Source organism: Rana temporaria, chromosome 7, assembly GCF_905171775.1.
Source record: "Rana temporaria chromosome 7, aRanTem1.1, whole genome shotgun sequence".
NCBI classification, from domain to species: domain Eukaryota; kingdom Metazoa; phylum Chordata; class Amphibia; order Anura; family Ranidae; genus Rana; species Rana temporaria.
Window position 1 is genome coordinate 2718849 of NC_053495.1, and position 72089 is coordinate 2790937.

Below are 72089 nucleotides of genomic sequence, written 5' to 3' on the forward strand. Positions count from 1 at the left end.
CAAAGCTGCTTCCTAAAGGACTAGAGGTCGTTTTCCCACCCAAATGTCACTGCTTCTTTCTTTAAAAAGGGCGTTTGGCACCAGTTCTGGAATTGGATACGTATGCACACACACCGACTCGTACCTGTGCCATGTTTTTGTGAAAATGAGCTTGACTACAACGAATAGCGGAAGAAGTGATTGGCCTGCATATTGGCACTTGTGAGTCTCTATTCTGGGTGTCCTGACAGTTACATTGGTACAAGTTGGATCGATGTAACTGTAAAAATATAGCATGCCAATTCTTCTTTAGAGCATGTTTAGGAAGATTTCTGACTACGGCCTAGACATGTGCACTGCCAAAAAAAATTGTTCGTTTTTGTTTTATTTGTTTTTTCTTTAATTTTTTTAATTTTTTCGTGTTTTTCGTTATGATTGAAATTCATAAATTTGTCAATTTGAAAATCTAAAAATTTGAAAATAAGAAAAAAGTCTGAAAATTCATAAATTCGGAAATTCGGAAACTTGAAAATTCTGAGATTTGTAAATTTGTAAATTTGTCAATTGGAAAATCAAAAAATATGAAAATAAGAAAGAAAATCAGAAAATTCGTAAATTTGGAAATTCGTAAATTCGAAAATTTGTAAACTGGAGAATTCGTAGATTCTTAAATTTGTAAATTCATAAATTCTTAAATTCTTAAATTTGAAAATCCAAAAATTAAAAGATATAGAAATAAGAAAGAAAATCCAAAAATTCGAAAGAAGTAAAATCTGAAAATTAGAAATAATAGCTTACTGTTAAATTATAGGTATTGGAATTTCCTTTAAAATTTGGCCGTTAGTCAACGTAAGGAATACAAATTTATCCGAAGTTACGAATTATCCGAAATAACTAATGCCGCATCTAAACAAATGGAATGGAATAAATTATTAATGATAATAATTATAAAAAGTTTTTATTATTATCGTTTTGTTATTATTATTAATTTGTTATGTTCCATTCGTTTAGATGCGGCATTCATTATTTCGGATAATTCGTAACTTCGGATGAGTTCATATTCACTAACAGCCAAATTTGAAAGGAAATTTCAAAATCTATAGTTCAATAGTTGTCAATAGTTAAGTTATTATTAGTCATTTATTATTTCAGATTTCCAGATTTTCGGGTTTTTGAATTATCGGATTTTAGTTCTTATTTTCGTATTTTCGTTCTTTAGAATTTTCGATCGTATTTTGGGATTTTCAAATTTACGGATTTTCGAATTTTCCCATTTTCTGAATTTTAGAATTTTAGAAAATTAGAATTTAGGAATTTACAAATTTTCTGAAAAATTGGTTAAATGGGTTTTCGTTAATGTGGACATTTCAGAATTAAGAAATTTGTCGAAATTAGTTAAAAAAATAATTTGGAACAAAACGAATTGCACGTCTACTATGACCTCTGTCTACACATTTGGAGCTGCCGATGCAGCCTTCAAACTATGGTGCCACTGGCCAATTTTTTACCCCTCCATACCTAAGGACTACATTATATTTATTTTAATATAGACACCTCCCTGTGACTTGTGTCTCTCCTTTAAGGCCTGTTGTTGCTGCAGTCAAATTATGGGGCCACTGGCCAATTTTTAGCCACCAAAATCTAAGAGCTGAAAATCGGATGTTCTACAAAAAGACAGCTACCTGCGTTTTGTGTTTCTGTAGTTTAGCTACCAAACGGTGGTGACCCGGGACAATTTTCACCCACCTAAACCTAAAGGTTGGAGCTCCTTACCGACTACCAACTGTGCAATCCCAAAAAGTTTTAAATTGAACAACCTTTATAAAAATGGAGCTACAAAATGATGGAAGCTGAAAGGAAAGCAATGTTCCTTTTATTGTGTTCTAGGTCACTCTGTCCACTAACCAATAAGTAAAAGAGGTGACAAAAAATATAAAACAACTTTCAGTGGATTCTAAATTCAGATGTTAAAGATTGTATGCAATTATAGAAAAAGACTCTCTTGAGGTGTTATAAATTATAAATTATATCTTAAGAGACCTTTAATGAGACTTTCAGTTTTGTGTTCTTACAACACAGAAGACTGTCCTACGGGAGTGCCAACATTGTATATAAGAATAAATCATTAAATTATACAAATACTTACATGTAAATCTGAGTATAAGGTGTGAACACAACGTAGAGGTTTTCCTATTAAATCCCCAGATCCATAATTGTATTACCGTTCTATAGTGAGAAATTTAAACGAAGAAAAAAATGCGTAATATGAGGAATGGGACAGAGATTTCCTCTCTCACTCTTGTGGGTCTATCAGACCATCCACTGACCATGAATGGACTTTTTGTGTTCTTCCTTCTCATCTATCTGATGACTCTTATCACAAACCTTCTTATTTTTTTCTTGGTCCTCACTGACTACAATCTGCACAACCCAATGTATTTTTTTCTTGCCAACTTGGCATTTCTGGACATGTCCTATTCATCCGTGACGGCACCAAGGATGCTCTTTGATTTGGTCACAAAAAGCCAATCAATATCCATTCCTGCCTGTATAGCCCAAGTCTTTTTCTACATCTCCTTTGGTTGGTCAGAACTTTTCTTGCTCTCAGTTATGTCCTACGACCGCTACATTGCCATCTGCCACCCCTTACATTACAAACTAATTATGTCTTGGAGAGTCCGCTCTTGTATGGCCTCTCTGATCTGGGTTGGAGGATGTTCTATCTCTTTGGTTCATACTTTATTTTTGCTCAGGTTGTCCTTCTGTAGAACATCTTCCATCCACAACTTCTTTTGCGACCTTCCACACTTATATCAAATTACATGTACTGACCCCTTCATAAATATGGTGGCCGTATTCGTAATAGGTGTTGGTCTTGGATCAGGAGTCATTGTTTTGACCTTTCTTCCCTATGTCTATATTATAATGACCATCCTTAGAATCCGAAGCAATACTGGAAAGAGGAAAGCATTCTCCACCTGCACATCACACCTCACTGTGGTCTTCATCTTTTATGGATCTTTAATCTTTATTTACTTGGTTCCAAATTCCAGCAATATGATCAGTTTAAACAAACTGTTCACAGTCATATCTGCCCTCATTAACCCATTGCTGAATCCTTTGATCTACAGCCTGAGGAACAAAGATCTCATGGAGGCCCTTATGAAGTCTTATTATCACTTAAAGTTTATCCAGAATTCATGCTGAAATCATAATTGTAAAATTTGACACTCTTTGTATTTCTTTTTTTTATTATTATTTTATTTTTATTGTAAATGTAAGAGGGTATTACAATAAGACAGGCAATTGTGGTCCATAAAATCGAGTACAGACATAAATACTACTTGTTCAAAGAAGACCAGACTTATAGTAAATTAACAAGCACCAGAAGTAAGTAATAAGTAGGTCAAAAAGCAAGCGACATAAAAAAGGGGGGGGAGAAGAGGGGTTGATACGATACAGTATGTGGGAGGGAGGGGTTATTTTTTACATAACCATCTGTAATAAGGAGGGATTTATCTACTGAGCATTTTACCCAAATTTACTGAGAGGAGTTTGAAATGAGGAGGTCCACATAAACACCAAATTTTCTGAAAGTCATCCACTCGTTCCAAGTTGTAAGGAATGTATCAAAGTTTCCTTCAGGGGTATGGAGTCATTCTTCCATTTGGCATGTACAACTTGCGGTGCATGGGCTCCCTCATTCTTCAAAGCCTGCAAAAATACCCAAGAATACGTGGAATCAAGTAGAAGGACCCATATTAGTTGGCAACCTTCCTTGACCACCGTTACAAGGGGAAAGTCTCGGAACTCATCCCATTCCCACAGAGGGAGCAGAAGATGAACTCTCTTGAGGATGCCCCTTATAGGAGTTTATGTAATGTCTTTTTTTTACCAGGTAGGTTATAGTATGGTGCAAAACGTTGTTTTGAGGCTTATGTTGGTCAAGAGAGGAGCGGTGGGAAAGGAGTCTTCCTCAGTGATGCCTTCCAAAAAACAATTGTCCTCGGCACCCAGGGCTGTTGGGTTCCACATCCCATTGGCAGGGTCTTCATCATATGGTGGGAGATTATCTAGGAGTGAAGACAGATATAGAGAGCTTTCCAGTTGACGATGCACTGGGTTACTGGGTCATGAGAATAGATCACTGGCCAGAACTTGCCCAGTATACAATAGAGCTGCTGGGCTGCTTTACGAATGGACATTCATTGCTGCCAGAGGTTTTGTGACAGATAAGAGAGCACGTCTTTCCACAGTCTACGTGGACCAGCTGACATTTTGCAAAATAAATCAGCCCTGGATTGGCAGCATCTATTAAGCCTATGATGCAGATTTCGCTGATTAAGTGCTTCCTGGATCTCGAATCTCTGAAAGACTGTCCAGGCAGCCTAGCTTTCTGTCTGGGATCCCTGATTAATCAAAGCATTGTCTGATGGGCATTGAGTTGCCTAGGCTTGTCTGAGTGACTAGTTAGCTTACTGCTTATTTAATTAGATCACTGTTTGCTGCTGGCTGTTCCTTATATGTGCTTATGAGACTACTGTTTACAGCTTGCATTATTGGGGTAATGTGATCAGGCTCTTACATTATCTTGTGTGCTATATATTCTGTGTGAGTTTAGAATAAAGTGAGTTCCAGTTTGCACCTAAGCTAGTGTTGTCTAGTTCTTGGGTGCTCAGTTATAATACCTGTTTCCTGATTCCTGATTCCAGACTGGAGGAAGCTGTATCTTGGCGGAAGCACCCAGGCTGGGGGCCAGGTGTTCTGTCACAAGCCAGTGTCCTCATAGCAGACCTCAAGCCTTCAAAAGTTCCTATTCACATACTGACTTTGAGAATTTCCCCATCTTGGTGGTGGAGCCTGAGGTCTTTCAGGAACCTAACATTTCTCAACAGACCAACAGTCAACCTTTTGAAAAAAATAAGGATGTAAGGAACCATAAATCAGACTGAGACAGAAGTGCAGTAAAAATCTCACTTTTTAATGAAATGGTAAAATGGTACAAACAGAGCAAATGTAGTGATAACATAGCCAAGGTTCAGTAACCAGAGAGGGTAGTCAGAACAAACCAGTGAAACCGGAATCCATAGATCAGCATAGTAGAGGCAGTACACAGGATCAGGAACCAGAAGGGAAGTCAGCCAGGCAAATAACTTTAACAGGAAAACACAGCAGAGATTATTCAGAAATGTTGACCAGGCGAAGGCACAGGAGATCTGATCCAGGCAGTTTAAATAGCCAGCAGGGCTAGCTGACGAGCAGGAAATGAAGAAGAGGTGAGTCACTGTGGAATGAAGAGTGCTGGCAATTAACCGACAGCTGAGCACAGAGCTCTGAGAAGGAAGGGCTGAGCCAAGCCCTCACAGTACCCCCTCTTCAACAACCCCTTCCCCTCAGAGGACCACCAGGTTTGAGGGGGAAACATCTATGGAAAACATGGAGGACAGGAGCATGTATGTCCGAGGATGAGACCCAAGAGCGTTTCTCCGGACCATACGCTTTCCAATGAACCAGGTACTGTATGCGCCCACGGAACCTATGGGAATCAATGACAAATTGTATTTCATACTCCTCATGGTTCTGAACCATAACGGGGTGAGGACATGGTACTGAGGTGGTGAAGCAGTCGCATACCAAAGGTTTTACTAAGGAGACATGAAATACATTAGAAATACATATATTAGAAGGCAGGTCTAAAGTGTAAGCCACTGGGTTGATCCTACAGAGAATACGGAAAGGCCCAATAAACCATGGTGCCAGTTTCAGTGAGGGAACACAGAGTCGGAGGTTGCGAGATGACAGTCAGACCCTGTCCCCAACTTGGTAGGAAGGTGCAGGTAGGCGTTCGTGGTCAGTATGGAGTCTGGCATGTCGCAAGGACTCTTGGACCTTGTGGAATGAAAACCAAGGAGATGCTCCTCCAAAGCAGGAATACTCTGAGGAACAAATGAGTCAGGCAACATGGACGGTTGGAAATCATAATTCGCCATGAATGGAGAAAATCGGGAAGCTGCATTGACGGCACTATTGTGAACAAACTCCTTCCAAGGTAAAAGGTCTGACCAGTTGTTATGGTGATCAGAAATGTAGCAATGTAAAAACTGCTCCAAGGAATGGTTGGCTCGTTCTGCGGCCCCATTGGACTGCGGGTGATATGCAGAGGAGAAGGAAAGCTGAATTCCCAACTGTGCACAAAAGGCTCGCCAAAACCTGGACACAAACTGGCTACCCCTGTCCAAATTGATAACCTTGAGTAGCCCATGTAAGCGAAAGATCTCCCGAGCAAAAATGGAAGCCATATTTTTGGATGTGCGCAACTTCTTGAGTGGAAGACAAGGAGACATTTTCGAGAACCAATCAACCACCATAAGGATAACTGTGTTGTCCTGAGAGTTGGGTAACTCCACAACAAAATCCATAGACAGTTGAGTCCAAGGCCTCTCTCCATTGGGTATGGGTTGTAGGAGGCCCACTGGAAGGTGAAGTGGAGTCTTACTTTGAGGGCGGCTACATCAGCGCGTAGACTGGGCTACAAGAATTGTTGGGAAATAGCCCAAATGATTTGATTCTTCCCTGGGTAGCCAGTAGCCTTGGGAGAATTGTAAGTCTGGAGCATGGCAGTGCGGAGACTCAGCGACAAAGCAGACATCACAAGGTTTCTCAGGAGGAGAATGGACCTGAGCGGCAAGAATTATGTCACCCAAAGGTGAAGTGAGACGGTGCGAACGGGAGGTTTCACAGGGAAAGTAAGAGACTCCGCTTCTACTTGGAAGCGGAGTCTGTTTTCGCTCTAACGATCATGGCGATACCTCATATGTGTGGTTTGAGCACCTTTTTTATATGCTGGCGCGACTTCCAAATGCATTCGCTTCTTAATATTTTTTTTTTATTAGTTATTTAATTATTTAATTATTTATTTTACTTTTTCTTTTAAAAAATAAATACAATTTGGGTCACTTTTATTCCTATTACAAGGAATGTAAACATTTATTGTAGTAAAAGTATGACAGGACCTCTTTAATGTGAGATCTGGGGTCAAAAGGGCCTCTGATCCCACATTTACACTAAAATGCAATTAAAAAAATTGCTTTTTTTCCCTTTAAGACTATTGGACGGAAGTGACGTCTGACGTTGCTTCCGTCATCCAATGGTATGGAGCAGAGTGGAGGCCATCTTTGCCTCACTCAACTACATGTCTCTCAGAGGAAAGCGGTCTGTGAGTAATTAAAGTGGTTCTAAAGGCTGAAAGTTATTTTACCTTCATGTATTCTATGCAAAAGCCCCCCCCCCAGCCACCCAATCCTTACCTGAGCTGCCTTCGATCCAGTGATGTTCACGATAACCTCTCCTGTTCTAGGACTCTCCCTCCTCATTGGCTAAAACAATGGCAATCACAGGCAGTGAGACAATGAGGAAAGAGTAGGTGTTGGGGCCACACGGAGGCAGGGGTGGTGCTGGGGCACTACTCAAGGTGGAGGAGCCAGGAGGTCTGGCTAGGAACCTGAAAAGAAGAGGAGCTGCTTTTTGCAAAACCACAGCACAGAGCAGGTACGAAAAACTTGTTTTAATGCCACTTTAAGGTGCAAGTTGGTGGCTTTCTCAGTATGGCCAGTGTCCTCAAGCAGACATCAAGCCTCCAAAAATTCCTATACAAATATTGACTTTGATGCCCCCTACACACGATCGGTTTTCCCTTCGGAAAAAACTTGGATGGTTTTTCCGACGGGAAAATAGAGAACCTGCTCTCTATCTTTTTCCAGAAGTATTTCAGTTGGAAAATATCCAATGGAGCATACACACGGTCGGCATTCCCGACCAAAAGCTCTCATCTGACTTTTTCCGACGGGAAAACCGAACGTGTGTACGGGGCATCAGAATTTCACGTTCTGTTTAAGCCTGAGGTCTTTCGGAAATTTAGCATACCCCAACAGGCTGCCCAAGTACCAACTTTTTTTTAATTACCATTTTCAAAAAAATATGTATTTTTTTTTTACAAAATGTAATGGTAAAATAAAGGGAAATTAAAGAAAATCAGTTATTGAATTCATTTGAAAATGTTTTGTACCTAATTTGGACAATAGCCAATTAACAGAATTTCAGTACATTTTTATTCGGAGGATATTTTAATAACTGTAAGTCTATTTATATAAAGAAAATCTCAAGTGAGAAAGGTGATTATAAATTAAATCTTAAGAGATATTTAACGAGACTTAAAGCTTTGTTATTCTTACAACACAGCAGACTGTCCTGTGGGAACGCCAACATTTTATATCTATATAAGTCGTTATCTGAATAAAGAGTCTACAGCACTATTAACAATTCCTCAGATTGATAAAATTACACCGAAAAGAAATAAATTAATATAATGAATCTCACAAAGGTTACTGTTCTTATTCTTGTGGGTCTATCAGACCATCCACCGACCATGAATGGACTTTTTGTGTTCTTCCTTCTCATCTATCTGATGACTCTTATCACAAACCTTCTTATTTTTTTCTTGGTCCTCACTGACTACCATCTGCACAACCCAATGTATTTTTTTCTTGCCAACTTGGCATTTCTGGACATGTCCTATTCATCAGTGACGGCACCAAGGATGCTCTTTGACTTGGTCACCAAAAGCCAATCAATTTCCCTTCCTGCCTGTATAGCCCAAGTCTTCTTCTTTCTCTACTTTACCAGCTCAGAACTCTTCTTGCTCTCGGCTATGTCATATGACCGATACATTGCCATCTGCCACCCCCTTCATTACACACAAATTATGTCTTGGAGGGTCTGTGCTGGTATGGCCTCTCTGGTCTGGGTTGCAGGATGGTCTGTCTCTTTGATTCATACTTTATTTTTGCTCAGGTTGTCCTTCTGTGGCCCAACTACCATCCACAACTTCTTTTGTGACCTTCCACACTTGTTTCAAATTACATGTACTGACCCTTTCATAAACATGGTGGTCATATTCATATTCGGTGCCAGTCTGGGGTTAGGAGCCTTTCTCCTGACCTTTATTCCCTACGTTCGTATTTTCAGGACCATTCTCAGAATCCGCACCAAGACTGGAAAGAGGAAAGCCTTCTCCACCTGCACATCACACCTCGCCGTGGTCTTCATCTTTTACGGCTCCTTAATTTTTATTTACTTGGTTCCATCTTCCAGCAATATGTACAATTCAAACAAGCTGTTTTCAGTCATGTATGCCCTCATTAACCCATTGCTGAATCCTCTGATCTACAGCCTGAGAAATAAAGATCTCATGGAGGCACTTATGAGGTCTATATATCACATAAAGTTGATAAAGGGGTTAAGTTGAAAGCAATTTTGGTAAATGTGGCATTTTTTTCAACATTAAGCTGACTAGGGGTCTGAGTAGACATGTGCACAGACAAAAAGTGTGTTAATTTATGTATTGTTTTGTTTTTCAGGTCATTCGTTATGATCACAATTCGTAAATTCTAAACTTTGTAAATCCGTAAATTCTAAACGTTGTAAATTCTTAAATTCTAAACTTTGTAAATTCTTAAATTCTAAACTTTGTAAATTCTTAAATTCTAAACTTTGTAAATTCGTAAATTCTAAACGTTGTAAATTCTTAATTTCTAAACTTTGTAAATTCGTAAATTCTAAACATTGTAAATTCGTAAATTCTAAACTTTGTAAATTCGTAAATTCTAAACTTTGTAAATTCGTAAATTCTAAACGTTGTAAATTCGTAAATTCTAAACTTTGTAAATTCAAAAATGTGTAAATTCTAAAATTTGTAAATTAGAAAATCTGAAAAAAAGAAAGAAAATGCCAAAATTTTAAAGAATAACGAACAAACTAACTAATAACTGAATATTACATTATAGGTATTGGAATTTCCTTTCAATTTTGGCTGTTAGTGAACGTAACGAATATTAATTTATCCAAAGATACAAATTATCTTAAATAATGAATGCTGCATCTAAACAAACAGAACAAATTCATAAAAAATAATAATAATAATAAAACGTTTTTTTTATGATTATTATTGTTATTTATTATTATTAATTCATTACATTCCATTCGTAGCTTCGGATAAATTTGGATTTGTCACATTCACTAACAGCCAAATTTCAAAGAAAATTCCAATACCTATAATTTAATATTTAGAAATAGTTAAATCATTATTAGTTAGTCATTATTTCAGATTTTCACATTTTTGGGTTTTGGGATTTGCGAATTTCGGAATTTGCGAATTTCCAAATAAAATTAGCGAATTTGGGAATTAACAAATTTACTAATTTTCAATTATTCAAATTTACATATATTAGGAACATTTTGTTAAACAGGTTTCCATTAATTCAGATAATTTCATATTAACAAATTTGTCGAAATTCGTTAAAAAACTAATTCGGAACTAAACGAACACCACACATCACCCTGAACACACCATCCCCACCGTGAAACATGGTGGTGGCAGCATCATGTGGTGGGGATGCTTTTCTTTGGCAGGGACAGGGAAGCTGGTCAGAGTTGATGGGAAGATGGATGGAGACAAATACAGGACAATCTTAGAAGAAAGCCTGTTAGGCAGCGTATACACGATCAGTCCATCCGATGAGAACCGATGAAGCTGACTGATGGTCTGATGTGCCTACACACCATCAGTTAAAAAAACGATACAGTCCAATGCGGTGACGTAAAACACAACGACGTGCAGAGAAAAATGAAGTTCAATGCTTCCAAGCATGCGTTGACTTGATTCTGAGCATGCGCGGGTTTTTAACCAATGCTTTTGCATACTAACCGTCGGTTTTGACCTATCGGTTAGGCGTCCTTCGGTTCAATTTTAAAGCAAGTTCTAAAATTTTTGACCAAAGGTTAACTACCCTATGGGGCCCACACACCATTGGTTTGGACCGATGAAACGGTCCTTCAGTCCGTTTCCATCGGTTTTGACCGACCGTGTGTAGGCGGCCTTAGAGTCTACAAAAGACTTGAGACTGGGGCAGAGGTTCACCTTCCAGCAGGACAACGACCCTAAAGTACAGCCAGAGCTACAATGGTTTAGATCAAAGCCTATTCATGTGTTAGAATGGCCCAGTCACAGTCCAGACCTAAATCCCATTGAGAATCTGTGGCAAGACTTGAAAATTGCTGATCACAGACGCTCTCCATCCAATCTGACAGAGCTTGAGATATTTTACAAAGAAGAATGGGCTGAAAAGTCCCTCTCTAGATGTGCAAAGCTGGCAAAGACACCCCCAAAAAGACTGGTAGCTGTAATTGTAGAGAAAGGAGACTCTACGAAGTATTGACTCCTGGGGGCGCCATACAAATGCCCCTCCCCCCCACACTTTTCACATATTTATTTGTATCATTTTCCTTCCACTTCACAATTATGTGACACTACGTGTTGGTCCATCACATAAAATCCCAATAAAATACAATTACGTTTCTGGTTGTAAGTTGCGTCCACATATGTACGGTGTTCAAACCACCCATGTGAGGTATCACCGCGATCGATCATTAGAGCGAGATCAATAATTCTAGCAAAAGACCTCCTCTGTAACTCAAAACTGGTAACCTGTAGAAATGTTTAAGTGTCAAAGTTTGTTGCCATTACAGAAGCGGATGCAATTTTAAAGCATGACATGTGGGGTATCAATTTACTCGGCGTAACATTATCTTTCACAAGATAAAGAAATTGGGCTAACTTTACTGTTCTTATTTTATTTTTTTAAGAAAGTGTATTTTTTCCAGACAAATTCAGTTTGAAAGACCGCTACGCAAATACGGTGTGACAAAAAGTATTGCAACGGCCGCCATTTTATTCTCTAGGGTGTCTTAAAATATATATAATAATGTTTGGGGGGTTCTAAGTAATTTTCTAGCAAAAAAACATTGGGCCATATTCTCAAACAAGTTGCGCCGGTGTATCTACTGATACACCGGCGTAAATCGAATTTCCCGCCGGCGTATCATTGTTTTGTATTCACAAAACAATATACGCCAGATTTAGGCTAGGATCTGACTAGTGTAAGTCACTTACACTGTCGGATCCTAAATGTAATTCGCCGCCGGCCGCTAGATGGCGTTTACGTTCAGGTCTCATTTGTTTATGCAAATGAGCCTGATACGCCAATTCTCGAAACGAAATCGCGTCGCGTAACCGTTGCTTACATCGTTTGCGTAAGCGTAAGGTTACCCCTGCTATATGAGGGGTAACCTTACGCCAGTCCCACGTTTGCCATGTTAAGTATGGCGTCGGGTCCGCGTCGTCTTTTCCCGTCGGGTACGTCGTTTTACTAAGTCGTTCTTGAATACGACTTTACGTCAATGACGCACACGTCGGCGTCATTGACGTTTTCCGTAGAGAACTGGACCATGCGCACTGGGCTATTTTAAGCCCGGCTCATGTGCAGTTCGAACGGCACGGGGGCGCGCTTAATTTAAATACAAGCCGCCCCCTTGGAATTACGTGGGGATACGCCGGGCCAATTACACTACGCTGCCCCAAACTACGGAGCAAGTGTTTGGGGAATACAGCACTTGCTCCTGTAAGTTGGGGCAGCGTAGTGTAAATGGCTTACGCTACGCCCGCCTCAAATCTACGAGAATATGGCCCATTGATTATAACTTTGTAAAAAAAAAGTGTAAAAAATTGGCTTGGTCCTTAAGTGGTAAAGCTGTGTAGGGGGTTTCTCACAGTCAGGGCGGTAAGGATGTGGAACTCTCTTCCACAATTGGTGGTGTCAGCAGGAAGTATTGAAAGTTTTTAAAGACTCTTGGACATGCATTTTAGCAAACACAATATACAGGGATATGGGAAATGATTATCTACACACACCCACACAGGTTGAACTGGATGTACTATTGTCTTTATTCAACCTTACCGTGTATAAAAGAAAAAAAATTGAAACAAGGGAAGCGCCTTCTTCAGCCTCTGACATATTGGCTGGATGATACGATCACGTACCTGGTTGGAAGAAATGACTAGTTGACTTTTCTTGTGGCTATGGTCCAGATCCTGTCATCCCTCAGTGGTGATGACAGGGAGTACAAGGCTCAAATGATCACAGGTGGTGATAGACCAGGTCACTGGAGGTGATCAGCTGGTTAGTAACAAAGGAGGACGGTGTGGACCTCAGCTGGAACACACGGCACACAAGACAAGGTCCGACCCGGCAGCTGGCAGAGTGCTGACACCCGCAATAGGTGAAGGTGGTACAGGACATCACCAACAGGGAAGGAACTGGAGTGGCATTGTCAGGGTCAGGATCCAGACTGAGGTTATACTCTAATGGTCAGCAGAATAAGAGATGACAGCATGGTCAGGAGCAAGAGCCAGGGTCATACATGGTGAAACAGATAGGTGAGGACAGCAGAGTAGTCAGGAACCAAGCCGTGGTCATGGATGGTTCAACAGAAGAAGCAGAATCCTTAAATGAGCTGAGATCACAACCAGAGGTCAGGTAGAGGGGCAATTCACGGGCAAGCTGAGTCGGTAACAGGAAGTGAGGATATTTACAAAGATGCAAGGGTCACCGAAAAGCTGAAGATCATCCGGATATCACTACTTCTACTCGCCACTACTTCTTTCTTTAAAAAGGGTGTTTGGCACCAGTTCTGGAATAGGATACATGTGCACACGCCATCAGGGTACCCACAGTTGATACAGAGGAAGGCAAAAAAAAACAGCAGAGCATGAGATCCAATTTGCTACAGCAGGGGGAAAAAAACTTCCTGATCCCCCGAGAGGCAATCGGATTTAATTTATTTGATCAACTTTACCTATAAATCTTAGTACTCAGTTATATTCTGTACATCTAGGAAAGTATCCAGACCTTTTTTTAAGAAATCTACTGATCTGGCCAGATCCACCTCTGGAGGGAGTCTGTTCCACATTTTCACAGCTCTTACTGTGAAGAAACCTTTCCATATTTGGAGATGAAATCTCTTTTCCTCTAGACGTAAAGAGTGCCCCCTTGTCCTCAGTGTTGACCGTAAAGTGAATAACTCAACACCAAGTTCACTGTATGGACCCCTTATATATTTATACATGGTGATCATATCCCCCCTTATATATTTGTACATGTGGATCATATCCCCCCCTTATTCTCCTCTTCTCAGGAGAGAATAAATTCAGTTCCTCTAATCTTTCCTCATATCTGAGCTCCTCCATGCCTCTTATCAGTTTGGTTTCCCTTCTCTGCACTTTCTCCAGTTCCCCGATATCCTTTTTGAGAACTGGGGCCCAAAACTGAACTGCATATTCCAGATGAGGTCTTACTAATGATTTGTACAGATGATGTCTCTCTCTCTGGAGTCCATCCGTCTCTATACAAGAAAGGTCTTTGCTCGCTTTGGAGGCTGCAGCTTGGCATTGCATGTTATTATTGAGCTTATGATCTACCAAAACCCCCAGATCCTTCTCCACTATGAATCCCCCAGATCCTTCTCCACTACGGATCCCCCAGATCCTTCTCCACTACGGATCCCCCCAGATCCTTCACCACTACGGATCCCCCCCAGATCCTTCTCCACTACGGATCCCCCCAGATCCTTCACCACTACGGATCACCCCCAGATCCTTCTCCACTACGGATCCCCCCAGATCCTTCTCCACTACGGATCCCCCCAGATCCTTCTCCACTACGGATCCCCCCAGATCCTTCTCCACTACGTATCCCCCAGATCCTTCTCCACTACGGATCCCCCCAGATCCTTCTCCACTACGGATCCCCCAGATCCTTCTCCACTACGGATCCCCCCAGATCCTTCTCCACTACGGTTCCCCCCAGATCCTTCTCCACTACTGGTCCCCCAGATCCTTCTCCACTACGGTTCCCCCAGTTGTACTCCCCCTAGTATGTATGATGCATATTCTTAGCCCACATGTGCATAACTTTACATTTATCAACATTAAACCTCATCTGCCACATAGTCGCCCAATTAGACAGAGCATTGAGGTTGGCTTGTAAATTGGAGACATCCTGCAAGGACGTTATTCCACTGCATAGCTTGGTGTCATCTGCAAAGACAGAAATGTTACTTTTGATCCTAGACCCAATATCATTTATAAAGAACCTTGGGGTACACCACTGATAACATTGGACCATTCAGAGTAAGAATCATTAACCTAGACTCTCTGAATTCTGTCTTTCAGACAGTTTTCTATCCATTTGCAAACTGATATTTCCAATCCTGTAGACCTTACCTTACACATGAGCCGTGTGTGCGGAACTGTATCCAACGCTTTTGCAAAATCCAAGTATACCCTGTCCGCCTCCATCCCTCTGTCCAAGTATACCATGTCCACAGCCACGCCTCTGTCCAAGTATACCACATCCACCACCACGCCTCTGTCCAATTATACCACGTCCACAGCCACGCCTCTGTCCAAGTATACCACGTCCACAGCCACGCCTCTGTCCAAGTATACCACGTCCACAGCCACGCCTCTGTCCAAGTATACCACATCCACCACCACGCCTCTGTCCAATTATACCACGTCCACCGCCACCCCTCTGTCCAAGTATACCACATCCACCACCACCCCTCTGTCCAAGTATACCACGTCCACAGCCACGCCTCTGTCCAAGTATACCACGTCCACAGCCATGCCTCTGTCCAAGTATACCACGTCCACAGCCACCCCTCTGTCCAAGTATACCATGTCCACCACCACCCCTCTGTCCAAAAATACCACATACACTGCCACCCCTCTGTCCAAGGTTTTACTTACCTCTTCATAAAAGAAATCAGGTTTGTCTGACAACTTCTGTCTTTCGTGAATCCATGCTGTCTGCTGCTTAAATAGTTTTTTTCCAGCAAGAACTCCTCTATGTGTCTTTTATTAATCTCTCCAGTATCTTCCCAGCTATAGAAGTTAAACTAAGAGGTCTATAGTTACTTGGTAAGGACTTTGTTCCCTTTTTAAATATGGGCATCACATTGGCCCTGCGCCAATCCAGTGGTACTATTCCCGTCATTAATGAGTCCCTAAATATTAGATACAGTGGCTTTGAAATGACAGAGATCAATTCTTTGGCCCCATACTCACGACCAAACATGTCTGCTGAAACTGGTCCGCGGACCAGTTTCAGCAGACATGTTTGGCCGTGTGTAGGCCCGAGCGGACCTTTTTCGGGCGGATCGGACAGGTTTCCAGCGGACAACTGTTTCCTGGACTTGCTTTAAAACAGTCCGCTGGAAACCTGTCCGCCCGGACATGTATGGTCGTCTGTACAGACCTACCGTACATGTCCTGCCGCCCGCCATCCCTCGCATGCGTCGAATGACTTCGACGCATGCGTGGAAGCATTTTAAAGGCAGGCCGCCCGCATCGCCGCCTCATTGTCGCGGCGACACCGCGTCATCAACGCGGCGACACCGCGGACACGCCCCGCGTATTGTTTACGCGCGGACCTCTGTTCGATGGTGTGTACAGCCATCGAACAGAAGTCCCCGGGCAGACATGTCCGATGAAAACGGTCCGCGGACCGGTTTCATCGGACATGTATGGCAGACATGTCCGATGAAAACGGTCCGCGGACCGGTTTCATCGGACATGTATGCTCGTGAGTACTCGGCCTTTTAGGATCCGTGGGTGGATGCCATCAGGCCCAGGTGCTTTATCCGCCTTTATTCTGTCTAAATATCACTTTTGAGCCAGAAGTAGTGTATCAATTGGGGCTTAATGTCACTGCCACCCCCATTATGGACATGAGCTCCCCCATGCTCCATTGTATACACCGAGCTGAAGAAAGTAGTTAATAAATTAGCCTTCTCTTTGTCCCCAGTCACCCACTCTAGATTATTTAGTAAAGGGCCGACATGCTCAGACCTGACCTTTTTACTATTAATATATGGTCAGACTTAAAGTGGAGGTTCACCCAAAAATGTAATTTTTAACATTAGATTGAGGCTCATTTTGTCAAGGGGAATCAGGTGGTTTTTTTTTTTAAATCGAAGCAGTACTTACCGTTTTAGAGATAGATTTTCTCCGCCGCTTCCGGGTATGGTCTTCGGGACTGGGCTTTCCTATTTGATTGACAGGCTTCCGACAGACTTCCGACGGTCGCATACATCGCGTCACGATTTTCCGAAAGTAGCCGAACGTCGGTGCGCAGGCACCGTATAGAGCCGCACCGACTTTCGGTTTCTTTCAGCTACTCGTGACGCGATGTAAGCGACCGTCGGAAGACTGTCAATCAAATAGGAACGCCCAGTCCCGAAGACCATACCCAGAAGCGGCGGAGAAGATCTATCTCTGAAACGGTAAGTACTGCTTTGATTTAAAAAAAAACACCCGATTCCCCTTGACAAAATGAGCCTCAATCTAATGTTCAAAATTGTTTTTCGGGTGAACTCCCGCTTTAAAGATTGCTGTTCACAAACGCAAACCATCCAACTTGAAGGATCTGGAGCAGTCTTGTAAAGAGGAGGAATGGGGCAAAAATCCCAGAGGTGAGATGTGGCAAGATCATAGAGACTTATCCAAAGAGACTTGGAGCTGTGATAGGTGGCTCTACAAAGTATTGACTTTGGGGGGGGGGGGGGGGTGAATAGTTTTGTACATTTTTTTCTGTTATTTTGTCCTATTTGTTGCTTGCTTCACAATAAAAAAAATCTTCAAAGTTGTGGGCGTGTTCTGTAAATTAAATGATGCAAATCCTCAAACAATCCAAGTTAATTCAAGGTTGTGAGGCAACAAAACACGTAACAATGCCAAGGGGGGGTGTGAATACTTTTTCAAGGCACTGTATGCTTTAGACTAAATTTTGAGTCCAATGAACCATGGGGGGGGGACCTTTTACCACAAATAAACATGGCAAGAAAAGTTATTTGCTGCAAACTTTAGAAGCAAATACTTTAGAGATTAATAATTTCTCTAAAGACAATTGTAAGAACGTATCGTAATTGTTTTATTATAATTAATCTCTGAAGATTTTTGATGCGGCAGAAGTACAGATGTAGATCTGAGAATCAGAGAGTCCCCCCCCCCTCCCCCCATAGGGACTGTGAGATTTTATATATCTTTATGGCTGGAGAGAATTTTTTTACCAGATAGATGCAGAAAACGTGGCGCTCTACACAAACCTTTACATTTTATAGATCCTTGCCATGACCCATACACAACTTTTGCCTTGAGTTGGTGGGACTTGGATTGGTAATACAATGGAAAACCTCACCAAGATTACCAGCTTTCTTCTTATTGGCCTATCTGACCGTCCATCGACCATCGGCGTCTTCTTTGTGGCCTTTCTTCTCATCTATCTAATGACTCTCATCATTAACCTTCTAATTATCTATTTGGTCTTCACAGATTCTCAGCTTCACAACCCGATGTTTTTCTTTCTTGGAAACTTGGCTTTTTTAGACACGTCCTACTCCACGGTGACGGCACCAAGGATGCTCTATGACTTGGTCACCAAAAACCGATCGATAACCCTTCCTGCCTGTACTACGCAAATCTTTTTCTTTATCTTCTTTGCTTGTGCAGAGCTCTTCTTGCTCTCGGCGATGTCCTATGACCGGTTTGTAGCCATCTGCCACCCTCTACATTACGCACAAATAATGTCCAAGAGGTTCTGCGCTCACATGGCCTCCGTGGTTTGGGCTCTTAGTTTTTTTTATTCCTTGATCCATACGTTGTTTTCCCTCCGGTTGTCCTTCTGCGGTCCAAACACCATCCACAACTTCTTCTGTGATCTTCCGCACTTGTTTCAGATTTCGTGCTCTGACACTTTCATCAATATATTAGTCATATTGATTGTTGGTGGCGGTCCAGGGTTAGGAGCCTTTGCCGTCACCTTTCTTCCATATGTCCGTATTTTCAATACGGTTCTCAGGATTCGAACCAACACTGGAAAGCTTAAGGCTTTCTCCACCTGCACGTCTCACCTCGCCGTGGTCTTCATCTTTTATGGGTCAATTATTTTCATTTACTTCATCCCCACAACCAGCAATCTGTTTACCGTGAACAGGGTGGTGTCTGTGGTGTATGCCCTCATTAACCCCTTACTTAACCCCTTGATCTACAGTATAAGGAACAAAGACCTTAAGAGGGCACTTCTCAAAGCTTTGCGGTGCCTCAACAAGCTAAACCAATGACTTTTGTCAAAAGTTGACCCTTTAACCCAAGGGGTGTCAAACTCAATTTCATTGACTGACTTTCACGACTGGTAACAGGAAAAAAAAACCTGGGAATCAATTACCCCCTCCCTGAGGTCCCTCCATTGGCTGGCCGTAAAGGCCCTCTGTCTGACGCACAAATGTGTACAAGTACCCCCCCCCCCCCCCAATATCTATGTGAGAAAATAAAACACCACAACCCCAATCGCGTTCTTTGGTCCACTAACCAAAATCTACTACAAATCCCCAAGGCCCGCTACAAGACCAAAGGAGAACAAAGATTTGCAGTCCACGGACCTCGACTGTGGAACGCATTACCAACCAATATCCGAACGGAAGTGAATCACCTCACCTTTAGGAAAAAACTCAAGGCCCATCTTTTCTGAAGGCTAAATAGAAGGAAATGGATACCAAGTGCCTTGAGGCGATTCAGTTCGCATTTGTAGCGTTATATAAGTTACTCACTCACTCATTGCAGGCCACATCGGCATTATGGTGGCCCTCAAAGGTCCAGTTGTATCTGCCATGGCGTTCTGTCTCCAATAAAGTTTTTTTGTGGATGGTACCAGCGGTGTACGGCCCTCCATTCAACTGGCACAGAATTGTATTATTCTCATTATAATGATTATTATAATAATTATATCTTTCTTGGTCTGTCCCGCCATCCAGCGGCTATCTTAGCTCTCCACCATTTCACGAGTGTGCGCAATTTTAAATTGTAACATGTTAGGGCCCAGATTCTCATACATTAGCGCTGCTCCTGGGCAGCGTAATGTATGAGCTCTACGTTTCACCGCCGCAGGTCTACAGGTTTAAATCCTGATGATCAGAACACTTACCTGTAAACTTGCGGCGGTGTATCGTTAGATTGCTCGGCGCAAGCCCGCCCAATTCAAATGGGGCGGGCACCATTTAAATTAGGCGCGCTCCCGCGCCGAGCATACTGCGCATGCTCCGTCGGGTAAATTACCCGACGTGCATTGCGCTAAATGACGTCGCCCCAACGTCATTTGCCTAGATGTATACGTAAATGGCGTCCAGCGCCATTCACGGACGTCTTACGCAAACAACGTAATTTTGATTCAATTCGACGCGGGAACGACGGCCATAGTTAACATTGGTTGCCCCTGCTAATAGCAGGGGCAACCTTACGCGTCGGGTACGCTACGCAAACTACGTTAATTCGCTGGGTCGACCTCGCGTATGTTCGGGAATCGCCGTACTTACCTCATTTGCATAGACGACGGGGAAAAGCGACGATGCGACACCTAGCGGCGGGAAAAAAAATTACTTTTAAGATCTGACAGCGTAACAGCCTTACGCTTGTCAGATCTAATGGGTACCTATGCGCAACTGATTCTAAGAATCAGTCGCATAGATACCCGGGGCCAGATGAGGAGTTACGACGGCGCTAATGGTGTTGCGCCGTCGTAACGCCTTCGAGAATCTGGCCCTAGGTGTCTATTTACTTGGCGTAACATCATCTTACACAATATGCAAAAAAAAAAATTGCTAAATGTACTGTTTAGTTTATTTTAAATTTAGTGAAGTGTATTTTTTCCCCCAAAAATTACGTTTCAAAGACCGCTGCGCAAATACAGTGTGACATAAAATATTGCAACGGCCGCCATTTTATTCTCCAGTCTTTGCTAAAATATATATATATATAGCTAGATTCAGGTAGTTTGCCGCAACTTTAAGGCGGCGTAACGTATTTACGCTACGCCGCCTTAAGTTAGAGCGGCAAGTACTGTATTCTCAAAGTACTTGCCTCCTAACTTACGGCGGCGTAGCGTAAATGCGGAGGGCGCAAGCGCGCCTAATTCAAAATAGGCTGAGGGGGGCGTGTTTTATGATACTATGCTTTGACCTGACGTGATTGAGTTTTTTTGGAACTGCGCATGCGCCGTCCGCCTACATTTCCCAGTGTGCATTGCGGCTAAGTAAGCCGCACGGTCCTATTGATTTCGACGTGGACGTAAACGACGTAAATCCCTATTCACGGACGACTTACGCAAACTACGTAAAATTTTCGAATTTCGAAGCAGGAACGGCGGCTATACTTTAACATTGGCTACGCCACCTAGGGGGCATCTTTAACTTTAGGCGGCCTATCTCTTACGGAAACGGCGTATCTGCACTGCGTCGGCCGGGCGTACGTTCGTGAATCGGCGTATCTAGTGATTTACATATTCTACGCCGACCGCAATGGAAGCGCCACCTAGCGGCCAGCCTAAATATTGCACCCTAAGATAGGACGGCGCAAGCCGTCGTATCTTAGATAGGTTTAAGTGTATCTCTGTTTGAGAATACACTTAAACTTATGTCGGCGCAGATTCCGAGTTAGTTCGGCGTATCTACTGATATCTACTGATACTCTACTGATACGCCGACCTAACTCTACCTGAATCTACCTAATAATGTTTGGGGGTTATAAGTAATCAAAAGCAGAAAATGTAAAAAAAAAAAAATCCCTTGAAAAATTTTCAATATGGCAACTGTGGATATGTTATACGTCATTTTAATCACTTAAGCTTTGGGCCATTATGCAGCTAAAGTACCTTGCCCCTTTTTGCGATTCGGCATTGCGCCGCTTTAACTGACAATTGCGCTGTCGTGCGACGTGGCTCCCAAACAAAATTGGCCCTGCCCACCCTTTGTCCAGGCCCTGCCCACCCTTTGTCCAGGCCCTGCCCACACCCCCGCCTCGTGATGTCGCCTCAATCTTCTTTTGTAAAAAAAAAAAAGATTATTTAAATAAAAAATAAAATATTTCAGAAAATGTGTAAATCAGGAAAGGAAGCGGATAGCACCGCGGGGGCGTAACCCAGAGCAACAATCAATAGTAAATAACTTTATTGCACCACAAAAAACATCAATATTTTACAGAGACAGAGAAATTCACAGGAGGAGTTGGGGGAGGGGTCACATGGGGCAGCTGAGTTGGGGGGGGGGAGGAGTTCTTCATGGGTTTTACTTCAAATACATATCGGGATCTGTAGGATGATTCGGGGCGACTTCTTCTATTCCACGCCCTTCATGAACTCCAAGAATTCTGCAAAAATAAAAGGAAAAAGTAAAGATATCCGGATAGTCCTTCCGCTTCATCCCCCATCAAAGAGCCTCAGTGATGCTCAGTAGTGACCCCCAGCTCTGCTGATCCCCCACTCAGTAGTAACCCCCCAGCTCTGCTGATCCCCCACTTAGTAGTAACCCCCCCAGCTCTGCTGATCCCCCACTCAGTAGTTACCCCCCAGCTTAGCTGATGCCCTGCTTAGTAGTAACACACAGCTCTTCTGATCCCCCACTCAGGCTGATCCCCCACTCAGTAGTAACCCCCAGCTCTGCTCATCCCCCACTCAGTAGTAACCCACAGCTCTGCTTAACCCTCACTCAGTAGTAACCCCCAGCTCTGCTCATCCCCCACTCAGTAGTAACCCACAGCTCTGCTTAACCCTCACTTAATAGTAACCCACTGGTCTGCTGATCCCCTGCTCAGTAGAAACCCCCACCTTCTTCCCCACCCCCCACCAACTGAGGCTCCATCCTCCAGTGCCAGCCTTCTTCCCCACCCCCCACCAACTGAGGCTCCATCCTCCAGTGCCAGCCTTCTTCCCCACCCCCCACCAACTGAGGCTCCATCCTCCAGTGCCAGCCTTCTTCCCCACCAACTGAGGCTCCATCCTCCAGTGCCAGCCTTCTTCCCCACCCCCCACCAACTGAGGCTCCATCCTCCAGTGCCAGCCTTCTTCCCCACCCCCCACCAACTGAGGCTCCATCCTATAGTGCCAGCCTTCTTCCCCACCCCCCACCAACTGAGGCTCCGTCCTCCAGTGCCAGCCTTCTCCCCCACCCCCCACCAACTGAGGCTCTGACCTCCAGTGCCAGCCTTCTCCCCCCTGCCAACTGAGGCTCCATCCCCCAGTGCCAGCCTTCTCTGCCACCTGCCAACTGTGGCTCTGTCCTCCAGTGCCAGCCTCCCCCCCCCACCAGCTGAGGCTCCATCCTCCAGTGCCAGCCTTCTTCCCCACCCCCCACCAACTGAGGCTCCATCCTCCAGTGCCAGCCTTCTTCCCCACCCCCCACCAACTGAGGCTCCATCCTCCAGTGCCAGCCTTCTTCCCCACCCCCCACCAACTGAGGCTCCGTCCTCCAGTGCCAGCCTTCTCCCCCCCCCCCCACCAACTGAGGCTCTGACCTCCAGTGCCAGCCTTCTCCCCCCTGCCAACTGAGGCTCCATCCCCCAGTGCCAGCCTTCTCTGCCCCCTGCCAACTGTGGCTCTGTCCTCCAGTGCCAGCCTCCCCCCCCCCACCAGCTGAGGCTCCATCCTCCAGTGCCAGCCTTCTTCCCCACCCCCCACCAACTGAGGCTCCATCCTCCAGTGCCAGCCTTCTTCCCCACCCCCCACCAACTGAGGCTCCATCCTCCAGTGCCAGCCTTCTTCCCCCCCCCCCACCAACTGAGGCTCCGTCCTCCAGTGCCAGCCTTCTCCCCCACCCCCCACCAACTGAGGCTCTGACCTCCAGCGCCAGCCTTCTCCCCCCTGCCAACTGAGGCTCCATCCCCCAGTGCCAGCCTTCTCTGCCCCCCACCAACTGAGGCTCCGTCCTCCAGTGCCAGCCTTCTCCCCCCGCCAACTGAGGTTCTGTCCTCCAGTGCCAGCCTTCTCTGCCCCCCACCAACTGAGGCTCCGTCCTCCAGTACCAGCCTTCTTCCCCCCCCCCACCAACTCAGGCTCCATCCCCCAGTGCCAGCCTTCTCTGCCCCCCGCCAACTGTGGCTCTGTCCTCCAGTGCCAGCCTTCCCCCCCCCCCCCCCCACCAGCTGAGGCTCCATCCTCCAGTGCCAGCCTTCTTCCCCACCCCCCACCAACTGAGGCTCCATCCCCCAGTGCCAGCCTTCTCTGCCCCCCACCAACTGAGGCTCCGTCCTCCAGTGCCAGCCTTCTGCCCCCTGCCAACTGAGGCTCTGACCTCCAGTGCCAGCCTTCTGCCCATCCAGCGGAGGTGTTTTATTGGCTACATCTTTTCTCTGATGTTTCCAGTGACACATTGACAACAAAAGATCGGAACTTACCATCGTAATCGATTCTGCCGTCATTGTTTTTGTCGCCGTCTCTCATCAGTTCTTCAATGTCGTCCTCGGTGATGGTTTCCCCCGTGGCCTCCAACATCATCTTCAGCTCCTCCAGATCGATGTACCCGTCCGCGTTCCTGCAATACGGAGACCATCCATTGTACAAGAATACCCTCGTTTCTGCATTCCGATCAGACTGTACATTGTAACTTTGTAGGAGGAGGAGGAGTCATTTCCTCAGGCTCCCCTCCCCCCAGTGATCAGACTGTACATTGTAACTTTGTAGAAGGATGGATATATAGATGGATTGATTTATGGTGTGGGGGGAGGGGGGATTATGGTGTGGGGGTTGTTTTTCAGGGATTGGCCCCTTAGTTCCAGTGAAGGGAACTCTTAAGGCGTCGGCATACCAAGACATTTTGGACAATTTCATGCTCCCAACATTGTGGGAGGAGTTTGGGGACGGCCCCTCCCTGTCCCAACATGACGGCCCACCGGTGCACAAAGCAAGGTCCATAAAGACATGGATGAGCGAGTTTGGGGTGAAAGAACTTGACTGGCCTGCACAGAGTCCTGACCGCAACCCCATAGAACACCTTTGGGATGAATTAGAGCGGAGACGGTGAGCCAGGCCTTCTCATCCAACATCAGTGCCTGACCTCACAAATGCACTTCTGGAAGAACGGTCAAACCTTCCCATAGACACACCCCTAAACCTTGTGGACGGCCTTCCCATAGACACTCCCCTAAACCTTGTGGACGGCCTTCCCATAGACACACCCCTAAACCTTGTGGACGGCCTTCCCATAGACACACCCCTAAACCTTGTGGACGGCCTTCCCATAGACACACCCCTAAACCTTGTGGACGGCCTTCCCATAGACACACCCCTAAACCTTGTGGACGGCCTTCCCATAGACACACCCCTAAACCTTGTGGACGGCCTTCCCATAGACACCCTCCTAAACCTTGTGACCCGCCTTCCCATAGACACACCCCTAAACCTTGTGACCCGCCTTCCCATAGACACACCCCTTAACCTTGTGGACGGCCTTCCCATAGACACACCCCTAAACCTTGTGGACGGCCTTCCCATAGACACACCCCTAAACCTTGTGGACGGCCTTCCCATAGACACCCTCCTAAACCTTGTGTACGGCCTTCCCATAGACACACCCCTAAACCTTGTGGACGGCCTTCCCATAGACACACCCCTAAACCTTGTGGACAGCCTTCCCATAGACACACCCCTAAACCTTGTGGACGGCCTTCCCATAGACACACCCCTAAACCTTGTGGACGGCCTTCCCATAGACACACCCCTAAACCTTGTGGACGGCCTTCCCATAGACACACCCCTAAACCTTGTGGACGGCCTTCCCATAGACACACCCCTAAACCTTGTGGCCCGCCTTCCCATAGACGCCCTTCGTTACATTTTGTGTTTACAAGGAATCGCACCGACACATAGTACTTAGGAGTAGGGCTGTTATATAGATTTTGGTCTTTTATATTTTCCGGTTTTTATTGATAAATGACCTAAAAGTCCAATTCTGATCCTTTTTGGGATAAAAAAGAACAAAACTTGAGGGGAAGAGAGAAAAATCACATTAGAGAAGAAGCTGCAGTGTCCCAAAACCTCCACTAGATGTCAGTGCAATACAGAGAATCAAAAACCTGATACATTTCAATACAAGAGATTCCAAATATGACATGAAAGAGGAGAGGAGAGGAGGATAGGGGGAGAAGAGGAGAGGAGGAGGAGAGGAGGAGAGGAGGAGAGGAGGAGAAGAGAAGAGGAGAAGAGAGGAGGAGAAGTAGAGAAGAGGAGAAGAGGAGAAGAGGAGAGGAGGAGAAGAGGAGAGGAGAAGAGAGGAAGAGGAGAGAAGGAGAAGAGGAGGAGAAGAGGAGAAGAAGAGGAGGAGAAGAGAAGAGGAGAGGAGGAGAAGAGAAGAGGAGGAGAAGAGAAGAGGAGAGTAGAGGAGGAGAAGAGGAGAAGAGGAGAAGAGGAGGAGAAGAGGAGAAGAGGAGGAGAAGAGGAGAAGAGAAGAGGAGGAGAAGAGAAGAGGAGAGTAGAGGAGGAGAAGAGGAGGAGAGGAGGAGAAGAGGAGAAGAGAAGAGAAGAGGAGGAGAATAGAAGAGGAGAGTAGAGGAGGAGAAGAGGAGGAGAGGAGGAGAAGAGGAGAAGAGAAGAGAAGAGGAGGAGAATAGAAGAGGAGAGGAGGAGGAGAAGAGGAGGAGAGGAGGAGAAGAGGAGAAGAGGAGAGGAGGAGAAGAGAAGAGAAGATTAGAGTAGAAGAGAAGAGAAGAGGAGAGGAGAGGAGAGGAGGAGAAGAGAGGAGGAGAAGAGAGGAGGAGAAGAGGAGAAGAGAGGAGGAGAAGTAGAGAAGAGGAGAAGAGGAGAAGAGGAGAGGAGGAGAATAGGAGAGGAGGAGAAGAGGAGAGGAGAAGAGAGGAAGAGGAGAGAAGGAGAAGAGGAGGAGAAGAGGAGAATAAGAGGAGGAGAAGAGGAGAAGAGAAGAGGAGAGGAGGAGAAGAGGAGAGGAGAGGAGAAGAGGAGAGGAGAGGATGAGAAGAGGAGAGGAGGAGAAGAGGAGAGGAGAGGATGAGAAGAGGAGAGGAGGAGAAGAGGAGAGGAGGAGAAGAGGAGAGGAGGAGCGGAGGAGAAGAGAAGGAGAAGAGGAGAAGAGGAGTTGAGAGGAGGAGCGGAAGAGAAGAGAAGATGAGAATTAGTGTCACAGGACACAGGAGGACGGCGACATTCTGAAATCTCTTCCTGCGGTGGATTACAAAGCAATGACGGGTCGTCACTCTGACAGCCGGGATTTGCCCATGAAGGAGGTGGGGGAGGAGATTTGTTACTTTGTTGGATTTTATAGAATCCTCAGTGGGAGTTGAACCCCCAAATCCAGGAAAGCCTCAGATTTTGGCGATGTCTCCGCTGCGCACCACACACGTGCAATTTGTTTCCTTCCAAATTCGTTAATTCTGAAATTAAAAATTTCCGATTTTTCTGAAATCATCGGATTTTCGATTTTCACGATTTTTCTAATTCCCGACATTTACGAAATTCTGAAATTCCAAATTTTCCGAATGTTCAAATTTTACGAATGAAAGGAAAATGAATTTTTTTTTTCGGCCCATGGGTGACATTTCCCTTCCCCCGCCACTCACTTGTCAAACATCCGGAAGAGGTCGGATAATTCTTCCTCGGATTTCCCTTTACTGTCGTCCTTCATACATCGCACCATCATCACCAGGAACTCATCGAAGTCCACCGTGCCGCTCCCTGAGCAGAGAGGAAGGAGGAGAACGGGGGATGGGAGAGGAAAGATCACCAAAATATCACCAGCAATCTGGACTGAAACCATCCCAGAATATCACCAATATTTCCCCCCCCCCCCCCCCCCCTCATCAATGTGCTAATAACAATTGTAACTAAAAGTTTTTATTTCCATTGCATATCTTATTCTATACCCGGTGATGTCATCACTGGGTCTCTGTGCTTCTCTATGCAATTCAGGCAGATCATGGCTGGTGGGAGGGGCCGTCACACTAGGAACGCCCACTCCTCCAGTACAAACAAATGACAATCACCCCCCCAAACTATAACTGGCCTTTGCAATAAGCCATGATCTGCCCCCTGCCGGCTCCTCCCACCAGCCATGATCTGCCCCCTGCCGGCTCCTCCCACCAGCCATGATCTGCCGGCTCCTCCCACCAGTCATGATCTGACCCCTGCCGACTCCTCCCACCAGCCATGATCTGCCCCTTGACGGCTCCTCCCACCAGCCATGATCTGCCCTCTGCCGGCTCCTCCCACCAGCCATGATCTGCCCCCTGCCGGCTCCTCCCACCAGCCATGATCTGCCCCCTGCCAGCTCCTCCCACCAGCCATGATCTGCCCCCTGCCGGCTCCTCCCACCAGCCATGATCTGCCCCCTCCCGGCTCCTCCCACCAGCCATGATCTGCCCCCTGCCGTCTCCTCCCACCAGCCATGATCTGACCCCTGCCGGCTCCTCCCACCAGCCATGATCTGCCCCCTGCCGGCTCCTCCCACCAGCCATGATCTGCCCCCTGCCGTCTCCTCCCACCAGCCATGATCTGCCTCCTGCCGTCTCCTCCCACTAGCCATGATCTGCCCCCTCCCGGCTCCTCCCACCAGCCATGATCTGCCCCCTCCCGGCTCCTCCCACTAGCCATGATCTGCCTCCTGCCGTCTCCTCCCACCAGCCATGATCTGCCCCCTGCCGGCTCCTCCCACCAGCCATGATCTGCCCCCTGTCAGCTCCTCCCACCAGCCATGATCTGCCCCCTGCCGGCTCCTCCCACCAGCCATGATCTGCCCCCTGCCGGCTCCTCCCACCAGCCATGATCTGCCCCCTGCCGGCTCCTTTCACCAGCCGTGTTCTGCCCCCTGCCGTCTCCTCCCACCAGCTATGATCTGCCCCCTGCCGGCCCCTCCTACCAGCCATGATCTGCCCCCTGCCGGCCCCTCCTACCAGCCATGATCTGCCCCCTGCCGGCCCCTCCTACCAGCCATGATCTGCCCCCTGCCGGCTCCTTTCACCAGCCGTGTTCTGCCCCCTGCCGTCTCCTCCCACCAGCCATGATCTGCCCCCTGCCGGCCCCTCCTACCAGCCATGATCTGCCCCCTGCCGGCTCCTTTCACCAGCCGTGTTCTGCCCCCTGCCGTCTCCTCCCACCAGCCATGATCTGCCCCCTGCCGGCCCCTCCTACCAGCCATGATCTGCCCCCTGCCGGCCCCTCCTACCAGCCATGATCTGCCCCCTGCCGGCTCCTCCCACCAGCCATGATCTGACCCCTGCCGTCTCCTCCCACCAGCCATGATCTGCCCCCTGCCGGCTCCTCCCACCAGCCATGATCTGCCCCCTGCCGTCTCCTCCCACCAGCCATGATCTGCCCCCTGCTGGCTCCTCCCACCAGCCATGATCTGCCCCCTGCCGGCTCCTCCCACCTCCCACCACAATGCATTGCATAGAGAAGCACAGAGACCCAGTGATTTTGTCACCTGGGTATAAAAAATAGTATTGAAAGGTTATATTTTATAATGAGGGGGGAGGGGAGGGGAGGAACCGGCTATAAGCAGATTAAACCTCAGCTTCACTTAAAGCTGAAGGACGAGAAGTTGGATGGAGAAGAAGAAGAAGGAGAGAGAATTAGAGATGAAGAAATAACGATCTGATCAGAGAAGGAAGAATGAGGTAAAGGGAACTGACCGTCCTCATCCACCTCATCGATCATCTCCTGCAGCTCCTCGGGGGTGGGGTTCTGGCCCAGCATCCTCATGACTTTCCCCAGCTCCTTTGTACTGATGCAGCCGTCCTCCGCATCTTGTACGAAAATGTCAAACGCCGCCCTGAATTCTGGGAGGGAAGAGAAAATTATTATTTATTCTTCACAATGGAATTTATAACAACTTATATATAACTGGAGCCCCAGAAGACGTCTGTCGATGACAAAACGCGTTGGGTGGAGCCTTGTGATGACTCCTAGGAAGCGAATGCCCGTGCCAGCTTGGTGATTTTTAATATGTGCGTTTGTTTTATGTCACTATGAGACCTTGCTTAACCCCTTCCTGCCCGAGCTATGCCCAAATATTGGCTTACTTTGCCTGGAGTGCGTACGTGGACGCCCACTCATGACGGCACTGCACACGCGCCCCCCTGCAGCATGCGGGCGACACGCTCTGTGATGAGGGTAAAGGGCCAATCACAGCAGCCCATTGCCACGTTATCAGCTTATAACAGATGTACAGTGGAACCTCGGATTACGAGCATAATCCGTTCCAGGAGAATGCTTGTAATCCAAAGTACTCGCATATCAAAGCGAGTTTCCCCATAGAAGTCAATGCAAATGAAGATAATTTGTTCCGCATGCAATACCGCATGTTGCCAGACGTGGGGGGGCGCCAGAGAGCCTTGGAAATACTCTGGGACAGCTCGGCTGATCTCGGAAAGGCACGGAAACACCGGGAACTGAGTATTTCCGAGTTTTTCTGAGTATCTCTGAGTGGTTTCAAGTATTTCCGAAAGGGCTCCGAGTGTGACCGGCGCCCCCGCACCTCTGGCCAAATGCGGTACTGCACGCCCCATTAGCTTGAATTCTGCTCATTTTGCGAGACAACACTGGGGTAGATTCAGTAAGATATGCGCATTTTTTACGTAGGCGCAGGGCACCGTTTTTGCCCTGCGCCCCCGCAAATTTTCGGCGCTACCCTCGATTCACGGAGCAGAAGCTCCGTAAATTGCCCGGCGTAAGTGCGCGTAATTTAAATGATCCCTTAGGGGGCGGGAATCATTTAAATTAGGCGCGTTCCCGCGCGATCATAGAGCGCATGCTCCGTCTGGAAACTTTCCCGACGTGCATTGCGGCAAATGACGTCGCAAGGACGTCATTTGCTTCAAAGTGAACGTGAATGGGGTCCAGCGCCATTCACGAATCACTTACGCAAACTACGTAAAGTTAAAATTTCGCGATGCGGGAACGACGGGTATACGTAACATTGGCTGCCCCTGCTAATAGCAGGGGCAGCCTTACGCGAAAACCGCCGTACGCAAACGACGTAAACTGCGTACGCAGGGCTCGCGTAACGTTGTGAATCGGCGTTAGTATGCAATTTGCATACTATACGCTGAGCACAACAGGAACGCCACCTAGCGTCCACCGTAAGAATGCAGCCTAAGATATGACGGCATAAGGAGCCTTATGCCACGCAGATTTTAGGCTGCAGTCGGCGTAACGAGGTTCCTGAATCAGGAGCAGTCGTAACGCCGGAGCAAGTAAGCAATTGCGCTGTGTAACCTACGGTTACGCAGGCGCAATTGCTCTCTGAATCCGGGCCACTATTTTAGGTTGTTTTTGGTGGTTAAATTGTGGTAATACCAAGAAATATACAGCTACATTTAAAAAAAATATATACTTTTTTTTGTTACTATTTTGGCTCCGTTTTTCTTTGCAAATAAATAATAAAAAAAATATATATATATATTTTTGGGTGAACCCCTCCCCCGCTTTAACCTATAAAAAAAAAAAATATATCAGCTGCAAACACAAAAAAAGAAGAAGAGATCCCTTCTAATACAAGTGAAATATTAACCCCTTCCCACCTTTAACTTGTTGATTGCACGAGTGAGAAGTTATTATTTATTTTATATTTATATATAAAGTATATTGAGCGGTGAGTTCAATCCAATGTCATTGGTCCCTGAGTTCATTTGTTTTATTTGTATGTAGCTTTTCCCAGAAGAAGAAGAAGAAGAAGAAGAAGAAGAAGAAGAAGAAGAAGAAGAAGAAGAAGAAGAAGAAGAAGAAGAAGAAGAAGAAGAAGAAGAAGAAGAAGAAGAAGAAGAAGAAGAAGAAGAAGAAGAAGAAGAAGAAGAAGAAGAAGAAGAAGAAGAAGAAGAAGAAGAAGAAGAAGAAGAAGAAGAAGAAGAAGAAGAAGAAGAAGAAGAAGAAGAAGAAGAAGAAGAAGAAGAAGAAGAAGAAGAAGAAGAAGAAGAAGAAGAAGAAGAAGAAGAAGAAGAAGAAGAAGAAGAAGAAGAAGAAGAAGAAGAAGAAGAAGAAGAAGAAGAAGAAGAAGAAGAAGAAGAAGAAGAAGAAGAAGAAGAAGAAGAAGAAGAAGAAGAAGAAGAAGAAGAAGAAGAAGAAGAAGAAGAAGAAGAAGAAGAAGAAGAAGAAGAAGAAGAAGAAGAAGAAGAAGAAGAAGAAGAAGAAGAAGAAGAAGAAGAAGAAGAAGAAGAAGAAGAAGAAGAAGAAGAAGAAGAAGAAGAAGAAGAAGAAGAAGAAGAAGAAGAAGAAGAAGAAGAAGAAGAAGAAGAAGAAGAAGAAGAAGAAGAAGAAGAAGAAGAAGAAGAAGAAGAAGAAGAAGAAGAAGAAGAAGAAGAAGAAGAAGAAGAAGAAGAAGAAGAAGAAGAAGAAGAAGAAGAAGAAGAAGAAGAAGAAGAAACGCTGATTACCGTTTTTCTGTTCTTCTGTCAGTTGTTCCACCTGCAAAATACAAATCATAAGTCAGAGTGCCCGTCCGTACAATCACCCCATTCACTAAAATCTCGCAGGGCGTAAAGGTCCTGTGATTGGTTAGATGGCGGGAAGGGCAGAGGAGACATTGGGGGCTATTAGACCTCCGATGTCCATAAAGAGTACCTGTCATCTACCCAATGCTATCACATAGAGGTTTATTAACCCCTTGTGATGGCAATCAAGTAAAAATAAATAAAAGACAAAACATTAAAAAACAATTATAATAACATTTATTACATTTTATTATGATTTTTTGTTTTTGTTTTACCAAAAACATGTAGCAGAATACAAATTGGCCTAAATTCATGAAGAAATTTGTTTTTGTTTTTTTTTATTAAATTTTTTTATTGGCTGTTTTATAGCAGAAAGTAAAAAAATATTGGGCTAGATTCAGGTAGGAGATACGACGGCGTATCTCTGAGTTGCGGATAGTTACGCATAGATTTGACGAAGGCCCCTTTCACATTGGGACGTTTTTCATGCGGTACAGCGCTAAAAATAGCGCTGCTATACCGCATGAAAAATCATGCCCTGTACTCTTCAATGTGAAAGCCCGAAGGCTTTCACATTGAAGCGATGCGCTAGCAGGAACGCTCCAAAAGTCCTGCTAGCCGCATCTTTACCGCGGTATAGGAGCGGTGTGTTCACCGCTCCTATACCGCGCCTTCCCATTGAAATCAATGGGAAAGCGCGGTAATACCGCTGTAATACCGCGGTAATACCGCCGCAACGCGGGCGGTATTAACCCTTTTTCGGCCGCTAGCGGGGGTTAAAACCTCACCGCTAGCGCCCGAATATCGCGGTAAACACGATGGTATAGCCGCGCTACAAATAGCGCGGCTATACCGTCACCGCGGCTGACGCTTCAGTGTGAAGCCAGCCTAAGTCTCTTACACCGTCGTATCTTAGTTGCAATTTTACGCTGGCCGCTAGGTGGCGCTTCCGTCGATTTACGCAAGGAATATGCTAATTCGGTAGATACGCCGATTCACAAACGAACGTACGCCCGGTGCATTTTTTTCCGGCGTTTACGTTAGGCTTTTTCCGGCGTAAGGTTACCCCTGCTCTATGAGGCGTACGCAATGTTAAGCATGGACGTCGTTCCCGTGTCGAATTTTGAAATTTTAACGTCGTTTGCGTAAGTTGTTCGCGAATAGGGCTGTGCGTAAGTTACGTTCACGTCTAAAGCGTTGACGATCTGCGGCGAAATTTGGAGCATGCGCACTGGGATTCTTTCACGAACGGCGCATGCGCCGTTCGTAAAAAACGTCAAATACGTGGGGTCATGTTTTTTTTGCATAAAACACGCCCACCTCTTTAGAAGGATTTGAATTTGGCGCGCTTACGCCGGCAGATTTATGTTACGCCGCCGCAACTTACGGAGCAAGTGCATTGTGAATACTGCACTTGCCTCTCTAAATTGCGGCGGCGTAGCGTAAATACCATACGCTACGCCCGCACAACATTACGCAGGGCTACCTGAATCTAGCCCATTGTTTTTTGTTTTTCAAATGTTTTTTTTTTTTTGCTGTTGTTTATAGCGCAAAAAATAAAACCTGCAGAGGAGATCAAATACCACCAAAATAAATCTCTATTTGTGGGGGAAAAAAGACGTCAATTTTATTTGGGTACAATGTCGCACGACCGCGCAATTGTCAGTTGAAGTAACGCAGTGCCGAATCGCAAAAAATGGACTGGCCATTAAAGGGGTAAAAGCTTCCAGAGCTGAAGTGGTTAAAAAGTTTTAATTTTATATTCCCTTTGACTGGTTTGTGGTGAATTGCAGTGAATTGCGGGTGAATTGTGGGTGAATATTACGGGTGAATCTGCCTCCCCATCCTTTATAAATAGGACTCTCATTAGACGGTCGGTGACAATAGAGCGCTGACAATACAGCGATGAAACGTGAAGCGCCCGCGTTGCCGCGTCTAATCCGCACAGCTGTGCCCCTCCATTGTCCTGAATTCCGGGACGGCGATCGGCTTCGCTATGAATAATCCGCAGAGTCCAAACACGCCGATCCCCGGCGCTCGCGTTCTATTCCTGGCGCTCGGAGATAATGTATTGTGAGATAAGGGCGATGGCATGTGACCTTCCTCTTATCTCCGCGCTGCGCTCCGGTCTCTGGCACCGATATCAGCATTGTGATAGAAGACGCCAATCTGGGATAGAAATATATATATAGACCTGACACTGGATTGCCTAATGTAGACATGGGGGCCCCGCTACTGCGAGAAATCTGTTCCCTGATTTACTAAGGGCCACATCAGACAAGGGGGCCCCGCTACTGCAAGAAATCTGTTCCCTGATTTACTAAGGGCCACATCAGACACGGGGGCCCCGCTACTGCAAGAAATCTGTTCCCTGATTTACTAAGGGCCACATCAGACACAAGGGCCCCGCTACTGCAAGAAATCTGTTCCCTGATTTACTAAGGGCCACATCAGACACGGGGGCCCCGCTACTGCGATAAATCTGTTCCCTGATTTACTAAGGGCCACATCAGACACAAGGGCCCCGCTACTGCAAGAAATCTGTTCCCTGATTTACTAAGGGCCACATCAGACACGGGGGCCCCGCTACTGCGATAAATCTGGACGCTGACTTACTAAGGGCCACATCAGACATGGGGGCCCCACTACTGACATGGTCAGAGACTGCAGGAACAACACAAGCCCCCTAATCTATAGGCGGGGCGCCGGACGCATGGATTCCAATGTTTTCGTATTTTTAAGCACTCGATTAGATCCAGAGGCACACCCACTTCGTGTGACAATGAATGAATATTTGCTATTGTTACACTGATTCGCCTCCCGGCCAATCAGGAAGCGGGTCCTGAGTCCTGTCACCCAATTGGCTTAAAGGACAGGTGATTCTATTGGACACCTAGGAGGAAGGAGATGCACGCAGGGGTGGTGGAGGGGGGTGTCAGCTGACCGGTGGGGTGGTTGATTGCTGCCACCCCCCAAAAAAAAGATGGTCAGAGACTGCAGACATGATACAAGAGATGATCAGAGACTGTGCATATACTACAGGAGATGGTCAGAGACTGCAGACATGATACAAGAGATGGTCAGAGACTGAAGACATGATACAAGAGATGGTCAGAGACTGCAGACATGATACAAGAGATGGTCAGAGACAGCAGACATGATACAAGAGATGGTCAGAGACTGCAGACATGATACAAGAGATGGTCAGAGACTGCAGACATGATACAAGAGATGATCAGAGACTGCAGACATGATACAAGAGATGGTCAGAGACTGCAGACATAGTAAAGTAGATGATCAGAGACTGCAGACATAATACAGAAGATGATCAGAGACTGTGGATATACTACAGGAGATGGTCAGAGACTGCAGACATGATACAAGAGATGGTCAGAGACTGTGCATATACTACAGGAGATGGTCAGAGACTGCAGACATGATACAAGAGATGGTCAGAGACTGAAGACATGATACAAGAGATGGTGAGAGACTGCAGACATGATACAATAGATGGTCAGAGACTGCAGACATGATACAAGAGATGGTCAGAGACTGTGGATATACTACAGGAGATGGTCAGAGACTGCAGACATGATACAAGAGATGGTCAGAGACTGTGGATATACTACAGGAGATGGTCAGAGACTGCAGACATGATACAAGAGATGGTCAGAGACTGTGGATATACTACAGGAGATGGTCAGAGACTGCAGACATGATACAAGAGATGGTCAGAGACTGAAGACATGATACAAGAGATGGTGAGAGACTGCAGACATGATACAATAGATGGTCAGAGACTGCAGACATGATACAAGAGATGGTCAGAGACTGTGGATATACTACATGAGATGGTCAGAGACTGCAGACATGATACAAGAGATGGTCAGAGACTGTGGATATACTACAGGAGATGGTCAGAGACTGCAGACATGATACAAGAGATGGTCAGAGACTGCAGACATAGTACAGGAGATGGTCAGAGACTGCAGACATAGTACAGGAGATGGTCAGAGACTGCAGACATAGTACAGGAAATGGTCAGAGACTGCAGACATGATACAAGAGATGGTCAGAGACTGCAGACATAGTACAGGAAATGGTCAGAGACTGCAGACATAGTACAGGAGATGGTCAGAGACTGCAGACATAGTACAGGAAATGGTCAGAGACTGCAGACATGCTGCTAGAGATGGTCAGAGACTGTGAATGTGATATAGAAGTTGGAGACGTGAACATTCTTCATGAGGGTCGTAGACTGGAGACAGGTGATACAAGACTGCTAGAGATGAATGTTATAACAGAGCAATAAAGAAACACAGAATGGTGTCTGCAGGGCCCCCGAAAGCAGCACAAATGTGCCGTCTGTCACCCTGAAGAATATTTGTGTGTCGGTCTCCAGCAGGGCTGGACTGGGGGGAGAGAGAGAGAGAAATAAGAGGGGGGTGAAGAGAAAACTAAATAAAAAAGAAAGACAAGACATAGAAAGAGAAGGGAGAGAGTGAGAGAGATAACAGAGGGAAGAGAGGAGAAGTAGAGAGGGACAGATGATGGGGTAGAGGGTTGGGGGGGGGGGGAGTGGAGAGAAGAGATATAATGATGGTGGGAAGGGAGGACAATGGTGGACAGTCCAGTAAATGTCGCTCATCAGACGTTAGTTCTGGATTTTGGGACCGCCAACAAATCATCTGAAGCTTGTGAAGTATTTTCGGCTGAGCTGTTGATGGCGCGGGGGGGGCGGGGATCATGGGACGGGGGGGCGGGGATCATGGGACAGGGGGGGGGGGCAGGGATCATGGGACAGGGGGGGGGGCAGGGATCATGGGACAGGGGGGGGCAGGGATCATGGGACAGGGGGCGGGGGGGACGTGGATCATGGGACAGGTGGGGGATAAGCAATTGTTCCATTGTCCAGACTCCGGACAGTCACATTCTATATATAGAAGACAGACATCTCCGGGGGAATCATTCACATCACATATTGATTATAATAAAATAATTGGGAATTCATTGATTGATTTTTTATCTTTATTCCTCCCTGTAGAATCCAGAATTGCCGGATGGTAGAAGCTCCATGAACTCTCATTGGTGGAGATCGATTGACTGTTTGATGAAGAGTAAAGAATAAAGCCAGAGCTCCAAAAATGGAATTGGGGGCGTGTTCAAACTGGTAACGCTCCACCCTCAAATTTGTAGTTAATGGACTGCACTGGACCTCCAGCTGATGAATTTATCCTCCAGAACCCCAGAAGTCAGTACAAGTGGGGTACTCGGATACTCGGGTACTCGGATACTCGGATACTCGGATACTCGGGTACTCGGGTACTCGGATACTCGGATACTCGGGTACTCGGGTACTCGGATACTCGGATACTCGGGTACTCGGGTACTCGGATACTCGGACACTCGGACACTCGGATACTCGGATACTCGGATACTCGGGTACTCGTGTTACTCGGATACTCGGGTACTCGGGTACTCGGATACTCGGATACTCGGATACTCGGATACTCGGGTACTCGGGTACTCGGATACTCGGATACTCGTGTTACTCGGGTACTCGTGTTACTCGGATACTCGGGTACTCGGGTACTCGGATACTCGGGTACTCGGGTACTCGGATACTCGGGTACTCGGATACTCGGATACTCGGATACTCGGGTACTCGGATACTCGGGTACTCGGATACTCGGGTACTCGAATACTCGGGTACTTGGACACTCGGATACTCGGGTACTCGTGTTACTCGGATACTCGGGTACTCGGATACTCGGATACTCGGATACTCGGATACTCGGGTACTCGTGTACTCGGATACCCAGATACTCGTGTTACTCGGATACTCGGGTACTCGGATACTCGGGTACTCGGATACTCGGATACTCGGGTACTCGTGTACTCGGATACCCAGATACTCGTGTTACTCGGATACTCGGGTACTCGGATACTCGGATACTCGGGTACTCGGATACTCGGGTACTCGGATACTCGGATACTCGGATACTCGGGTACTCGTGTACTCGGATACCCAGATACTCGTGTTACTCGGATACTCGGGTACTCGTGTTACTCGGATACTCGGGTACTCGGGTACTCGGATACTCGGATACTGGGATACTCGGGTACTCGTGTACTCGGATACCCAGATACTCGTGTTACTCGGATACTCGGGTACTCGGATACTCGGATACTCGGGTACTCGGATACTCGGGTACTCGGATACTCGGATACTCGGATACTCGGATACTCGGGTACTCGGATACTCGGATACTCGGATACTCGGATACTCGGGTACTCGTGTACTCGGATACCCAGATACTCGTGTTACTCGGATACTCGGGTACTCGGATACTCGTGTTACTGAACTCCACCTGAAATGGAATTGTTCTGGTTGGGTGATGTCGGCCTTGAAATATCCTCCCCCCCTTGTCATTATCATGGAGGGTCCGGGTCCCTTGTGTGGTACCCGGTCCAAGAAGTGACCACAATTTAGCATCACTTCACCGGGTGAACAGAAATAAAAGTCTTCTATAAAAGAGCTGTGATGCTCACACCGGTATAGGTGAGGGTTTCATTGGCTTATGGCATGAGGTGGGGAACCTGGGACCCTTTAGCTGTTGTGGAACTACATTTCCCAGGAGGCATTGCGAGCAGTGGTGGTGCGTCCATAAAGGGCACACGCCCCCTCTCTTCTGCCACCTGTCTATCACCATAGACACACTGGCAGCAATTGATGGCACAGTAGTGGAAATTGATGGGCGCAGTGGCAGCAATTGATGGGCACAGTGGCTGAAATTGATGGGCACAGTGGCTGCAATTAATGGGCACAGTGGCTGCATTTGACGGGCACAGTGGCAGCAATTGATGGGCACAGTGGCTGAAATTGATGGGCACAGTGGCTGCAATTGATGGGCACAGTGGCTGCAATTGATGGGCACAGTGGCAGCAATTGATGGGCACAGTGGCTGAAATTGATGGGCACAGTGGCTCCATTTGATGGCACAGTGGTGGAAATTAATGGGCACAGTGGCTGTGTTTGACAGGCACAGTGGCTGCAATTGATGTTTTTTTTTTCAGTTTGCTTGTGACCCCCAAAAAATGTTGAGTACCAGCCACCACTGATTGCAAGGCTGGCAGTTAGAATTACTCCCAGAGGAATGATGGGACTTGTAGTTCTGCAGCAGCCGGAGGACTCAGGTTGCCCGCCCCCCCATGGCTTATGGTATACAGTCCTGATCCCGTACTTGTCTGCCGGCTCTTCAGCCAAACCATTGAAGGTGGGCAGCCCTTTGGTGGAGCCTAAAATGGCCAAAAAGGCCCAACCATGAGCCGCCCTCTGATTGGTCTCCACTTATTTTCAGTTATATGAATATTTTACACACATATTTGTTTTGTAAAATTTGTTTAAGTTGATTGTTCTCAGTCCATCGATCACCATAAACCTGTCCCGGGAATGTCCTCCCCTCCCCCCACATCCAAGACAAGGAGATAATAACCCGACTGCAGTCTGTAGCCGGAGGCCGTCTGGACAAAGCTGGAGAGCCACCTTGGTGACATTGTAGAGGTCACATGTCACCAAGCAGGCCCCGCCCCCTTTATGTAAGTAAAGTCAGTTTGGGGACTCTTGTGAATTATATCCCCCCGCTGGCTCAGATGGTAGGGTCCGGTTCTGTACCGGGCAGACCTGATGGACAATAAATGATGGGACACTATTCTTCCCACTGACACCAATGATGGGGCACTATTCTTCCCACTGACACCAATGATGGGACACTATTCCTCCCACTGACACCAATGATGGGGCACTATTCCCCCCACTGACACCAATGATAGGACACTATTCCCCCCCACTGACACCAATGATGGGACACTATTCCTCCCACTGACACCAATGATGGGACACTATTCCTCCCACTGATACCAATGATGGGACACTATTCCTCCCACTGACACCAATGATGGGACACTATTCCTCCCACTGACACCAATGATGGGACACTATTCCTCCCACTGACACCAATGATGGGGCACTATTCCTCCCACTGACACCAATGATGGGGCACTATTCCTCCCACTGACACCAATGATGGGACACTATTCCTTCCACTGACACCAATGATGGGACACTATTCCTCCCACTGACACCAATGATGGGACACTATTCCTCCCACTGACACCAATGATGGGACACTATTCCTCCCACTGACACCAATGATGGGACACTATTCCTCCCACTGACACCAATGATGGGACACTATTCTGTGGTAAGTGACTAAATCATCTGTGCAAAATAATGGAAAGCCTGAAAACCTGACGTGTTGGGGGCGGTACTCGAGGACAGGAGTTGAGAAACATTGCTGTATATCTCTTGTTATTGGAGGACACGCGACCTGAACTGATACATTGTACAATGAGCTGTGTCTGTTATGTTTCGGATACTTTTTGTTTCTTATTACAAAAATCAAAGTGTTATAAAAGTTATAACGTAAAAAAAAAACAATACTGTACAATCATATATAAGAGAAGTGAATGTAAGATGTGCAAAGCGCTGCGTAAAATTGTCGGCACTATAAATACATGTAATAAATATACAAATAAATCAATAAATAAACTATAAAAGTTACTTAGACAACTTTATAAATAAATACCTTAATTAACTTTATAAATAATTGGACAACTATATAAATACATAACTAAATAAAAAAAAACTTAATAAATTGTATAAATACAATTATAACTATTTAAAATAAATACAAAATGAAATAAATAACTTAATTAACGTTATAAATAATTTGATAACTATATAAATAAATACTAAAGTAAATAAATAACTTAATTAATGTTATAACTAAATGGATAACTACACAAAAAAAAAATACATAACTAAATAAATAACTTAATTAGCTTAATAAATAAAAGCATAACTAAATAAATAACTTACTTAACTTAATAAATAAATAAATAAATAAATAAATAACTAACGTTATAAATAAATGAATAACTATATAAAAAAATAGATAACTAAATAAATAACTTAATTAACATTATAAATAAATAGATAACTCTATAAATAAATACATAACTAAATAAATAACTTCATTAACTTTAAAAATAAATTAATAACTATATAAATAAATACATACCTAAATAACTTACTTAACTTAATAAATAAATACATAACTAAATAAATAACTTCATTAACTTTAAAAATAAATTAATAACTATATAAATAAATACATACCTAAATAACTTACTTAACTTAATAAATAAATACATAACTAAATAAATAACTTAACCAACGTTATAAATAAATGAATAACTATATAAAAAAATAGATAACTAAATAAATAACTTAATTAACATTATAAATAAATAGATAACTCTATAAATAAACACATAGCCAAATAAATAATTTAATTAACTTTATAAATAAATGGCTAACTATATAAATAAATACATAACTAAATAAATAACTTCATTAACTTTAAAAAAAAAAATAATAACTTAAAAAAAAAACATAACTTAATAAATTATTTAATTAGCTTTATAAATACATTGATAACTATATAAATAAATAAATACATAACTAAATAAATAACTAAATTAACATTATAAATAAATTGGGAACTTAAAAAACACATAACTTAATAAATAACTTGATAACTTTAACAATAAATAGATAACTAAAAAAAAAATGTAATAAACGTTATAAATAAATTAATAAATAAATAACATAAATAACTTTATAAATGCATTGATAACTATATAAATAAATCTATAAATCAATAAATGGAATGGAATCTTGAGTAGGGGACCCCCTGTTGGAGATATCATAGGGACTCACCGCTGCTTTGTAGATGTCATCCATGGTGGAGTGTGGTGGAGTCTGGAGGAGTGTGGAGGAGTGTGGTGGAGTCTGGAGGAGTGTGGAAGAGTCTGGAGGAGTGTGGAGGAGAGCGGAGGAGAGCAGAGGAGTGTGGAGATCCTGGGACAGGCAGTGGGATGACAATAGAAGGGCTGGGCTTATATGGGTGACAAAGCCTGGTCACCGGGCTCATCAGTGACATCTCCGCACACTGACTCCTTATTGGGAAGAACAGACCACTAAACCCTAAAGCCTCGGCTCTGCTATTTATACTCGGCGGGGAGTTTCCCTTTTCTGATAAGGGAAAGGCCCAGAACCTGAATAAAGAACAGAGACAATGTAACAATGTTATATCAGAATATAGACCACACACCTTACAATCTGATTGTACAATCTCTCTTGTACTCGGTAACATGTGTTGCTGCATATCGGAGTCCCTCATTGGACACCCCAACACACCAGGTAAGGCAACGCCTGACAACGCGCAGTTGAATATAAGAGGTCGGGTATCATTTGTAGTAAATAAGGGTTGGCAGCCCCTTCATACCGGTCTGATAGGGCAATTGATGTAAGGGGGCCCTCTGATGGGGGCAGTTGATGTAAGGGGGCGCTCTATTTGAGGCAGTTGATGTAAGGGGGCATTCTGATGGGGCAGTTGATGTAAGTGGGCACTCTGGTGGGGGCAGTTGATGTAAGGGCACACTCTGATAGGGCAATTGATGTAAGGGGGCACTCTGATAGGGCAGTTGATGTAAGTGGGCACTCTGATGGGGGCAGTTGATGTAAGGGGCACTCTGATGGGGCAGTTGATGTAAGGGGACACTCTGATGGGGGAAGTTTATGTAAGGGGGCACTCTGATGGGGGAAGTTGGTGTGAGGGGGCACTCTGATGGGGCAGTTGGTGTAAGGGGCACTCTGTTGGGGCAGTTGATGTAAGGGGCACTCTGATGGGGCAGTTGGTGTAAGGGGGCACTCTGATGGTGTAAGAGGGCACTCTTGGGGTCAGTTGATGTAAGGGGGCACTCTGGTGGGGCATTTGATGTAAGGGACACTCTGATGGGACAGTTGATGTAAATGGACATTGTGATAGTGCAATTGATGTAGGGGGGCACTCTGACAGGGCAATGGGTGTAAAAGGGCACTCTGATGGAGCAGTTGATGTAAGGCATCACTCCGATGGAGCAGTTGATGTAAGGGGGCACTATGTTGGGGTAGTTGATGTAAGGGGGCACTCTGTTGGGGTAGTTGATGTAAGGGGGCGCTCTATATGGGGCAGTTGATGTAAGGGGGCACTCTGATAGGACAGTTGATGTTAGGGGATATTCTGATGGTGCAATTAATGTAAGGGGGCGCTCTGATATGGCAGTTGATGTAAGTGGGCACTATGACAGGGCAATTGATGTAAAGGGGGCACTCTGATGGGGAGGGTTGATGTAAAGGGGCACTCTGATGGGGCAGATGGTGTAAGGGGGCACACTGGTGGGGGCAGTTGATGTAAGGGGGCCCTCTATTTGGAAAAGTTGATGTAAGGGGACACTCTGATGGGGGCAGTTGATATAAGGGGGCACACTGATTGGGCAGTTGATGTAAGGGGGCACTCTGATGGTGAAGTTGATCTAAGGGCCATTCTGATGGGGGTAGTTGAAGTAAGGGGCACACTGATGAGATATTTGATGTAAAGGGAAAGTCTACTGGGACAGTTGATGTAAGGGAGCACTCTAATGGGGTAATTAATGTAAGGGGGCAGCCTGATGGGGCAGTTGATGCAAGAGAGAATTCTGATGGAGGCAGTTGATGTAAGGTGGCACTCTCATGGGACAGTTGATGTAAGGTGGCACTCTGATGGAGACAATAGATGTAAGGGGGGACTCTGATAGGGGCAGTTGATGTAAGGGGGCACCATGTGGGGCACACAGCAAACATGTGGAAGAAGGTGTGATTGACCCTGTTTGTACCATGTGATCACTGTGACCAATCACAATTGTACATAATGAATGGCACGAATGAAAGCCATCCATTGTTTACAATTGTCGTGTGATCTGCTGTGATTGGTCACAGTGATCACAGGGTACTGGCAGTGGTCTGGTACAGTGATCGGCATCACTAAATGGCAGACCATGGTCCGGATCAGGACTGAGTCAATGTCCCTTTCAGACCCGTCGCAGTCGCGCCATTTAGGGGCCGGTTCTTTCCCTCGGCCCAAGCTAGAACCTTCCTCTTTGCAGAGCTGACAACGGGAGGCAGCACAGCGAATGACGGAGGGCGGGAGCTTCCCCTGACTGATTGCCAGGACTGCCCTGCACCCATCATTGTGCTGCCCTCCTGATGTCGGCTCTGCACCTTCTGTGCCTCCCACCCTCTGCCATGTGTGAGGTAGGTCAGGGAAGAGGGCTCCGTCACTGCTGTGAAGGGCAGGGTAATCCGGGGGTGATGGGAAGGGGGTTCGGGAGCCGTAATGTGAAGGAGGAAGGGAGGTGATATAAAAGTCGGGGGGGGCAAGGACTGCAATGTGATGGGGGGTTCTATAAAGGGGTAAGGACAGGAATGTGAAGGGGGTGATATAGAGTCTATCCCCCAGTACAATCCCCCCAGGTCAGTCTGTCCCCCAGTACAGTCCCCCCCAGGTCAGTTTGTCCCCCAGTACAGTCCCCCCAGGTCAGTCTGTCCCCCAGTACAGTCCCCCCCAGGTCAGTTTGTCCCCCAGTAAAGTCCCCCCGGGTCAGTCTGTCCCCCAGTACAGTCCCCCCCAGGTCAGTCTGTCCCCCAGTACAGTCCCCCCAGGTCAGTCTGTCCCCCAGTACAGTCCCCCCAGGTCAGTCTGTCCCCCAGTACAGTCCCCCCCAGGTCAGTCTGTCCCCCAGTACAGTCCCCCCCAGGTCAGTCTGTCCCCCAGTACAGTCCCCCCGGGTCAGTCTGTCTCCCAGTACAGTCCCCCCAGGTCAGTCTGTCCCCCAGTACAGTCCCCCCAGGTCAGTCTGTCCCCAGTACAGTCCCCCCGGGTCAGTCTGTCTCCCAGTACAGTCCCCCCAGGTCAGTCTGTCCCCCAGTACAGTCCCCCCAGGTCAGTCTGTCCCCAGTACAGTCCCCGCGGTTCAGTCTGTCCCCCAGTACAGTCCCCCCAGGTCAGTCTGTCCCCAGTACAGTCCCCCCAGGTCAGTCTGTCCCCCAGTACAGTCCTCCCAGGTCAGTCTGTCCCCCAGTAAATTCCCCCCAGTCAGTCTGTCCCCAGTACAGTCCTCCCAGGTCAGTCTGTCCCCCAGTATAGTCCCCCCAGGTCAGTCTGTCCCCCAGTATAGTCCCCCCCAGTCAGTCTGTCCCCAGTACAGTCCCCAGGGTCAGTCTGTCCCCCAGTACAGTCCCCCCCCCCCGGGTCAGTCTGTCCCCAGTACAGTCCCCCCCAGGCCAGTCTGTTCCACAGTACAGTCCCCCCCAGGTCAGTCTGTCCCCCAGTATAGTCCCCCCCAGTCAGTCTGTGCCCCAGTACAGTCCCCCAGGTCAGTCTGTCCCCCCAGTACAGTCCCCCCCAGGCCAGTCTGTTCCACAGTACAGTCCCCCCCAGGTCAGTCTGTCCCCCAGGTCAGTCTGTCCCCCAGTACAGTCCCCCCAGGTCAGTCTGTCCCCAGTACAGTCCCCCCAGGTCAGTCTGTACCACAGTATAATTCACCCAGGCCAGTCTGTACCCCAGTTAAAGCACCCCCCACTAATATAATTAAAAACACTGGAAGTCAATGGGAGGGGAGGGGGGATAGGAGGACTGGTGCTGCAGGGCTGCCACTGATGTGTCCGGGTTTCAGGTGGACTGAAACCCGGACACAGGATCTAAAACCCGGACTGTCCGGGTAAATCCCGAGCAGGTGGCAACCCTAGGGTGATATGAAGGGGGGCTGAGAACTGCAATTTGAAATAGGAGGGTTTTATAAAGGGGGGCTAAGGAGAAGAATGTGAAGGGGGGCTGAGGACTGTAATGTGAAGAGGGGGATGATGTGCTGGGGGGGGCGGTGTAATAACAGGATAGTGTTGTAAAGCATCTGAGGCCAGGTTCACATTATTCTGCGTGTGGGTGTGGCCAATGTATTTCAGTGGGCGGATCTATATGTAGAAACGTAGAGAAAGGAGTCCTCTTTTTAAATTGTGCCGTACCGAGTAGTTGGCACTGTGGCACCATGCGATTTGGCACTGGGAAAGATGCGCAGTTTTTCCCAATTTACAGAAGTGCCATTAAGAATCAAATGTGCGATTCGGAACTCTGCGGGACGAAGATTTCACTGACTGGACCTTTGTGAATCTGAATTAAATTCCCCAATTTTACAAGGTGAGGAGGAACATCTATTGTATCGCTATATGTGAAGCGACCACTAGATGGCGGCACCTCACTGGATTGTACAGGAAGAAGATTTACGGCAACAAATGTTGCATTTTTGTTTCTTCACTGAAAATTGCAACATTGTTTCTGCATTTTCTCTCCGAAAGATATTTGTTTTCGGATTGCTATTGGTTTAGGACAAGGGGAGGCAACCTTGTGAGCGCAGCGTGCCGAAAAATGTTTTCAAAGAAATTGAGAGCGCCGATTTTATAACAAAAAAATGCTCTTCTGTCCCACCACTGTACCCCCCATGCTCTTCTGCCCCACCACTGTACCCCCCATGCTCTTCTGTCCCACCACTGTACCCCCCAAGCTCTTCTGCCCCACCACTGTACACCCCATGCTCATCTGCCCCACCACTGTACCCCCCATGCTCATCTGCCTCACCACTGTACCCCCCATGCTCTTCTGTCCCACCACTGTACCCCCATGCTCGTCTCCCCCCCCCCACTGTACCCCCCATGCTCTTCTGTCCCACCACTGTACCCTCTCATGCTCTTCTGCCCCACCACTGTACCCCCCCATGCTCTTCTGTCCCACCACTGTACCCTCTCATGCTCTTCTGCCCCACCACTGTACCCCCCATGCTCATCTGCCCCACCACTGTGCCCCCATGCTCTTCTGTCCCACCACTGTACCCTCTCATGCTCGTCCCCCCCCCCCCCCACTGTACCCCCATGCTCTTCTGTCCCACCACTGTACCCCCCATGCTCTTCTGTCCCACCACTGTACCCTCTCATGCTCTTCTGCCCCACCACTGTACCCCCCATGCTCATCTTCCCCACCACTGTGCCCCTCATGCTCTTCTGTCCCACCACTGTACCCCCCATGCTCTTTTGCCCCGCCACTGTACCCCCTGCACATCTGTCCCACCACTGTACCCCCCATGCTCTTTTCCCCCCGCCACTGTACCCCCTGCACATCTGTCCCACCACTGTACCCCCCATGCTCTTTTGCCCCGCCACTGTACCCCCTGCACATCTGTCCAACCACTGTAACCCCCTGAACACTTGTCCGACCACAACTGCAACCCCCTGCACATCTGTCCCACCACTGTACCCCCCATGCTCTTCTGCCCCACCACTGTACCCCCCATGCTCTTCTGCCCCACCACTGTACCCCCCATGCTCTTCTGCCCCACCACTGTACCCCCTATGCTCTTCTGTCCCACCACTGTACCCCCATGTTTTTCTGTCTCACCACTCAACTATCTTCTCATCTGTCCTAACTGAGCTTACCTGCTATTCTGCCCCACCGATGTAACCCCCTGCTCATGTGTTCCACTGATGTTCCTCCTTTCTCCTTTGCACCCCTCTGCCCCACCAATGTAACCCCCTGCTCATCTGTGTTGCTGGCCAGATTACCAAGGGAAAATTTAGGGGGAAAAGCCTAAATAATAAATAAAACAAATGCATCATTTCTCAATCCATCTATTACTGTGTCCATCCATCCATCTATTTCCATCCGCTGTGCGGGGCGAAACATGTCAGGGGAGCCCTGGTGTGGGGGGCGAAACATGTTAGGGGAGCCCGATGTGCAAAGTAAAACATGTCAGGAGAGCCCTGATGTGCAAAACGTGTCAGGGGAGCCCTGGTGTGCAAAACGTGTCAGTAGAGCCCTGATGTGCAAAACGTGTCAGGAGAGCCCTGATGTGCAAAACGTGTCAGGGGAGCCCTGATGTGCAAAACGTGTCAGGGGAGCCCTGGTGTGCAAAACGTGTCAGGAGAGCCCTGATGTGCGAAACGTGTCAGGAGAGCCCTGATGTGCAAAACGTGTCAGGGGAGCCCTGATGTGCAAAACGTGTCAGGGGAGCCCTGATGTGCAAAACGTGTCAGGGGAGCCCTGGTGTGCAAAACGTGTCAGGGGAGCCCTGATGTGCGAAACGTGTCAGGAGAGCCCTGATGTGCAAAACGTGTCAGGGGAGCCCTGATGTGCAAAACGTGTCAGGGGAGCCCTGGTGTGCAAAACGTGTCAGGAGAGCCCTGATGTGCAAAACGTGTCAGGAGAGCCCTGATGTGCAAAACGTGTCAGGGGAGCCCTGATGTGCAAAACGTGTCAGGAGAGCCCTGATGTGCGAAACGTGTCAGGGGAGCCCTGATGTGCAAAACGTGTCAGGAGAGCCCTGATGTGCGAAATGTGTCAGGAGAGCCCTGATGTGCGAAACGTGTCAGGGGAGCCCTGATGTGCAAAACGTGTCAGGAGAGCCCTGATGTGCGAAATGTGTCAGGAGAGCCCTGATGTGCAAAACGTGTCAGGGAAACTCTGGTGTGCAAAACGTGTCAGGAGAGCCCTGATGTGCGAAATGTGTCAGGAGAGCCCTGATGTGCAAAACGTGTCAGGGAAACTCTGGTGTGCGGGGCAAACCATGTCAGGGCAGCCCCGGTGTGGGGGGGCGAAACATGTCAGGGAGCCCCAGTGTGGGGGGAAAAAATGTCAGGGAGTCCCGATTTGCAGGGCGAAACACGGCAGGGGGCGTGGCTGGAGAGGCACCGGCTGAGGCCACACTGGATCCTTCCTTCCTCTGTTGATGCTTCTGCACCCCTGAATGGCGTCTCCTCCCTTCTCTGCGACCCGCGGGGAGATCTCTGTCTTCTGAGTCACATCTTGAAGGGTTTGGCCCGCAGAGTCTATTAAATCATCCATAATAATAAGATGATGTCTGGTGAGGAGACCCCCCCCCCCCCCCCCCCCCCCCCCAGTCTGACGTGAAGATTTATGGAGGGGAAGAGTCGGAAGCGATCGATTCCTGCAGACAATGAGCCATCAAACCCCCCACGGCAGATGTGAAACGCATCGCAGATGTCATGATGATGTAACGCATTACACCGACAATTATCTGTAATTCATTCCGAGGCGACGCCGCGGGACGATCGGAAACAGGAGTCCGACCTCTGACCTCAGCGCGAGGAGAAGATCGTAACTTCCAATCAGCCTGAAAATCACTGCACATGCCACCGATGTCTGTCCTAGGACTCCTCTACATCCACATGTGTCCTATAATATACACACTACATTACCAAAAGTATTGGGACGCCGGCCTTTACACGGACATGACCTTTAATGACCCCCAGTCTTAGTCCATAGGGTTCAATATTGAGTTGGCTCCGCCCTTTGCAGCTATAACACCTTCACCTCTTCTGGGAAGGCCGTCCACAAGGATTAGGGGTGTGTCTATGGGAAGGCCGTCCACAAGGTTTAGGGGTGTGTCTATGGGAAGGCCGTCCACAAGGTTTAGGGGTGTGTCTATGGGAAGGCCGTCCAAAAGGTTTAGGGGCGTGTCTATAGGAAGGCCGTCCACAAGGTTTAGGGGCGTGTCTATAGGAAGGCCGTCCACAAGGTTTAGGGGTGTGTCTATGGGAAGGCCGTCCACAAGGTTTAGGGGTGTGTCTATGGGAAGGCCGTCCACAAGGTTTAGGGGTGTGTCTATGGGAAGGCCGTCCACAAGGTTTAGGGGTGTGTCTATGGGAAGGCCGTCCACAAGGTTTAGGGGTGTGTCTATGGGAAGGCGGGTCACAAGGTTTAGGGGTGTGTCTATGGGAAGGCGGGTCACAAGGTTTAGGGGTGTGTCTATGGGAAGGCGGGTCACAAGGTTTAGGGGCGTGTCTATGGGAAGGCCGTCCACAAGGTTTAGGGGTGTGTCTATGGGAAGGCCGTCCACAAGGTTTAGGGGCATGTCTATAGGAAGGCCGTCCACAAGGTTTAGGGGCGTGTCTATATGAAGGCGGGTCACAAGGTTTAGGGGTGTGTCTATGGGAAGGCCGTCCACAAGGTTTAGGGGTGTGTCTATGGGAAGGCCGTCCACAAGGTTTAGGGGTGTGTCTATGGGAAGGCCATCCACAAGGTTTAGGGGTGTGTCTATGGGAAGGCCGTCCACAAGGTTTAGGGGTGTGTCTATGGGAATGTTTGACCGTTCTTCCAGAAGATCTTTTGTGCGGTCAGGCACTGATGTTGGATGAGAAGGCCTGGCACGCAGTCTCCGCTCTAATTCATCCCAAAGGTGTTCTATGGGGTTGAGGTCAGGACTCTGTGCAGGTCAGTCAAGTTCCTCCACCCCAAACTCACTCATCCATGTCTTTTTGGACCTTGCTTTGTGCACCGGTGGGCAGTCATGTTGGAACAGGAAGGGGCCGTCCCCAAACTCCTCCCACAAAGTTGGGAGCATAAAATTGTCCAAAATGTCTTTAAATGCCTTAAGAGTTCCCTTCACTGGAACTAAGGGGCCAAGCCCTGAAAAACAACCCCCACATCATAATCCCCCCTCCACCAAATGGTTTGGACCCGCGCACAAATCAGTTATACAACCTTGCAGAGGCGGCTCTTTAATTAGGCAAATTAGGCGCTCGCCCAAGGCCTCGCACTCACAGGGGCCTCGCGGCCGCCTAACTTGCCCAATGCATTACCCCAGTTTTGAGGGACAGGGGGCCTAAACTCTGCTGTGCTCAGGCAGCGTTATGAGCCCTGACTCAGGGGCGGGGCCGCCAGCGCCCCCAACAACCAGTGAATATCGGTGACACCACCCCTTGTGACGTCAATGACCCAGCATGCCCTTAGTCAGTGTCGTCACAAGGGGCGGGATCACCGGGTGGCCCCCACCCCTTAGTTATTAAAGAGCAGGATCTGGGGGCCGCATCTGGGGGCCGCCTTGTTCTAGGGGGCTTCCAGATTTCCGATAAGCCCCCCCCCCCCGCCCACAGAGCCCCACAACCACCGGCCAGGGTTGTGGGGAAGAGGCCCTTGTCCTTGAATTATTTCCCCATCATGGGGGTGAGTGGCGCCCCATGTCAAGTTTTGGCCTCACAAAGCCTAGAGCCGCCTCTGCAAACTCGGCTGAAACTTTCATTGTATGGTCCACATCTGTAATATTTATTCCCCCGGGTGGACAGCGCGGTCTGCGCCATAGAAGAGCCCCAGGAACAGGAGGAATCCGTTTGAACGTTTTCCTCGGCCTGAAGATCGTTCCTGGTAATTGCCGGCAATCTAATGAGGCCAAGCTGGCGGTAATTACTCCGCAGAGATGAGATTCGATCCCTCTGTAGCTAAAATCCCGCAGATGGCCCAACCTGAACCCCCCCCCCCCATTGCATTTCAAAGGGAGGGATTCAATACCATGGGGACACCACATTCTAAGGGAGGGATTCCATACCGCGGGGACACCACATTCTAAGGGAGGGATTCAATACCATGGGGACACCACATTCTAAGGGAGGGATTCCATACCGTGGGGACACCACATTCTAAGGGAGGGATTCCATACTGCGGGGACACCACATTCTAAGGGAGGGATTCCATACCGCAGGGACACCACATTCTAAGGGAGGGATTCGATACCATGGGGACACCACATTCTAAGGGAGGGATTCCATACCGCGGGGACACCACTTCCTAAGGGAGGGATTCCATACCGCGGGGACACCACATTCTAAGGGAGGGATTCCATACCGCGGGGACACCACATTCTAAGGGAGGGATTCAATACCATGGGGACACCACATTCTAAGGGAGGGATTCCATACCGCGGGGACACCACATTCTAAGGGAGGGATTCCATACCGCGGGGACACCACATTCTAAGGGAGGGATTCCATACTGCGGGGACACCACATTCTAAGGGAGGGATTCCATACCATGGGGACACCACATTCTAAGGGAGGGATTCCATACCATGGGGACACCACATTCTAAGGAAGGGATTCCATACCGCGGGGACACCACATTCTAAGGGAGCGATTCCATACCGCGGGGACACCACATTCTAAGGGAGGGATTCCATACCGCGGGGACACCGCCGAGAGGGAAAGGAAAGAGTTACTAGAGGTGACCACAAATGGACCAATTGGGCTCCGGCTGTTGAGCTGTGTCAGGGCTCCCTCTGTATGGAGGGATTGGGAGGGGAGGAGTCTGTCCAGAATGTGACCATAGAAGATGAAGGAGGATCTCTGGGTAAGTTCTGGGTAGTGGAAGTCATCAGAGGGTGAGATCCGAGTCATCAAAAGTCAATGGGAATCATATAATTGTAGAAGAAAAGTGTCCGAGAGAACCAAGCTGAAGAGTTCCGAGTAACCGTTCCAGGAGGTCTACAAGAAAAATTCCTGACATGACCCCATTGGAAGACTTACCTGCTCTGCGGCCCGAGCGTCGCGTCTCCTCTCCGGCCCGAGCGTCGCGTCTCCTCTCTGACCCGAGCGTCGCGTCTCCTCTCCGGCCCGAGCGTCGCATCTCCTCTGCGGCCCGAGCGTCTCCTCTCCGGCCCGAGCATCGCGTCTCCTCTGCGGCCCGAGCATCGCGTCTCCTCTCCGGCCCGAGCTTCGCGTCTCCTCTCCGGCCCGAGCGTCGCGTCTCCTCTCCGGCCCGAGCGTCGCGTCTCCTCTGCGGCCCGAGCGTCGCGTCTCCTCTCCGGCCCGAGCGTCGCGTCTCCTCTCCGGCCCGAGCGTCGAGTCTCCTCTCCGGCCCGAGCGTCGAGTCTCCTCTCCGGCCCGAGCGCCGCGTCTCCTCTCCGGCCCGAGCGTCGCGTCTCCTCTCCGGCCCGAGCGTCGCGTCTCCTCTCCAGCCCGAGCGTCGCGTCTCCTCTGCGGCCCGAGCGTCGCGTCTCCTCTCCGGCCCGAGCGTCGCGTCTCCTCTCCGACCCGAGCGTCGCGTCTCCTCTCCGGCCCGAGCGTCGCGTCTCCTGTCCAGCCCGAGCGTCGCGTCTCCTCTCCGGCCCGAGCGTCGCGTCTCCTCTCCGGCCCGAGCTTCGCGTCTCCTCTCTGGGCCGAGCATCGCGTCTCCTCTGCGGCCCGAGCGTCGCGTCTCCTCTCCGGCCCGAGCTTCGCGTCTCCTCTCTGGGCCGAGCATCGCGTCTCCTCTGCGGCCCGAGCGTCGCGTCTCCTCTCCGGCCCGAGCTTCGCGTCTCCTCTCTGGGCCGAGCATCGCGTCTCCTCTGCGGCCCGAGCGTCGCGTCTCCTCTCCGGCCCGAGCGTCGCGTCTCCTCTCTGGGCCGAGCATCGCGTCTCCTCTGCGGCCCGGGCGTCGCGTCTCCTCTCCGGCCCGAGCATCGCGTCTCCTCTGCGGCCCGAGCATCGCGTCTCCTCTCCGGCCCGAGCGTCGCGTCTCCTCTCCGGCCCGAGCTTCGCGTCTCCTCTCCGGCCCGAGCATCGCGTCTCCTCTGCGGCCCGAGCGTCGCGTCTCCTCTCCGGCCCGAGCGTCGCGTCTCCTCTGTGGCCCGAGCTTCGCGTCTCCTCTCCGGCCCGAGCATCGCGTCTCCTCTCCGGCCCGAGCGTCGCGTCTCCTCTGCGGCCCGAGCATCGCGTCTCCTCTCCGGCCCGAGCGTCGCGTCTCCTCTCCGGCCCGAGCTTCGCGTCTCCTCTCCGGCCCGAGCATCGCGTCTCCTCTGCGGCCCGAGCGTCGCGTCTCCTCTCCGGCCCGAGCGTCGCGTCTCCTCTGTGGCCCGAGCTTCGCGTCTCCTCTCCGGCCCGAGCATCGCGTCTCCTCTCCGGCCCGAGCGTCGCGTCTCCTGTCCGGCCCGAGCGTCGCGTCTCCTCTCCGGCCCGAGCGTCGCGTCTCCTCTCCGGCCCGAGCGTCGCGTCTCATCTCCGGCCCGAGCGTCGCGTCTCATCTCCGGCCCGAGCGTCGCGTCTCCTCTCCGGCCCGAGCGTCGCGTCTCCTCTCCGGCCCGAGCTTCGCGTCTCCTCTCTGGGCCGAGCATCGCGTCTCCTCTGCGGCCCGAGCGTCGCGTCTCCTCTCCGGCCCGAGCGTCGCGTCTCCTCTCTGGGCCGAGCATCGCGTCTCCTCTGCGGCCCGAGCGTCGCGTCTCCTCTCCGGCCCGAGCATCGCGTCTCCTCTCCGGCCCGAGCGTCGCGTCTCCTCTCCGGCCCGAGCGTCGCGTCTCCTCTCCGGCCCGAGCTTCGCGTCTCCTCTCCGGCCCGAGCGTCGCGTCTCCTCTGCGGCCCGAGTGTCGCGTCTCCTGTCCGGCCCGAGCGTCGCGTCTCCTCTCCGGCCCGAGCGTCGCGTCTCCTCTCCGGCCCGAGCGTCGCGTCTCCTCTCCGGCCCGAGCGTCGCGTCTCCTCTCCGGCCCGAGCATCGCGTCTCCTCTGCGGCCCGAGCGTCGCGTCTCCTCTCCGGCCCGAGCGTCGCGTCTCCTCTGCGGCCCGAGCTTCGCATCTCCTCTCCGGCCCGAGCATCGCGTCTCCTCTCCGGCCCGAGCGTCGCGTCTCCTGTCCGGCCCGAGCGTCGCGTCTCCTCTCCGGCCCGAGCGTCGCGTCTCCTCTCCGGCCCGAGCGTCGCGTCTCCTCTCCGGCCCGAGCGTCGCGTCTCCTCTCCGGCCCGAGCGTCGCGTCTCCTCTCCGGCCCGAGCTTCGCGTCTCCTCTCTGGGCCGAGCATCGCGTCTCCTCTGCGGCCCGAGCGTCGCGTCTCCTCTCCGGCCCGAGCGTCGCGTCTCCTCTCTGGGCCGAGCATCGCGTCTCCTCTGCGGCCCGAGCGTCGCGTCTCCTCTCCGGCCCGAGCATCGCGTCTCCTCTGCGGCCCGAGCTTCGCGTCTCCTCTCCGGCCCGAGCGTCGCGTCTCCTCTGCGGCCCGAGCATCGCGTCTCCTCTGCGGCCCGAGCTTCGCGTCTCCTCTCCGGCCCGAGCGTCGCGTCTCCTCTGCGGCCCGAGTGTCGCGTCTCCTCTCCGGCCCATCTGAGTTCCCGGAATCCCGAAACCTACATGGGGCCCTCTGCTGCAGTGATCCCTGTACTCTTGAGCCTCCTGTGTCTCCATTGGCCCCAACGCTCCAGTGTCTCCATTGGCCCCAATGCTCTAGTGTCTCCATTGGCCCCCAACGCTCCAGTGTCTCCATTGGCCCCAATGCTCTAGTGTCTCCATTGGCCCCCAACGCTCCAGTGTCTCCATTGGCCCCAATGCTCTAGTGTCTCCATTGGCCCCCAACGCTCTAGTGTCTCCATTGGCCCCCAACGCTCTAGTGTCTCCATTGGCCCCCAAAGCTCTAGTGTCTCCATTGGCCCCAATGCTCCAGTGTCTCTATTGGCCCCAACACTCCAGTGTCTCCTTTGGCCCCAATGCTCCAGTGTTTCCATTGACCCTAGCACTCCAGTGTCTCCATTGGCCCCCAATGCTCCAGTGTCTCCATTGGCCCCAACATAGATCCCCCCTAGCAAGAACATATCCACCCAGCAACAATAGATTCCCCCAGCAACAAAAGATTTCTCCAGCAACAGTAGACCCCCAGAAACAATATACCCCGCCTAGCAACCACCGATCCCCCAGCAACAATAGACCCCCAGCAAGAACAGATCCCCCAGCAACAATATATCCCCCCAGCAACAATAGACCCCCCAAGCAACAACAGATCCCCCTAGCAAGAACATATTCTGCCAGCAACAATAGCCAAGCAGCAACAAAAGATTCCTCCAGCAACAATAGACCCCCAGCAAGAACAGATCCCCCCAGCAACAATAGATTCCCCCAGCAACAATAAATCCCCCCAAGCAACAACAGATCCCCTTGCCAGGACAGATCCTCCCAACAACAATAGATCCCCCCGGCAACAATAGACCCCCCCAAGCAACAACAGATCCCCCTAGCAACAGTAGATCCCCACAGCAATAACAGATCCCCCAGCATCAATAAACCCTCCAGCACCCCCAGCGCCCCCCCCCCTGTCATCACATCCAGGGCTGGAGGTGCCGGGACTGGATTATCCAGCTGGGGAAAAGCCCTGCAGATAAAAGGATCGTCTGTGGTGAGGCAGAAAGATTGGAGCCAATCAGGAAAATACAGCACTGTGACCACTAGATATAACGGACGGTCATTGGAAATAAAGACTTATGATCTTTAGCTCCATCTAGAGGCCATTATGTGGTATTTTCATAAAACCATTCAATTTTTTTTTATGAATGAATAACATTCGACCTGCAGAAGACGAAGCTTATTGACATTCGATGTCCTCCCTAATCACACAGAGTGAGTGTCGTGTCACAGGACGAATAGTTCTGCCATTTCTTATTGTATTTGTTGTGGGTTCAGGTAATAAGGGGTTAATATCCTCTGTGAGGCCCCAGCAGACGGGGGAGGGGGGCGTTGGGTGCATTTGGTTGCAATCTCCCCTCCCCCCCCACATTGCGGCGCAGGATGCGGCTAAATGACACTGTCATTTGAGGTTTCCGGCACCCAGCCTGAGCCCCCCCCCCCCCCCGCTGGCGATGTGCGGCGCCCCCTTCTCACGGGAAGGAGGAAGTCGGTATTTATTTGATGGCGGCGCCCCGAGACTCCGATAACGCCGCAGAATGCGTCAATATTTACATTCCAGGCCTTCCCTTCACACAAAACATTTTCCTTTTTCAAAGTCGAACGTCGGATAAGAATCTGAACGCCACCCGAGCGGATCGGCGGGAGATCGGCACGCCAAATTCACGCACCGCGTCAAGAGGACCCGTCCTGACCCGCAGCGCAGGGGCGTGACGGCCCCCGGTGGGCTCCATGGAGCTCTCTGCTGCAGATCCCAAAACTGAAGCCGAAATCAATGGGGGGCGTTCATCCGATCGTGACTGACAATCGATCCACAACTGGGGGGGGGGCAGGATCTAGGGACCCCTTGTTAAAGGGGGCTTTCTCAGATTCCAATAGGCCTCCTGCCTGCGGACCCCCCATAACCACAGTCCAGGGTTGTCGGGAAGAGACCCTGCTCCCCATCACTATGCCACACCGTTTAAAAAAAAGTCATTTTTGCTGCAGCAGGTTCCATACATGCTACAGAGAGACCACTTAAAGGGGACCCCCCCCCCAGGCACTATATTTAAAGGGATTTTCAATTTTTATTGTTCAAGGGGTCTCAGGGTTGTCGGGAAGAGGCCTTTGTCCCCCATCACCATGGGGACAGGGTACTTTGGGGTGGGAGGGGCCGATTACAATTTAAATGTAATTTGTTTTCCTTTATAAATGTCAGTTTTGCTGCAGCAGGTTCCATACAGGCTGCAGATGCTCCACTTTACAGGCAGACTAAGGGGACCCCCCAGGCACTATATTTAAAGGGATTTTTCATTTTTATTGTTCCACTTTAAGCATTATTAAAATCACTGCTCCTGTAAAAACTTTATTTAAAAAAAATGTTTTGCCATTTATATATGTCCCCCAGGGCAGTACCCCGATATTTGCAAAGTCTACCCCTTGGTGAACGGGCGCTCTGCCCCCCTTGGTGGACGGGTGCTCTGCCCCCTCCTTGGTGGATGGGCACTCTGCCCCCCTTGGTGGACGGACGCTCTGCCCTCCTTGGTGGATGGGCGCTCTGCCTCCCTTGGTGGATGGGCGCTTTGCCCCCCCCTTTTGGTGGACGGGCGCTCTGCCCTCCTTGGTGGATGGGCGCTCTGCCCCCCTTGGTGAATGGGCGCTTTGCCCCCCCCTTGGTGGACGGTGCTCTGCCCCCCTTGGTGGACGGGCGCTCTGCCCCCCTTGGTGGATGGTGGACCCGGGCGCTCTGCCCCCCTTGGTGGATGGTGGACCCAGGCGCTCTGCCCCCCCCATGGTGGACGGGCGCTCTGCCCCCCTTGGTGGACGGACGCTCTGCCCCCCATGGTGGACGGACGCTCTGCCCCCCTTGGTAGACCCGGGCGCTCTGCCCCCCTTGGTGGACGGGCGCTCTGCCCCCCTTGGTGGATGGTGGACCCGGGCGCTCTGCCCCCCCCATGGTGGACGGGCGCTCTGCCCCCCTTGGTGGACGGACGCTCTGCCCCCCATGGTGGACGGACGCTCTGCCCCCCTTGGTAGACCCGGGCGCTCTGCCCCCCTTGGTGGACGGGCGCTCTGCCCCCCTTGGTGGATGGTGGACCCGGGCGCTCTGCCCCCCCCATGGTGGACGGGCGCTCTGCCCCCCTTGGTGGACGGACGCTCTGCCCCCCATGGTGGACGGACGCTCTGCCCCCCTTGGTAGACCCGGGCGCTCTGCCCCCTTGGTGGACGGGCGCTCTGCCCCCCTTGGTGGATGGTGGACCCGGGCGCTCTGCCCCCCCCATGGTGGACGGGCGCTCTGCCCCCCTTGGTGGACGGACGCTCTGCCCCCCATGGTGGACGGACGCTCTGCCCCCCTTGGTAGACCCGGACGCTCTGCCCCCCTTGGTGGACGGGCGCTCTGCCCCCCATGGTGGATGGGTGGACCCGGGCGCTCTGCCCCCCCATGGTGGACGGACGCTCTGCCCCCCTTGGTGGACCCGGGCGCTCTGCCCCCCTTGGTGGATGGACGCTCTGCCCCCCATGGTGGACGGGCGGCCCCGGGCGCTCTGCCCCCCATGGTGGACGGGCGGCCCCGGCACGCTCTGGCGGGCGTACAATAGTCGTGTTCTCTGTATCACGATGGAGTCACATGACACTCAGACAAATTGTTCTTTCTGTTGCTCAGCACTTCCAATATTTTCTTTGGCGCCCCAGAGAGTCGCTGGACGCCGAGCGCCGCACAGAAGGAATTGCATTTTTCTCCAACACGTGCGATTCTCTGCAGCTGTAAAAAAAGGAAAAAAAAGTAGAAAAAGAGAAAGAAGTAGAAAGTTTTTTTTTTGCCTTCCTTTCCTAAATCTTTTGTAATTGCAGAAATGAGTCTCCGATCCCAAATGTCTGCCGATCGGAATTATTTTCTTTAGGATCCTGGGGGGGGGGGGGGCTGGGGGGGGAACATAAACTGACTTTATCAGACACATATGGTCCTGAGCTTCTCAAGTTACAGCCAAGTCCCTGCTGACTTTTTTTCTCATACTGGTGGAGCTGCTGAGTCTGAGAGAGACAGAGGAGATTCGCACTCCAGGAGGAAACATCCCGCAACTCTCAGGTCAGTGATAGAGAAAGATTCTCCTCTTCCCATCCAATGGGGGGAGAGAGAGAGAGAGACAGAGGGGCGACTTCTTATCATTGTCCTTTATGTGCCTGTGATGGGAAGAATTCTGGATCCTGCCAGTGGGAGATGAGGAGAAGGATGAGGAGGATGAGGATGATGATGAGGATGATAATGATGAGGATGATGAGGATATTCATGAGGAGGAGGAGGATAAGGATAGTCATGAGGATGAGGAGGATGATGATGATGATGAGGATAATGATGATGAGGATAATGATGATGAGGATAATGATGAGGATAATGATGAGGATGATGATGATGAGGATGAGGATGATGATAAGGATGATGAGGATGATGATGAGGATGATGATGAAGATGATGATATAGATGATGATGATGAGGAGGAGGATGATGATGATGAGTATGATGAGGATGATGATGATGAGGATGATGATGAGGATGATGATGATGATGATGATGGTGATGGTGAGGATGATGATGATGAGGATGAGGATGATGATGATGATGAGGATGATGATGATGAGGATGATGATGATGATGAGGATGATGATGAGGATAATGAGGATGATGATGATGATGAGGATAATGATGATGATGATGAGGATGAGGATGATGAGGATAATGATGATGAGGATAATGATGATGAGGATAATGATGATGAGGATAATGATGATGATGAAGAGGATGATGAGGATGATGAGGATGAGGATGATAATACTGATGAGGATAATGATGATGAGGATGATGAGGATGATGATATGATGATGAGGATGATGAGGATGATGATGATGATGATGATGAGGATGAGGATGATGATAATGAGGATAATGATGATGAAGATAATGATGATGAGGATAATGATGATGAGGATGAGGATGATGATGAAGATAATGATGATGATGAGGATGATGAGTATGATGATGAGGATGATGAGGATGATGATGAGGATGATGATGAGGATGAGGATGATGATGAGGATGATGATGAGGATGATGATGAGGATGATGATGAGGATGATGATTGAACTTTTTAATTGTTTTGGAGATTATTGGTTGAAGTTTATATTGTTGTTTTTAGATATTTGTTTTGTGAAGAGGAAAAAAGAAGTGAAAAGTCACTTTATGTTATTTTTATTATCAGGGGGTGACACCGGAATGTTTCCTTTTTATAACATTTCTATAAAATAAGAATGAGATCCGATCTCATGAGAGCGCGGTGCGGGAAACCCTCATTCCACACACATTTCCCGCACCGCGTTCAGAACACACTGCAGTTGGAATCTCTTAGGCTGCATTCACACCTGAGCGTAGCCTTTTGCGGCGTTTTTTACCGCGATTTTTTTACAGGTCTAGGGTCACCAATGTAAAACGCCCAAATTTGAGCGACAAAAAAGGGTCCGGAACTTGTTTGGGCTTCAGGCGTTCGGTGAACCATCTCCATAGAGAATAATGTATTTTTTCCTCTCTAGCGTTTTGGGGCGTCGCGCTTCAGGCGACAAAACGCTCAGGTGTGAATGCAGCCTCAGAACTTAATGACCCCCCGATTGCAGGTCAGAAATGCAGCGACTTTCCTGCATCGGAATGCGTCCCGTCGCAGGGAGGTGCTATAAGTGGTGGATGGATTATTATTGCTGCAATCTGAGGCCATTCAAAATGAACTGCGTGTCAATCGCACGGGAACACCAACGCATTTCTGTGCCGATCCTCGTGGGAACCGGAATTTACATTTGTGTTGGGAGTTTAAAGTCTTCTACATGATACATGAATAGATTTCTACGCAGATACATTGGTACATGGATATATAGATACATTGTTACATCAATTCAATGATATATGAATAAACCGATACATGGATGCAATGATACATTAATACATGGATACATTGATAGGAAGATACATGGATACATTGATAGACAGATACATGGATACATTGATAGGCAGATACATGGATACATTGATGATAGGAAGATACATGGATACATTGATGATAGGAAGATACATGGATACATTGATAGGCAGATACATGGATACATTGATGATAGGAAGATACATGGATACATTGATAGGCAGATACATGGATACATTGATAGGAAGATACATGGATACATTGATAGGAAGATACATGGATACATTGATGATAGGCAGATACATGGATACATTGATAGGAAGATACATGGATACATTGATGATAGGCAGATACATGGATACATTGATAGGCAGATACATGGATACATTGATAGGCAGATACATGGATACATTGATAGGCAGATATATGGATACATTGATAGGAAGATACATGGATACATTGATAGGCAGATACATGGATACATTGATAGGCAGATACATGGATACATTGATGATAGGCAGATACATGGATACATTGATAGGAAGATACATGGATACATTGATAGGCAGATACATGGATACATTGATAGGAAGATACATGGATACATTGATAGGCAGATACATGGATACATTGATAGGAAGATACATGGATACATTGATAGGAAGATACATGGATACATTGATAGGCAGATACATGGATACATTGATGATAGGCAGATACATGGATACATTGATAGGAAGATACATGGATACATTGATAGGAAGATACATGGATACATTGATAGGCAGATACATTGATAGGAAGATACATGGATACATTGATAGGAAGATACATGGATACATTGATGATAGGCAGATACATGGATACATTGATAGGAAGATACATGGATACATTGATAGGCAGATACATGGATACATTGATAGGCAGATACATGGATACATTGATAGGCAGATACATGGATACATTGATAGGCAGATACATGGATACATTGATAGGCAGATACATGGATACATTGATAGGAAGATACATGGATACATTGATAGGAAGATACATGGATACATTGATAGGCAGATACATGGATACATTGATAGGCAGATACATTGATAGGCAGATACATGGATACATTGATAGGAAGATACATGGATACATTGATAGGAAGATATATTGATAGACAGATACATGAATACATTGATAGGAAGATACATGGATACATTGATAGGCAGATACATGGATACATTGATAGAAAGATACATTGATAGGCAGATACATGCATACATTGATAGGCGGATACATGGATACATTGATAGGCAGATACATGGATACATTGATAGGCAGATACATGGATACATTGATGATAGGAAGATACATGGATACATTGATAGGCAGATACATGGATACATTGATGATAGGAAGATACATGGATACATTGATAGGCAGATACATGGATACATTGATAGGCGGATACATGGATACATTGATAGGCAGATACATGGATACATTGATGATAGGAAGATACATGGATACATTGATAGGCAGATACATGGATACATTGATAGGCGGATACATGGATACATTGATAGGCAGATACATGGATACATTGATAGGCAGATACATGGATACATTGATAGGCAGATACATGGATACATTGATGATAGGAAGATACATGGATACATTGATAGGCAGATACATGGATACATTGATAGGAAGATACATGGATACATTGATAGGAAGATACATGGATACATTGATAGGCAGATACATGGATACATTGATAGGAAGATACATGGATACATTGATAGGCAGATACATGGATACATTGATAGGCAGATACATTGATATGAAGATACATGGATACATTGATAGGAAGATACATGGATACATTGATAGGAAGATACATGGATACATTGATAGGAAGATACATGGATACATTGATAGGAAGATACATGGATACATGGATACATTGATAGGAAGATACATTGATGATGGGAAGATACGTGGATACATTGATAGGAAGATACATTGATGATGGGAAGATACATGGATACATTGATAGGAAGATACATGGATACATTGATAGGAAGATACATGGATACATTGATAGGAAGATACATTGATGATGGGAAGATACATGGATACATTGATAGGAAGATACATGGATACATTGATAGGAAGATACATGGATACATTGATGATAGGCAGATACATGGATACATTGATAGGAAGATACATGGATACATTGATAGGAAGATACATTGATGATGGGAAGATACATGGATACATTGATAGGAAGATACATGGATACATTGATAGGAAGATACATGGATACATTGATGATAGGCAGATACATGGATACATTGATAGGAAGATACATGGATACATTGATAGGAAGATACATTGATAGGAAGATACATGGATACATTGATAGGAAGATACATGGATACATTGATGATAGGAAGATACATGGATACATTGATAGGAAGATACATGGATACATTGATAGGAAGATACATTGATGATGGGAAGATACATGGATACATTGATAGGAAGATACATTGATAGGAAGATACATTGATGATGGGAAGATACATGGATACATTGATAGGAAGATACATGGATACATTGATAGGCAGATACATGGATACATTGATAGGCAGATACATGGATACATTGATAGGCAGATACATGGATACATTGATAGGAAGATACATGGATACATTGATAGGAAGATACATGGATACATTGATAGGAAGATACATGGATACATTGATAGGAAGATACATGGATACATTGATAGGCAGATACATGGATACATTGATAGGAAGATACATGGATACATTGATAGGCAGATACATGGATACATTGATGATGGGAAGATACATGGATACATTGATAGGCAGATACATGGATACATTGATAGGAAGATACATGGATACATTGATAGGCAGATACATGGATACATTGATAGGCAGATACATGGATACATTGATAGGCAGATACATGGATACATTGATGATGGGAAGATACATGGATACATTGATAGGAAGATACATGGATACATTGATAGGCAGATACATGGATACATTGATAGGCAGATACATGGATACATTGATAGGCAGATACATGGATACATTGATAGGCAGATACATGGATACATTGGTACATAAATAATTGATACATGAATAGATTGATACAGTGTTTCTCAACTCCAGTCCTCAAGGTGCCCCAACAGGTCATGTTTTTCAGAATTTCCCTCATATTAAACGTCTGTGGTAATTTGGCAGTGAAATTACAGTCTGATCCATAAAAAAAAAGACATAAATAGTCCGCTATTCATCCTGAGCTCCTGCAGCTGAACTGATGGGGTTTAGGAAACTCCCATTTAATTGATGGACGCCATGGCCCATGGGGATACTGCGTATGAGCCCAAAGGTATGTAAAGATTCCACTCTCTGCCCTGGGGCCCCCTGCTGAACTGATAGGGCCCAGGCCCCATACAGGAGGGCTGGCTCTAACCCCAAGCGGCCCCCACCCTTTTGCGGCCCTTTATACTGTATATAAATATATAAATTGGGCGTGCTAGGTCTACAAAACATCCGGGGCTAGAGCCCATAGCAGCGAAGTAAAGAAGAAAGTCATAAGCTTGGTCGGACATACACGTGTATATTATTTATATATATATTATTCTTACCTCAGGGTTCCCAGAGAGCCCCCCCATTACATCAGGGTCTCCAGAGAGGCCCCTGCCTTACATCAGGGTCCTCAGAGAGCCCCCCATTACATCAGAGTCCTTTAGAGAGCCTCCCCTTACAGAGTCCCCATAAAGCCACCGCCATCTGAGAGACTCGAGGCTAGGGGCCCAAAATTCGGGGCTATAGCCCCAAATGCCTCCCCCTAGCGACGCCACTGAATATAGATAAGTTACATCCAACGGCACTAACTCTCTTCTCCTAGCAGTCTGGCGATGGCGCACATACACATCAGCTAGAGAGAAGTAGGACGCTATAAGATGGTTTAGCTCTCCGGTTTCTACCAAACACTAACATATCATTTTTGGGTGAACTAAAACTTTGTATGCGGAGGAGTAATTTTGTTCTTTTATTTCGATCACTTCAAAGCTGCTTCATCTTGGTGCCTTTCTTTATTCTCCATAGGCATTTTCTGCTTCCGGACAGTCACCATTGTGCTGATGGTCATACCAGTTCAGCATGGCTTCCAAGATATCTAGAATCGGCCAAATGGGACATCTGACCACCGCTGTCCTTCTTCTCTTGTATGTGGGCTTATCCCTGGCTCAACAAGACTGCACAGGCGTCGTGTGTGAGCCCCCGGTGAACTGCAATGAAGAAGTGCTCGAGGAGGGTTCTTGTTGCCCGAAATGCGCGCAGTTCGGATGCACCTGCGAGGGCTACCAGTTTTACGACTGCGTGAATGTTGGCTTCAAAGACGGCAAAGTGCCCGAAGGAGAGTCCTACTTTGTCGATTTCGGAAGCACAGAGTGTTCCTGCCCACCCGGCGGCGGTAGGATTAGCTGCGACTTTATCCCTTGCCCCGAGCTGCCCCCAAATTGCATTGACGTCATTCAGCCAGCAGATGCTTGTATTCAGTGTGGGCGAATCGGGTGCATTCATGGAGGAGAAAAGTACGAGGCCGGCCACACCTTTCACATGTCGGAGTGCAAGGTTTGCCACTGTCCCAATACCGGAGGAGAACTCATGTGCTACACTCTTCCCCAATGCATCTCAGATGGCGACAACAGCACCCAACCCATGGACATGACTGAAAGCGACCCCGAGAGACAATATGACTACCCCTACAGTCATGAACAAGAGGAGCCCATCAACAGAGAGGTCATGGAAAGGAACAACAACTACAAAAGGAACGCCCTGCAAGTTCGCTCCATGGCGGATTATGGCGACAATATTGATGAACTTAATGTTGAACCTTCACCTACACCCACTTTACCCCCCATGTTGGTGGAGCTGACAACGGTGAATGAGCTCCATCTCTCCACCCAACCTGAAAGAACCACCCTCAACGTCCAGACTACCCAGATAACCAGCACTCCGGCACCAAGCACACCCAAGGCCACCACTGCGAAAGTCTTACCCGAGACCACGGCTCGGCCAACCCAGAAGGAGCTTCAAGAGCCGACAAGCCCAACTCCGACAACCGTAGGACATCCAACAACGCCAAGCATGGCCCCGACTTTGGTGAAGACTACCGCAAAAGGAGAGACTCTGAAAACAGATCCACAAATAAACATCACCGGGGACCTGAGTCCATCGGAAAATAAAACTGATTCCCCCAAAGAGGAGGAAGAAGGAACCGTGCTCCCCGAAACCGAGAAACCAACAACGGCGTCTGTCCTTCTCAGCCCGAGTCCCTCCATGGGGCCACAAGTCCTGCTTCCCAAATTGCTGAGCGAAGACGGGGCTCCAAAAGACGTTTTCAATCATTCGAGAGCACACGACGGTAAGATGATTTTTTTGTTTCATTTATTAAAAAAAATGTTTTAAAACAGAATTTAAACAAGAAATGTGAACCCACCCATGACCCATCCATGACCCATCCATGACCCATCCATGACCGTCCTTCATGTATCAACACCATGGGGTGCTTCTCTATCACACCTCTCCTGTCCTACCAGGACAGCACCCCATGCATATAGATTTTTGCCTACAGCTCCTCTACAGGTAAAACCTGGTACTGCACATAAAATACTCTTGTAGGGACACTAATAGACCCCACAAGCAGTTCCGGATTTATAAGGGGGCAACATATATACACTATATTACCAAAAGTATTGGGACGCCGGCCTTTACACAAACACACAAACTTTAATGGCATTCCAGTCTTAGTCCTTAGGGTTCAATATTGAGTTGGCCCCGCCCTTTGCAGCTATAACAGCTTCAACTCTTCTGGGAAGGCCGTCCACGAGGTTTAGGAGGGTGTCTATGGGAATGTTTGACCATCCCCACCCTCTGCGATGCCACCATCTCCCTCTGCGGTGTAACTAACACCCCCTGCCTCCAATCTCCCCCCCGCCTCCAATCTCTCCCAGGCCCCCTGCCTCCATCCCCCTCTGCGGTGCCACCAACTCCCCCTGCCTCCAATCTCCCCCAGGCCCCCTGCTTCCAATCACCCCCTGCCTCCATCCCCCTCTGCGGTGCCACCAACAACCCCTGTCTCCATCCCCCACCCTCTGCGGTGCCACCATCCCCCTCTGCGGTGCCACCAACACCCCCTGCCTCCAATCACCCCTGCCACTAACACCCCCTGCCTCCAATCTCCCCCTGCCTCCATCCCCCTCTGCGGTGCCACCGCAGCCACCATCACCCCCTGCCTCCAATCACCCCTTGCCTCCAATCTCCATGCGCAGTTCCAAGCCGAACCGATCTTGGGTATTTTTACTGGCACATTCCCCGCCACCACGGACATTTACGAACGGGGGGGGAAAAAGTGCCAGTTTTTACGAACTGTCCGTAAAAATACGGACGGTTGGCAACACTGACTAAGACTAGGGTCAAGTAACGGCAGGTGTCCCAATACTTTTGACAATATAGTGTATATTGGTAGAATATGTCATCATATAAAAATGTCTTTCAAGTGATCTCTGTAGTAAGGATGCCCGTGTGGCCCTCAGTGAGAAGACGTCACACTTTCCCTTATCACATCGGGTGACACGTTCACTCCGGGAAAAAAATGTAAATTTAGTTTTATTTTCTTCTTTCTGGAATTTGTGTTGAGAATTTTTCTTTCCCATCTGACAGATAAGAGCCTCCTTATCTCCAGCAGATAATGACCCCCCCCTGTGGGCACCCAGCAGCCCCCATGCTTTGTACTCCGTCCCGTTATCACAGGAAGGAAGCCTCGTCCCTGGAATGTCACACAATGTCTGAACACGTTACATTTCTGTCCTTGGATACAATGGGGCAGATCCACATACATACGCTGCACCCGGCGCAGATGTCAGATACGCTACGCCGCTGTAACTTACTTTGACTTGGTTTGAATCCTCAACGAATTTGCACCGTAAGTTACGGCGGCATAGTGTATCTCTCACGGCGTAAGGGCGCGGAATTCAAATTGGGCGGGTAGGGGGCGTGTTTTATTTAAATGAAGCGCGTCCCCGCGCCAAACGAACTGCGCATGCCCCATCCGTCAAAAACTCCCAGGGTGCATTGCTCCAAATGACGTCTCAAGGACGTCATTGTTTTCGACGTGAACGTAAATGGCGTCCAGCCCCATTCATGGACGACTTACGCATACGACGTAAAATTTTCAAAATTATACGCGGGAACGACGGCCATACTTAACATTGAGTACGCCACCAGATAGCAGCTTTAACTATTCGCCGGAAAAAGCCGAACGGAAACGACGTAAAAAAATGCGGCGGCCACTCGTACGTTCGTGGATCGTCGGAAATAGCTAATTTGCATACTCGATGCGGATTACGACAGGAACGCCACCCAGCGGACGCCGAAAAATTGCATCTAAGATCCGAAGGCGTACGAAGACGTACGCCTGTCGGATCTAACTCAGATGCCGTCGTATCTTGTTTTGAGGATTCAAAACAAAGATACGACGCAGGAATTTTGAAATTACGCCGGCGTACTCTCTTTGTGGATCTACCCCAATGTGTCACGTTATCTGTCAGTCCGGGGGACAACAAACCATTCCAGATTCTTTTCAATTAAAAATAAAAGTAAAATGTAAAAGCCCACAAATTCCGTCCCACAAACTCCGTCCCACAAATTCCGTCCCACAAATTCCGTCCCACAAATTCCGTCCCACAAACTCCGTCCCACAAACTCCGTCCCACAAACTCCGTCCCACAAACTCCGTCCCACAAATTCCGTCCCACAAATTCCGTCCCACAAATTCCGTCCCACAAATTCCGTCCCACAAACTCCGTCCCACAAACTCCGTCCCACAAACTCCGTCCCACAAATTCCGTCCCACAAACTCCGTCCCACAAATTCCGTCCCACAAACTCCGTCCCACAAATTCCGTCCCACAAATTCCGTCCCACAAATACCTGGAATAAGACAAATCTTATCACAATTGGCCCCCAGTTGGCACAAAATAGTTTTCCCGCCAGGATCCATTCCTATTTCTGGAGAAAAAAGGAAATTCTGAAAGATATTTTGAAGATTTCGGGTCCCGATCACACGTATGAGACGCAGGAACGTGCGCGATACTAAAAACGCATTTCTGCAATGCATGCAAACAGGTTATCTTCTGGTAGGCATCGGGGGGCGGCCCGCCCATTAGGGGAGCAGTGGCGCTGCTCCCTCTATCATGCCACCCCCCCTATATGTAGAATGGATAGAATCTATTCGTAGCCACCCCCCTATTCAGACATCCAGCCCCTTTTAGGACGCCGGGCACATGAATTACAGCGGGGGGGGGGGGGGTTTGAAGCACCAGATTAGAGCCACAGGCTTCAAATTTGTGTGGGCTCGTGGCGCAGAGCATTGCGCTCGGAGTCCCCCCAGGTGTGTTAGAAAAGCAAATGAATATTTGCTTTTCTAACACTGAACCGCCTCTCCACCAGTCTGGAAGCGCGGGTCTAATACCCGTCTCCTGATTGGCTAAAGGCACAGGCGACCTCACTTGTGTGGTGGACGGAGGAATCCTCCCCATTGCATTATTATATTCGAAAGAGAGAACTTAGGCCCCACATAGGACACAGTAGCCCGAAGTGAAACCGGCTCCCTGTAAGTTGGATGCACCACATAGGACACAAGAGCTGTAAAGGACACCCTCTCTGAAGCCCGGGGAGAACATCTAAAACAATCAATGGGGCTTCTGGAAGACGTGATAACTGCAGTCAGTGGGCCGAATTCAGAAAGAGATACGCTGTCGTCGTCGACGAGTTCTGCCGGTCGGATCTATGCGCCCGATTCATAGAATCAGGTTACGCACAGATCTCCCAAAGATCCGACAGGTGTAATTGACTTACACCGTCTGATCTTAGGCTTCAATCTCACGGTGGCTGCTTCCGTTTCTATACGCGAGGAATATGCAAATGAGGAGTTACGCCGATTCAGAAACGAACGACCGCCCGGCGCTTTTTTTTACACCATTTGCGTTCGGCATTTTCCGGCGTATAGTTACCCCTGCTATATAAGGGGTAGCTAATGTTAAGTATGGACGTCGTTCCGGCGCCGAGTTTTGAAATTTTACGTTGTTTGCGTAAGTCGTTCGCGAATACGGCTGGATGTCATTTATGTTCACGTCGAAAGCAATGGCGTCCTTGCGACATCATTTAGAGCAATGCACACTGGGAGATTTTACGGGCGGCGAATGCGCCGTTCAAGTAAAATGTCAAAAACGCGGGGTCAAGGGAAATTTAAATAAAACACGCCCCCTACATCCCCATTTGAATTACGCGGCCTTACGCCGCAACACATATGCTACACCGCTCTAACTAAGGGCGCAAGTTCTTTCTGAATAAAGAACTCGCGGCCAAAGTTAGAGCGGCGTAACGTATCTCAGATAGGTTACGCCGGGCGGACAGATACGCCGATGTATCTGAATCCAGCCCAGTGTGCCTACTGCATTGCTCTTCAATGAGAATTTGGAGACGCACAGTGGGGAGGGTAAGAGGAGAAAATTACAGAGTAGCGCAGTTTTCCACCAAGCACCAGAGACAGAAGCAGATGGGACAGAAACAGGTGAGTTCTTCCTTAAAGTATCTACCGCCGGTGATCCCTTTCTTCTGGGGTGTTAAACGCCAAAAAGCCAAGCGGAAGACCAACTTCTAGGGCAAGGGTAGGTTTTTTTTCCAATTCCTGCAGTTGGCCTTTAAAGATAATGGGGTAGATTCAGAGAGCAATTACGCCGGCGTATCCATAGATACGCCGCGTAATTGCTAAGCTGCGCCGGCGTATCTACTTTCTGTATTCAGAAAGCTCGATACGCCGACATTAGCCTAAGATACGACTGGCATAAGTCTCTTATGCCGTCATATCTTAGGGTGCATTCTTACGCTGGCCGCTAGGGGCGCTTCCGTTGTTGTCGATTAGATTATGCAAATTTCCTAGATACGCCGATTCACAAACGTACGTGCGCCCGGCGGTAGCTTTTTACGTCGTTTGCGTAAAGGCTTTTTCTGCGCAAGGTTGCTCCTGCTATTAGGAGGCGCACGCAATGTTGAGTATGGACGTCGTTCCCGCTTCGAAATTTGAATTTTTTACGTCGTTTGCGTAAGTCGTTCGCGAATAGGGCTGGACGTAATTTATGTTCACTTTGAAATCAATACGTTGTTGCGCCGTACTTGAAAGCAATGCACACTGGGATATGTACACGGACGGCGCATGCGCCGTCCTTACAAAACGTCAATCACGTGAGGTCATCATACTTTTACATAAAACACGCCCCCCCTTCCACATTTGAATTACGCGGGCTTACGCCGGCCCCATTTACGCTACGCCGCCGCAACTTACGGAGCAAGTGCTTTGTGAATACTGCACTTGCTCCTGTAGGTTACGGCGGCGTAGCATAAATACGATACGCTGTGCCGCCGGATCATTGCGCGCCCCTTCCTGAATCTACCCCAAAGATGACAACTGAAATTTTTTAGAACAAAGCCAGTGATGAAGTTTCTCCAAGTTTTAGAATTTCTGTTGCTGGGACTTTCTCTTAGAACAGTAGTGATGTTTGATGTGGGGTCTGTTTTGGCCCCCCGTTGCCGTACATCTCCTCCCCCCAGCATGGAATGATAATATAACAGTAACAATGATGGGGTGGCCTCCCCCCCCTCCCCTCCCCCCCTCATATTTGTGTCTACCTTTTACTGACACCGAGAACGCTCCCAAGTTCCCCGCATCGTTGGACGGCTCAGGAATCTTTAAAGAATCTTCCTAAGAACGCGGTCAGAATTCTCGGGATAATGACGGAGATAATCACTTCCATCCGAAAATCATTTCTCATGTGTTCCACAACAACCTAGCGTGCACGGCGAGGAAACGTCCCGCAAAGGGACAGCGGCCAAAAAAACAAATAATTG

At 48.2% G+C, this 72089-nt stretch overlaps 4 protein-coding genes across 5 annotated transcripts in view; 3 read left to right on the forward strand and 1 right to left on the reverse strand.

Moving 5' to 3' along the window:
- Positions 1-8294: 8294 nt before the first annotated feature.
- On the forward strand, positions 8295-9328 carry LOC120946296 (olfactory receptor 2A12-like). Its single transcript, XM_040361126.1, has one exon. It carries the CDS (start codon positions 8345-8347, stop codon positions 9281-9283), a length of 939 nt encoding a protein of 312 aa, XP_040217060.1. The 5' UTR covers positions 8295-8344; the 3' UTR covers positions 9284-9328.
- Positions 9329-18173: 8845 nt separating this feature from the next.
- On the forward strand, positions 18174-19053 carry LOC120945729 (olfactory receptor 5V1-like). Its single transcript, XM_040360094.1, has one exon. It carries the CDS (start codon positions 18220-18222, stop codon positions 19051-19053), a length of 834 nt encoding a protein of 277 aa, XP_040216028.1. The 5' UTR covers positions 18174-18219.
- Positions 19054-21908: 2855 nt separating this feature from the next.
- On the reverse strand, positions 21909-42283 carry LOC120944907 (troponin C, slow skeletal and cardiac muscles). 2 transcript variants are annotated; one of them, XM_040358666.1, is made up of 7 exons: positions 42146-42283; positions 42033-42115; positions 32132-32162; positions 29393-29539; positions 27326-27440; positions 24152-24288; positions 21909-22129 (listed from the first exon to the last, which is right to left on the reverse strand). In XM_040358666.1, exons 2-7 carry the CDS (start codon positions 42054-42056, stop codon positions 22098-22100), a joined length of 486 nt encoding a protein of 161 aa, XP_040214600.1. In that variant the 5' UTR covers positions 42057-42115; positions 42146-42283; the 3' UTR covers positions 21909-22097. The 2 variants fall into 2 exon arrangements, with proteins under 2 accessions (XP_040214600.1, XP_040214599.1); XM_040358665.1 differs by having other exon boundaries at positions 42033-42283.
- Positions 42284-59108: 16825 nt separating this feature from the next.
- The window catches only part of FBLN2 (fibulin 2), a gene marked incomplete at its 3' end in the record, with an annotated part of 49529 nt that continues 36548 nt past the window's right edge, over positions 59109-72089 (forward strand). The window contains 2 exon segments of the mRNA XM_040358667.1: positions 59109-59203; positions 65227-66547. Of these exon segments, the coding sequence (XP_040214601.1) occupies positions 65281-66547 (1267 nt within the window).

Bases quoted from the DNA above. Each gene is read 5' to 3' on its own strand.
- LOC120946296 (XM_040361126.1), top strand. From the start codon at position 8,345: ATGAATCTCACAAAGGTTACTGTTCTTATTCTTGTGGGTCTATCAGAC.
- LOC120945729 (XM_040360094.1), top strand. From the start codon at position 18,220: ATGACTCTCATCATTAACCTTCTAATTATCTATTTGGTCTTCACAGAT.
- LOC120944907 (XM_040358666.1), bottom strand. From the start codon at position 42,056: ATGGATGACATCTACAAAGCAGCG. The intron at 32,163-42,032 runs GTGAGTCCCTAT...TGTATTTTGCAG, and splicing joins ATGACATCTACAAAGCAGCG to GTGGAACAACTGACAGAAGA. The intron at 24,289-27,325 runs GTGAGTGGCGGG...TCCGTATTGCAG, and splicing joins CTCTTCCGGATGTTTGACAA to GAACGCGGACGGGTACATCG.